Source organism: Bos javanicus, chromosome 25 (assembly GCF_032452875.1).
Source record: "Bos javanicus breed banteng chromosome 25, ARS-OSU_banteng_1.0, whole genome shotgun sequence".
In the NCBI taxonomy this organism is placed as follows: domain Eukaryota; kingdom Metazoa; phylum Chordata; class Mammalia; order Artiodactyla; family Bovidae; genus Bos; species Bos javanicus.
The window spans coordinates 16,635,893-16,696,840 of record NC_083892.1 but is presented as its reverse complement, the minus strand read 5'-3'; the positions used below and the strand labels follow the sequence as shown (position 1 = coordinate 16,696,840).

The 60,948-nt window shown below is 46.0% G+C and overlaps 1 protein-coding gene across 1 annotated transcript; it reads left to right on the top strand.

Moving 5' to 3' along the window:
* The first annotated feature begins 419 nt into the window (after positions 1-419).
* Positions 420-28,354, top strand: CLEC19A (C-type lectin domain containing 19A). The gene is made up of 5 exons (XM_061400500.1): positions 420-640; positions 14,413-14,578; positions 21,291-21,384; positions 26,415-26,547; positions 27,891-28,354. Exons 1-5 carry the CDS (start codon positions 553-555, stop codon positions 27,968-27,970), a joined length of 561 nt encoding a protein of 186 aa, XP_061256484.1. The 5' UTR covers positions 420-552; the 3' UTR covers positions 27,971-28,354.
* The last annotated feature ends 32,594 nt before the right edge of the window (positions 28,355-60,948 follow it).

Here is a 60,948-nt window from a genome sequence, read left to right as displayed (position 1 = left end):
GCAGCACGCCAGGCCTCCCTGTCCAGCATCAACTCCCGGAGTTTACTCAAACTCATGTCCATTGCAGGGAAGGCAATGGCAACCCACTCCAGTACTCTTGCCTGGAAAATCCCATGGACGGAGGGTCCTGGTGGGCTGCAGTCCATGGGGTTGCTAAGAGTCGGACACGACTGAGCTTATATTTTCACTTTGTCTGAGGGCACCGAGATGCTTTGTCTCCTGTGCCAGGCTGGGACGTGCATGTTGCTATTGTCCCATCTTACAGTCCCAAGGGGTGCAAACCCAGGCCCAAGGTCATTCGTGGCTTGGAAGCAGGACTGTGCTTCCTCTTAGTTCTCCGAAGCGGGCCGGCCAGGGGCAGCCTTCGGGCTGTCACTCTGAGCTGACCTCGGTGTGCGGGAAGGAGGGAGGTGGGAGAAGGAGGGGAGGGGAGAGGGCGGAGACTGGGGTCTCTCTACCCAGTCCTCCTGAGTTCTGGGCAGGAGAGCCATCGGACCCGGCAGGGCCTCTTTCCCCTGCTCAAGCCGGGAGGCAGCTTTCTCGGGGCCCAGGATGCAGAAGTGGGGGCTATGGACCGTGGCCGTCTTGACCCTTCTCTCCGTGCAGGCCTTTCCGCAGACGGACATCAACATCAGCCCAGGTGAGTACTGGGGCCAGGGCAGGGAGCAGGTGGAGAGGAGGACATCTGCAAATACTTGAGTTGTCACTGAGGCCTCACTGACTAGGCTGCAGGCCTGCCTGACCCAAGGAATATTGGGGGGCCAAGCCGAGCTTCCTGACAGCCCCCCTCGAGCTCCTCTCCCTCCAGCCGATGGACATTGTCCTAGGGCCAGACCCAAAGAGACCTGGTGAAAAAGCCCAGCATTGCATCTTGAAAACTGCGTGACCTGGCACAAGTTTCTTGACCTCTCTGAGCCTCAGTTGCCTTTAGAAAACAGTGGTCACAATGGCCCCCTCTGGGGCTACTGTGCAAGGAAGATGAGATAATGTGAGGAAAATGCCTGACACTATAAGAAGATCTAAAAATGATGTTTTTGTTAGGAATTTGGCATCTGAGCTGCCTACCCTCACCTTGGCTGTGATAGCTGTTCCCAGGGAGCTTTCAGACTTGCTGCTGTGCCATAGCGTTGGTAACACAGGAGGACACAGGGGTTCCTCTAGTGACCTCCCTGGTGCCTGGCCTAGTGACACTCAGCTCTGCAAATTTTCTGGATCCCCTGGAATTGGGACCCATCAGACACAGGCATGTGGCCTCCCAGTGTCCCACTTGAAGGACACTGGGCTTCAACTCAATAGGGAGGTCAGGGTGCTGACTCTGGGGTAGGAAGAGTCCTGAGTCCTTTAATCCCTTCAAGGCAGAGGATCTTGCCTGTCACCTCTACCAGGAGGGTGATTTCCAAACATTGTTTTAAAACTATTAATAATACCAATAACAACAACTGATACTTGTGTAGCCCTCCCTATATGCCAGGCACTGTTTTAAGCACTTTTTATATATGGAATTATTTAATCCTCACAATAGCTCTATGGCATAGATACTATTTCTGTCCTATTAAAATAGAACTAATACTGTAATAAAACATCCGTAAGATCCCCATAAGACCATGTTACTGAGCTGTTACAGTGTTGGGGTGAAAGTAAATAGAAGGGTGATGGGATTACCAGATAGATACCTGATGTCCAGGTAAACTTGAATTTTAGGTAAACAATAAATCACTTTTTAATATGTCTCAAATATTGCATGGGACATACCTTATGCTAAAAATTACTTGTTTATCTGAAATTCAAATTCTACTGGGCATTTTTTAATCTAGCAACCCTAGTGATGAAGGATGTAAAGCGTGGTCAGTTCATTTGGGCAAGCATCAGGGGCTCTGGTCTGCCATAAACTCTCTGAGTGTTTGTATTAGTCAGCTCAGGCTGCCATAACGAAATACCACAGACTGGGTGGCTTCAACTACAAGAAGCATTCTGGAAGCTTCGTGTCTAAGATCAAGATGCCACCTGATCTGTTACCTCGAGAGGGCCTTCTTCCTGGCTTGCAAGTGGCCACATGGTAGAGAGACAGAGAGTGCTCTAGTCTCTCTTCCTCTTCTTATAAGGCCACTAATCCCATCATGGGGACCCCAGGACTCTATCTAACCTTCATCATCTTCCAAAGGCTCCACCTGCAAACACCATCACACTGCGGGTTGGGGCTTTGACATGGGAATTTGGGAGGGCACGCAGACATTCAGTCCATAATGGTGTCTTTGCATCCTTGTTTTGTGCCTCAACTTTCTCATCTGAGCAATGGGTGAACAGGAGGGAAATTGGACAGAATATCTTCAAAGGATATTTGTGTGTTCCAAGATCTTGCCTTTCTGCCCAGCAGTAAGTGCAAAGGCCTGAGGCTGAGTCTGAGAGTGGGAGCAACTAGGGAAGTCCTCTCTCACTAGTTTGCCCGTGGGACCTTTCTCAGAGCTTCAAGTTTCCTCCTCTGGAAAGTGGAGATAATAATGGTTTTAGAGAATCTTCAAGGAGATCATGCAAGTGAAGAGCTTAGCACATAGTAAGCACTTGAAAAATGGCTTTTACCTTATAACTTCTGCCACTGTGGTTGTTGCTGTTATGATAAAATTGGCCAAAAGACACAGTTTTCTGCTGTGACAGAAATGTCTTCAAAAAGGCACTTCCAGACATCTAGCCCCATGCCTCAGTCCCATTGTACTGATAGGGAGACTGAGATCCCTGCCAACCCAGCAACTTTGGAGACCTCAGAGTTAGAGTTGGAAGGACGGGTCCCAGAAGTCCACTCAGCCTGATCCTTCCACATTACAGTTGTACATACTGAGGCCTATGGAAGCCAAATAATCTGGCCAAGGTCATCATCCATCCAGCCCAGCGGAAAGCCCAATTCAAGCCTGAGTGGACAAATCCACTAGAGCAAAGTGATTTCTGAAGAGAATGTGTGAGCTAAGTGTTTGGGTGTGTAAGTGTGAGTGTGTGTGTGTGTTGATGTGGGACTAGAGAGCGCTTAGCTGGGGTCTTGGTGAACCCATGCAGACCATGAAGGTGGGCACACAGCCAAAACCCGTCCTTAATGACAGTGGGCCTGGTTCGTCTTCTTCTCCTGCACCCCTAACCTTTAGGTGTAAAATTCCCCCTTAATCCCACTGCTCTGGATCTTTCATGAACATGCAAATATATGCAAATTGTACAACTCAGCCATACCCCTAGATCTGCTTTGGAAACAAACCTTTAGACCAGTGGTCCCCAATCTTTTTGGCACCAGGGACCGGTTTCCTGGAAGACAGTTTTCCCATGGACTAGTGGTGAGGCAGCGCTGGGGAGGGGTAGGATGGTTCCCATAAGGGGCGCGCAAACTTAGATCCTTCACAGACAGAGTTGGGTTTGTGCTTATATAAGGATCTAATGTCGCCGCTGATCTGACCGGAGGTGGAGCTCAAGTGGTGTGAGTGATGGGGAGCGGCTGTAAATAGATGAAGCTTTGCTCACTCACCCACCGCTCACCTACTGCTGTGCAGCCTGGTTCTTAACAAGCCACAGGCTGCTTCTGGTCCATAGCCTAGGGGTTGGGGACCCCTGCTCCCTGCTTTAGACAATCCTGAGACTTGGGAGGATTTAGCCAGACTAGATCCTTTTCCTAAAACCTTTCTCAGAACCTGGCTTTGATCACCTTATGTGGATTCACAAATAATAAGTGCTTAAAAGAGGGCCTGCTGCTGCTGCTGCTAAGTCACTTCAGTCGTGTCCGACTCTGTGCGACCCCATAGATGGCAGCCCACCAGGCTCCCCCGTCCCTGGGATTCTCCAGGCAAGAACGCTGGAGTGGGTTGCCATTTCCTTCTCCAATGCATGAAAGTGAAAAGTGAAAGTGAAGTCACTCAGTCGTGTCCGACTCTGAGCAACCCCATGAACTGCAGCCTACCAGGCTCCTCTGTCCATGGGATTTTCCAGGTAATTTTACTGGAGTGGGGTTCCATTGCCTTCTCCGAAAAGAGGGCCTGGCACCTGGTAAAGTCTACCAAAACATTTGCTATTATGATTCTTCAACCATAACCATCAAAAAGCTTCCTCTCCTTGGCTCATGAGCCAAGAACTTTTCACAGCAAAGGAAATTCTAACAAAGTGTTTTGATGCTCAGAGCCTGCTCCTACAGGGCTTCAGGGTTGGGGAGGGAGAATCAGTTATGTTCTGTAGCCTCTTCCTCTCCCCGCCAAAAAGCTGGCACTGTGGAATAGTGTTTGGGTGTGTAAGTGTGAGTGTGTGTGCTGATGTGGAACTAGAGAGCGCTTAGCTGGGGTCTTGGTGAGCCTGTGCAGACCATGAAGGTGGGCACACAGCCAAAACACAGTCCTTATTGACAGTGGGCCTGGTTCGTCTTCTTTTCCTGCACCAGGAATATTCCCAGCTCCAGGAATATTCCAGGGCTGAGGCTGTTTCTGCTGTAATAATATCTCATGTTTACTAGAATGCCTACTATGAGTCAGACACTGGCTTACCTGTGAAGTAGACACTATAATCATGCCCATTTTACAGAGAAGAAAACTGAGGCACAAAGAGTTGAGTTTCTAAGTAGAGTGATCTAACTCCAGAGTCTAAGCTCTGAGGCTGGCACACAGAGGCTTGGGCAACAGAGAGTCCCTGCTTCCCAGAGTACATCCCTCTGCACCCTCTAGCCTGGACCATAGAGTTGGATCCAAGAGTGCCCCCCGACCTGGACATGCTAGCCTATTCCCTGTCCCCCGTCTATGGTCACAGAGCCCTCTACACACTTCTAGAATGTCCCTTAGCATGTAAGGACTCATGGCGATGTGTGCCATGTGTTCCTGCCTCCAGACTGTGACTTGAGAGCACAGACCTCAAGCCAAATAAGCACCCAGGAAATGAATTATTTGCTTGATTATGATGCTCTTAGTCAGCTCAGGCTGCTATCACAAAATATTGGGCTGGCCAAAAAGTTCATTCATGTTTTTCCATAAGACATTTTGGAAAAACCCAAAGGAACTTTTTGGCAACCTAGTACCATAGACTGGGAGGCTTAACACTCCGGAATTTATTTCTCACAGTTCTAAAGTCTGGGAACTCTGAAACTGAGGTGCTGACCAATTCAGTTCCTGGTGAGAGCTCTTCTCCTATCTTGCAAATGGCCACAGAGAGGAGAGCTCTGTCTCTTCTCTTCTCATAAGGGCACTAACCCCATCACAGGGGTCCACCCTTATGACATCTTATGACCCTAATTTCTTCCTGGAGGCCTCCATCTCCAAATACCATCACATTAGGGGGTAGGATTTCAACATATGAACCTGAGGGTCGGGTGCAAACATTCAATCCATTACACTGTTAAATTTGGTGTTTAATATGTTTGTCTTACAAATAAGAAAACAAGACCAAAAAAAGATATTTCCTGTAGGCACTGGAGTGCTTCAGACCTGAGTTTCATCCTGACACTGCTACTTTTTAGCAGCGGGGGCTTAACCTCTTTGAGCCTCAGTTTCTGCATCTGTAAAGGGAGGATGATACAGATACCCACCCCCAGTTTGGTCTCAACAGGTATACTTAGCATGCAATGAATGGCCACCCTTATGAGCAAAATAAAAAACCACCCAGTGCTGTCTCCTCTATCATATGGCCACAAGAGCAGCCCTGGAGAAGGGAAAGCAATGCTCAGGCATGAGAGGCCTGGGGCCAGTAGTTCTGCACACCACAGCCAGGACTCAGTGGGAAGGCCCCCTGGGGGTGGGGTGTATGGACTGGGGAGGTGCTGAAGGTGACTGAGCTCTCCCAAGGGCCAGCTTCCCAGACACTGGGAGACACTTCTGACCCCCTGGGACCTCTGGGGCCCAGTAGTGATGTGGAGGGGGGCAAATGTAGCCCCCAGAGCCCCCTTCTCTCCCGGCTGGCTCCCAAGGCTGATCTGGGTGGCAGGCAGCAGGGTAGTGTGTTTGTGGGAGGCTGGATTGGGGCCAGGGGAGCGAACAGCCAGATCGTGTGGGAAGGTGACAATTTATTCTTTTAAAAAAGAGAGATTAAAAAAATGAGCCCCAAACTCTGTTGGCGTGTCCTCTTTCCTTAACAAGCTCAAAGCTTCCAAAAGCTTTGACTCCCACCCCAGCTGGGAGACCTTGGGGGCCTTCAGTGCTGCTAATTGAGGTAAAATACCATGTAGTTTGGCCTCTTGGTTTCCAGAGCAACAAGCTTCTTTGTGCATCCCGCCCCCACATCCAACCCCCTCCCCCCCACCCCATCACCTCCAGCTTCATCCCTCTCTCAAATTCCCAGCCAGGCTGAACCATTTGCAATTCTCCAAATGCTCCCTTCTCTCTCATACCTCTGGGCCTTTGCACATGCTATGCCCTCCACTTGGAACACTCTTCTGACTCTTCCTCATCCTTCAGGTCTCAGTAGGGGTCTCACATCACCCCCTCCAGGAAGCTCTCTGGGTTTCTAAATCTGGGTTATGTACCACTTTCAGGTGATCCTGTATCCTGTATAATGGGTGTTATACACCCTGCATTTTCCCCATCCAGGAAGGGGACTCACTCTGGTGTCATTGTAATCACCAGTGGGCACCATGCAGGCAGGGTGGGGATGACACCCAGTTCAACTCGGGAGAGAAAAGGGGCAAACAATTGACAAATTTCTGAAATTATTTGGAGCTGCTCCCTCAAGTTTTTGCCTGTACAACACAAAGCCATATTGCTGCTGCTGCTGCTGCTAAGTCGCTTCAGTCGTGTCCGACTCTGTGATCCCATAGATGGCAGCCCACCAGGCTCCCCCATCCCTGGGATTCTCCAGGCAAGAACACTGGAGTGGATTGCCATTTCCTTCTCCAATGCATGAAAGTGAAAAGTGAAAGTGAAGTCACTCAGTCGTGTCCGACTCTTAGCGACCTCATGGACTGCAGCCCACCAGGCTCCTCCATCCATGGGATTTTCCAGGCAAGAGTACTGGAGTGGGGTGCCATTGCCTTCTCCGAAAGCCATATTAACTATGTATTAATGACATTTTATTTCTGTGTTTATTTTTCTTAAGGTCAGTCTCCACAGAGTGTAAGATCCATGAGGTCAGAGGTTACCTCTATATAATATGCCACAGTATCTCCAGTACATACCAACTACTGAGACCAAATAGGTGCTCAAATAAGACTTTCTGAACAAATAAGGGAATGAATGAATGACCAGACCATCAGGCTTGAGACAGGGCAATAGGCTTCAATATAGCAGGAATCTCTAAATTAGGTCTGGAGCCATGCAGGTCTTCCACTTGGGTGCTGTGTGATCTCAGGCAAGTCATTCAAACTCTGTGCTTTGGTTTCTTCATCTATAAAGGTGGGAGGCGGGGCGGGGGGGGGGGGGGAATCATGATACCTACCTTATAAGATGTGGGAAGATGAAATGAATTGTTATGCACAAAATACCTGACACATCACGTGGCTCAGGTGGAAGCTCAGTAGGGTGGGCCCTGGTCATTATGTTGCCATCACTCCCTGTCAAGCTGTAAAGCTATAGACATCTCTTTACAAAGGAGACACAGCTTAGCCAAGGCTACTTTGAGCTGCAGGTTGATGAAAGTCCTCTGAAACCCTTCTAATGCTTGTTTCTAAAATCCCAGAGGTAAAGGAAGTGGGGGGGCGGGCAGAGCGGTGGGATGCCAGGCAGGGTGGAGTTCATTACCATTCCAGTGCAGGCAAGCGGCTCATTTGTGTCTCCCAGGTCCTCCCAATTAAAGGCCTGTGCCTGCCCAGGTGGAAAGGGGATTAATTGAGCAGTGACCTGTCACAGCCCCATTTTCTGGTAGGTTTCACCCCAGGCATCCATAACCACCACTTGCTCAGTGGAGAAAATCAAAGGGGCCAGGAGTGGGGAGGAGGGCAGGAAGGTGGGGGCTGAGGCTCTCCATTGCTAACAGCTCCCTGGTGAGGCGGATACCCCTTGTCCAGCAGCCACTGTGCTAAACAATATGGAAAACTGGGGTCAGTCAGTGCCCTCAGTGCTCAGCTGGAAAAGTCCAGGCACACCATCCTAGAGTCAAGATAGACCAGTTTGGAGGCATCAGGACACATGGGTGGTGCCCACACCCTTCTCACCACTGCCCGCCCCCCCAAAGGGACAGTTGACCCAAAGGAGCAGTGTTTGATTCCCTGGCATGCGTTTAGTCATTCAAAACTAGTTACCTCCTATGTGCCAAGCACCAGGGAGAGGGATGACCACAGAAGACCTTGAGCAGGGAGAGGCCAGACTGAACAAGAATTGATGGGGACATGTGAACGGTGGGTGCAGGGGCTCTAGGGGCTCTCAGAGAAACTCCTACCTCGTCTTCCCTAAAGAAGCCACCGCACAGCCAAGACTCAAGGAAGAAACTCAGATCGGCTGAAGACAGGCCAAGGCAAGTATCTGCAGAGCTGAACACACAAGAGCTGAAGCAAATCTGGAACATGTTGTGAGGGATGGGATAAGCTGCAGGGGTAGGAGGGAGCGCTGTTCCCAAAGGCGACGGGCACTCCTGGAGGGCGTCTATGAGGACCAGCTCAGGGTGTTGGAAGGATCTCTCTGGATCTACAAGGTGAGATGAGGCAGAAAGAACAGCCAAGAGACAATTGAGGAAGTTTCTGTGAGAGACTATGGGGAAGGAAGAATGTGGAAGGGAGAGACACAGACAGAGAGAAGGAGGGAAGGAGAAGGAGGAGGGAGGAAAACAGGAAAGAAGGAAGGAAGGAAGAAAAAGGAGAGAGAGAAAGGAATTGGAGAGGTACTGGGAGGTGGAATAAACAAGACTTAAAAACTGATTGGATACGAGGAAAGGGAAAGAGAAGAGGTAAAGATGATTTGGGGAAGATATCCAACAATGCCAGACAGTTCTGGCCAATTCCAGCCAATTCTTGTCAGTTTGTCTAATCAAAAGTGTGTGTGTATAGGACTTGCCTGGGAGTCCAGTGGTTAAGACTCCTTGCTTCCGCTGAGGAGGCAAGGGTTCAATGCCTGGTCAGGAACTAAGATCCTACATGCCACGCAGTGAGGCCAAAAATAATAGGGGGAGACTCTGTGTGTGTGTGTGTGTGTGTGTGTATGTGTATACACATCACTGTGCATTTTTCTAGAGAAAGAAAGGAACAATTGCTTTAATCAAGATAGTGATAGTATTTGATATCAAAGATAGTTGATATCAAATAAAACACAAGGGTAGAGTGAATATATAGGGTCTCCTAGGCTGGATCTGGGAACAGGTAAAGAAAAAACTGGTGAAATCTGAATAAAACCTGTAGTTTAGTGAAGAGTGCATGCGTGTTAAGTTGCTTCAGTCGCATCTGACTCTGTCACCCCAGGGACTGTAGTCCGCCAGGTTCCTCTGTCCCTGGAATTCTCCAGGCAAGAGTACTGGAGCCGGTTGCCAGTGCCCTCCTCCAAGGGCTCCGCTCCACCCAGGGGTCGAACCCTAGTCTCTTATGTCTCCTGCATTGGCAGCCAGGTTCTTTACCACTAGCACCACCTGGGAAGAGTACGTATCTATACTAATTTCTTAGTTGTGACAAATGTACCATGGAAATGTTAAGATGGTAACATTAGGAGAAACTGAATGAAGTATATTCAAGGACTCTGTATACCATTTTTGCAACTTATCTGTAAAGCTAAATTTATTCCAAAATTAAAAGTTGTGGGTTTTTTTTTAATGAAGGAAAAGAAAAGAGAGGACAACGAGGGTGGAAACTTCCAGATCAGACCTTATGGTAAATTGGACAGCAGAAAATGGCTCCACTATAGACATCTAGATATGCGGATAAACTTTACAAACATCCACTGAAAAGTAAGCTGGGCTTCCAGGAAAGTGTTTGGGGCGCCCAGGGGCAGGAAACGAAAGAAAGAAACCAAAGCACTGGGCACATGCGCAGCAGCACTCCGGGTGCGGAGTCAGCCTCCCTAATACCTAGGCTAGGGTTTTACATCCACCCGGGGCGGAGGGATGACGGCTGAGCCATTTAAAGCAGAACATTGAGAGAGGCATCCCCTCATAGGGCAGAGAGAAGGTAAAAAGTTCCACCTTCTGGGGAAGATTACACCGGATGCTGCTGCTGCTGCTGCTAAGTCACTTCAGTCGTGTCCGACTCTGTGCGACCCCATAGACGGCAGCCCACCAGGCTCCCCCGTCCCTGGGATTCTCCAGGCAAGAACACTGGAATGGCTTGCCATTTCCTTCTCCAATGCATGAAAGTGAAAAGTGAGAGGGAAGTCTCTCAGTCATGTCCAACTCTTAGCGACCCCATGGACTGCAGCCTACCAGGCTCCTCTGTCCGTGGGATTCGCCAAGCAAGAGTACTGGAGTGGGTCCCATAGCGGGCAATCCTCCTGCCGTGGGAGAGATGACAAAGAAGTTTGTCTGCTTTATCTCAGACTCGGGATGAAAAGCAAGGCTTGCCCTCTGCACCATCCTTCCATGAAGTCTGTACTGTTAAATTTAACCACAGTATTCTGGCCACGGGGCTTTTAAGCCACGGGTTTGTGACAGTTTTACATTTTAACTCTAAAATTAGAGAACGAACCCGAACTCTACTTCTAATTGAACTCTACTTCTAACCAGTTTTCTGGTGCATTTCTGTTGAAGAAACTACAGATGGGCTGAGGAGTGTGAACATTTGCTATGATGTTTTGTGTTGTGGCTCCGTGGGGTTATTTTACATTTTGGAATTCGGCTTTCCATCTAGGGCAGGAATTCTGTTGACATTTTGTTGTTGGTTTTGGGTTTTTTTAATGTTTGTTTATTTATTTGACTGCCCCAGCTCTTAGTTGCAGCACGCAAGGTCTTTGCTCTTGTTTGCGTCATGCAGGATATTTAGTTGCGGCAAGTAGGGATTGAACCCAGGCTTCCTGTATTGGGAGTGTGGACCACCCCTGGACCACCAGGAAGTCCCCCTATTGACATTTCGGGTGAGAAAATGCTTTGTTTTGGGGGCTGTCCTGGGCATTGTAGGATGTTTAGCAGCATTTCTGGCCTCTACCCATTGGATACCAATAGGCCCACCACCAAGAATGTCTCTGGGCATTGCTTCCTGTCCCCTGGGAATTGAAATCACCCTGGTTGAGAACCACTGCTCCAGGAGATCAAATAAGGGGTGGGGGTTGGGGGCTGGGATGTGCCGCTTTCAGATTTAGAACTGGGACAGTCCTGGGCAAACTGGGATGGTTATATCCTTTACTTCCATCTCTAGTATGAATACTTAGGATGTAAAATAATTGTAGGGTGGGTGAGAGTGGGGAAAGTCATTTAGCATCAGCAAATATCGTCTTGGGCCAGTTGTTCCAGCCAGCTCCTGCACAGACATGGCCAAGTGCTCACCAGTGTGTGTCCTTGGTTATAAGTGATGGGTGAATAGCAGATGGAAATGACTTGCTGCTTCTCATTCATGCAACAGGGCTGCTGCCGCTGCTGCTAAAGGGGGAAGTGCTCCAAAAGGTGACCCCTGAGAGAGGCTGATTCAGCTGCCTCTCTCTGTGAGGAAGGCACTGGCAAAGTCCCCACAGGGAGCTCAGCAACATCCAGCCTCACAAGGGGTCCTTCAGCCCTCTCAGCATCGAGGCAATGTCCTTCTAGACCAGTGCTCTCAACTGAGAAGGGAGGAGACCGAGGTCCAGAGAGGTCTGGACCAGGGGTACTGAGCCCACTAAGTCCATAACTGCCTTTGCATATAAGGGAGGGTTAAGAGAGCAGATTTTTGATCAGCTGACCCCAGTTTGGATACTGGCACTCTTTGAAAGACGATTGGCCAGGACTGGCGGGGAGGGGTGGGACAAGCCAGGATCGACCAGTACAGCAGCCTGGGATGAGGGGAGGGCTGGTTCTGGTCAAACAGAAAAGCCCAGTGGTTTTCATCAGGGACAGATAGCCCCCAGCTGAAAGCTGCCGCTCAGTCATGTCCACCTCTTTGCGACCCCATGGACTATAGCCCATCAGGCTCCTCCATCCATGGGATTTTCCAGGCAAGAATACTGGAGTGGGTTGCCATTTCCTTCTCCAGGGGATCTTCCTGACCCAGGGATTGAACCTGGGTCTCCTGAATTGCAGGCATACTCTTTACTGTCTGAGCCACCAGGGAAACTCAGCTCTGTTGATTAAAGCAACTGTCCGTTTCCTTCCCCGAAAAATTCATCGAGTTGTACGTGTACACATACTGCTTGTGCTCATGAGCCTCAGTCGTGTCCAACTCTCTGTGACCCCACGGACTGTAGCCCACCAGGCTCCTCTGTCCTTGGGATTTCCCAGGCAAGACTACTGGATTGGCTTGCCATTTCCTTCTCGGGGGGATCTTCCCCACCCAGGGATCGAACCTGCATCTCCTGCATTGGCAGGCGAGTTCTTTACCACTGAGCCACCAGGGAAGCCCCAGCAAATCTTTGGCACATCATAAATGCTCAGTAAACGAAGTCCACTACTTCCTTATTCATGAGCCCAGCCCACTAACAGAGTGGTTTTGAAGGCAAAGATCCACACCCTGGGCACCTCAAGAGGTGCCAGCCTGACCGCTGAGAAGGAAAGGAAGGTGCCAGCATTATATGGCATTGAGACGCAGAGCTGGGGCTGGGACCCAGGCTTCTGGGCCCCAGTCTAACAATTTCACCACTGCCTAGTACCTGCTCTCACAGATGAGCCACACATCCAAGTTCCAGGCAGATTCTCAGCATGCCTTTCTCCCCGGCTTGGTCTTCTTCAATCGTGGTTTTCCAAACCACACGAAGAGGCTTCCCAGAGGGGCTGAGACTTTGGAGAACTTTACTGTCCCCTTTCAGAATTAAGAACACATTCTGAACCCCAGTAGTCATAGGCTAAATATATAAATAGTCTTGGCTGCTGTTTGTCATTAAACATGTAGGGAAATATCCACTTTCGCCAGAGAGCCCAGAATTGCAGATTGAAATAAGATACCATTTTTTTGCCTATAAAATTTGCAAAGAGTGCCATTAAAGTGGGAACAGTGCCGGCAAGGGCGTGATGAGGTGGGCATTCTCAGACATCACCGTGGGAGTAGAAATTGCTTTCAGGAGGCAATTTAGCAAACTGTATCAAAGCCTTAAAAATCTCTCCCCAGAAAATCAGAAATGTTGCAAAAGCTTTGTAGACAAGGCTGTTCATCTCAGCACTTTGTCTAATTGTTTCTTTTAAAAAGAGGAAACAATCTAATTAGACCAAAATAGGGGAATGATTAAATAAACTTGGGGGGGGGTGGACACTCAGGGGAGTATTCAAGAGCTGTTTGAAACAATGTTTACAGAAATTTATAATGATATGAGGGAAAATGCTTATACTCTAATTTTTAGAAATCAGAATACAGATAGGGGTTTATGGACAATATAATCACAATTGCATTTTAAAAAATCACTGCCTTCAACATGACAAGAGAAAAACACTCTAAGGCAGTAACGTTTTCCAAGGATTCTATCAGATCAGATCAGTCGCTCAGTCGTGTCCGACTCTTTGCAACCCCATGAATCGCAGCACGCCAGGCCTCCCTGTCCATCACCAACTCCCGGAGTTCACTCAGACTCACGTCCATCGAGTCAGTGATGCCATCCAGCCATCTCATCCTCTGTCGTCCCCTTCTCCTCCTGCCCCCAATCCCTCCCAGCATCAGAGTCTTTTCCAATGAGTCAACTCTTCACATGAGGTGGCCAAAGTACTGGAGTTTCAGCTTTAGCATCATTCCTTCCAAAGAAATCCCAGGGCTGATCTCCTGCAGAATGGACTGGTTGGATGTCCTTGCAGTCCAAGGGACTCTCAAGAGTCTTCTCCAACACCACAGTTCAAAAGCATCAATTCTTCGGCACTCAGCCTTCTTCACAGTCCAACTCTCACATCCATACATGACCACAGGAAAAACCATAGCCTTGACTAGATGAACCTTTGTTGGCAAAGTAATGTCTCTGCTTTTGAATATGCTATCTAGGTTGGTCATAACTTTCCTTCCAAGGAGTAAGTGTCTTTTAATTTCATGGCTGCAGTCACCATCTGCAGTGATTTTGGAGCCCAGAAAAATAAAGTCTGACACTGTTTCCACTGTTTCCCCATCTATTTCCCATAAAGTGATGGCACTGGATGCCATGATCTTTGTTTTCTGAATGTTAAGCTTTAAGCCAACTTTTTCACTCTCCACTTTCACTTTCATCAAGGGGCTTTTTAGTTCTTCTTCACTTTCTGCCATAAGGGTTGTGTCATCTGCATATCTGAGGTTATTGATATTTCTCCCGGCAATCTTGATTCTATAATGAGTACATATTGCCTTTATTATTTTGTAAATTTTATGCCTGTGTTAATCATACTGGGATCACTTTTTACTTTTATACTTTAAAAGATGTCATAAGCCATAGCATCAATGTTTGCATGGCCAGCCTTCTTCCCAGTCCATTTTCTCTCTGTCCCCAGCCATGCCAGAGCTGCCCCAGGCTTCCCTGTGCCCACTGTTCTGGATGGAGTTCAAAGGCCACTGCTACAGATTTTTCCCTCTCAATAAGACCTGGGCTGAGGCTGACTTCTACTGCTCGGAGTTCTCCATCGGCAGGAAGTCTGCCAAACTGGCCTCCATCCACAGGTGAGTGGACTCCTCTGTCCTTTGTAGCCCAGTCAAGCACCCCCTTGGAAAGGGATGTAGAGAATGGTGTCTTCCACTGGTATTTCTCTTTGGTAATTTCAGCTGTTACTGTCATTGAAACTGGCCTTGGCAGTAGAGGACAAAGCATTTAGCAAGGGTTGCAAACAGCAGGCTGGAAAGTCCGTTTTTATAAGTGCCAAACTTATGTCATGCCTTTTTCAGTATCACAGCGGGGTTGAACCAATGAAACAATCCATATAACATACATGTAAATAGCATAACATAAAGCATAATAACTGATGTTTATTTCCTAAGATTTGGGCTTTCCAGGAGGCACTAGTGGTAAAGAACCTGCCTGCCAAAGCAGGAGACACAAGAGATCCAGGTTTGATCCCTGGGTTGAGAAGATCCCCTGGCACCCCACTCCAGCATTCTTGCCTGGAGAATCCCATGGACAGAGGAGCCTGGCAGGCTACAGTCCATGGGGTTGCAAAGAGTCAGACGCAACTGAAGTGACTTAGCATGCATGCTAAGCATCAAGTGCCTGTAAACCATATTAGGTTGGTACCCTCATGTCACAGATAGGAACCTAAGGCTCCAAGAAGGTATCTTGCTATGAAATCGTGGAGCCAGGATTTGAACCTGAGCAGCTGGGTTCCATAGCCCACCCACCAAGCCTCCTTCAACATTCCTCCATGCCTCCCAAGCCCCAGCCACACTGACCATCTTGACATTCTCCAGTGTGGTCTAGCCCATTTACTCCCGCATATTTGCACATTCTGTTACCCCCACTGGGAACTCCCATCCCTGTCTTCTCCAGGTAGACTCTTCCTTAACCTTCCAGACTCAGCTCTGCCATCTCTGCACTGAAGTCACCCCAGACTTGGTAGCAACTGACTACGCACATCCACCTGCCCAGGAGCCCTTTCTTCATCACTTTCATGACTTCTTTTCACATATGACTTCCTTGCTGATTTGTGGGTTCTTTGAAGACAGATGTGATGCGTTCCATTGCCACAGCTACAAATTTACAATCTTGCCTGATTTTCCAAGAATCTCCAAGCCTTGAAATTAGAACCCTGGTTGGTTCTTTAGGCTTGCCGAATTTTGTTACAAACAGGGAAGGGGTCCTCAATCTTAGTTTAAAAAAAAAACAAAACACCTCTTGAGTACTCACATTGATTCATCTAGCAGTGTATCCACTATATCCTTGGTGGTGCTGAAGAATATAGTGAGGCAATCAACATCTGACCAGGAAAACAGAAACCTCTATGAACATTTAACATGGAGTTTCATATATTCGCAAGTGATAGACTCTGAGAACTTAAAGACGCAGTAGTTTTTCTAAAGATTCACACCAGCAGGAAGCTAGCTCTACCCCTAACTGGAGGGCAGTTCAGTCCTATGCGAGCTGAAGCTGCAGAAACCAGGCAGCCCCTGACAGCACCTTCCCAGGCAGAGAGGGAACGAATCACCCTGGCTTCTCTCTCCCTCCCAGCCTCCATCAGTGCCTCCCCTTGCATGGAGGGCAGCTGATGTGGAAGCCTGAGCAAGGCAGTGTTCAGAGTCAAATCTCCTGTGATACAGAGTCCAGCGCAGTGTATGACTGGCATGTATAAAGATGGATAAAATAAATTCCCAAAAACTCAGTCCATGGGGTCGCGAAGAGTTGGACATGACTGAGCGACTTCACTTTCACTTTTCACTTTCATGCATTGGAGAAGGAAATGGCAACCCACTCCAGTGTTCTTGCCTGGAGAATCCCAGGGACGGGGGAGCCTGGTGGGCTGCTGTCTATGGAGTCGCACAGAGTCGGACACGACTGAAGCGACTTAGCAGCAGTAGCAGCAGAGGAAAATTAAATATATGTAATAAAGAGGAAATTTAAAGGTGATTCCACATGATTTCCCTTTGGTCCACAGGAAGGACAGCCCAGCCTGCCCCATGGAGCCCTTGGTTTAATAGGCACTAGGATTCCAGGTAGATTTGGGGTTTTCCAACAGCCCCTGACTCAAATTCTGTTCTTTTCTGCCTCAACTTGCCTCCTTTCTCTCTTCTCAACGCCTGACATCCTTCTTTTTTTTCTCTTGTATAAATGTTCCCCAAATGTTATGCTAGCATGTCCTCTCTTATACAGGTAGTTTTCCACTCTGGCATATGATACTTTGTTGAAAACATGTAGAAAAGTTGAATTTGCACAACACATTCATCTGTTATAAACCAAGTTCAGTTCCCATAAAGCTAGACAATATTATAAAATCTCTAATTACATCTTGTCTCTGAGACACAATCCAATTCTCTAATTCTGGCATTTTTTTTCATGCTTTGTAATTTTGTTCTTTTCCTTCATAATTAAACACACAATCAACTTATGTTCATGGAGCATCTAATTAAAGTTTAAGTTTCTCATCCTTTCAGCTTACCTAATAATTTCCATTTTTGCTTCAAGTGACAGTTGAATTGAATTAAGTTCATTTGATTTTCGCTCCTTATTACTTAACAGTAGCACCTCGGGCATTTCTATCTCCCAGTTATTTTGACCACATATGGGGAAAATACAATCAAATATTGAAATTGTTTTCCAAGCAGGTGCCATTGAACAAAAGTGGCTGTCATTTCAGTCACTCAGTTGTGTCTGACTCTTTGTGACCCCATGAACCACAGCACGCCAGGCCTCCTGCCCATCACCAACTCCTGGAGTTTACCCAAACTCATGTCCATTGAGTCGGTGATGCCATCCAACCATCTCATCCTCTGTCATCCCCTTCTCCTCCTGCCTTCAATCTTTCCCAACATCAGGGTCTTTTCAAATGAATTAGCTCTTCACATCAGGTGGCCAAAATGTTGGAGTTTCAGCTTCAACATCAGTCCTTGCAATGAACACCCAGGACAGATTTCCTTTAGGATGGACTGGTTGAATCTCTTTGCAGTCCAAGGGACTCTCAAGAATCTTCTCCAACACCACAGTTCAAAAGCATCAATTTTTTGGCGCTTAGCTTTCCTTATAGTCCAACTCTCACATCCATACATGACTACTGGAAAAACCACAGCCTTGACTAGACGGACCTTTGTTGACAAAGTAATGTCTCTGCTTTTGAATATTCTGTCTAGGTTGGTCATAACTTTGCTTCCAAGGAGTAAGCGTCTTTTAATTTCATGGCTGCAATCACCATCTACAGTGATTTAGGAGCCCCCAAAAATAGTCTGACACTGTTTCCACTGTTTCCCCATCTATTTCCCATGAAGTGATGGGACCGGACACCATGATCTTCGTTTTCTGAATGTTGAGCTCTAAGCCAACTTTTTCACTCTCCTCTTTCACTTTCATCAAGAGGCTCTTTAGTTCTTCTTCACCTTCTGCTGTAAGGGTGGTGTCATCTGCATATCTGAGGTTATTGATATTTCTCCTGGCAATCTTGATTCCAGCTTGTGCTTTGTCCAGCCCAGTGTTGGATCCGTCCAGCCAGCCCAGGTGGATCTAGTGCCATTTTAATGGCAGGGCAGCCATTCCCCTAGATGGCCGCTTACCGTGCATGTTCAGCAGTTAATCTAGGACACTGTGAACTGTGCATGAGAGGGGAACATGGGGATGCCAGTGCTTCGCTGGATAGGATGAACAGCAAAGACACACTGGACTGAAGAATACTTTGTCCGCCCCCCCCAAATCATACCACTCTAATGTTAGACAAAACATGTGGTCTTGGAACATCAACACTCAACAGAGATTGGTGATGGTGTGAGATAAGATGCCATATAGAAATAAGGTGTGAGATTGGTCCATGTGGTCCTCGCAGCCCATTTGGAGAGAAGAGACCTTGAGAAATGGCCTCCCAGGTGGCACTAGTGGTAAAGAAGCCGCCTGCCAATGCAGGGGACATAAGAGGCACGGGTTCGATCCCTGCTTTGGGAAGATCCCCTGGAGGAAGGCATGACAACCCACTCCAGTATTCTTGCCTGGAGAATCCTATGGACTGAAGAGCCTGGCAGGTCCACAGTGTCACAAAGAGTCAGACAGGACTGGAGTGACTTAGCATGCACACACAACCTCAAGAAGCAGAAAACTAAGCCAACCAGCCCAGCCTGGGGAGCATGGAAACTTTCTGCTACAGGTGTTCAAGGATTATACAGAGGGTGCTCACAGAATGTTTCCTGGAAGAACTAGTCCTGAATCAGGATCTTGAAGGTTTGGGAAGCTTAGGGGATGGGGACAGCAGATGTTATAAAGGAGGAAATTAAGAGGGCTTTAGAGTTAGGCGGCCATAGGCTAGTCCCCACTCCACCACTTCCTACCTGGTGATCTTACCCAATCACATAAACTCTCCGAGTCAGAATCCTCAGCTGGGAAACATCAATAGTTAAACTGAGCTTTTAAGATTGAGGATTTTAGAGGAGATAATGGATCTGAAGTTCTTGCACAAGCACTCAGGTAATACAATGCTTCATAGTGAGAGTTGTTAATTATTTTTATTAATTGTAATTATGGGCTACCCTGGTGGCTCAGAAACAAAAGCAATGCGGGAGACCCAGGTTCGATCCCTGGGTCGGGAAGATCCCCTGGAGAAGGACATGGCAACCCCACTCTAGTATTCCTGCCTGGAGAATCCCATGGACGGAGGAGCCTGGTGGGCTATATATATAGTCCATGGGGTCACAGAGAGTCGGACACAACTGAGTGACTTCACTTTCACTTAATCATGGGTGTATCAAGAGGTCAGCACTTACTTAGTGTGCCCACATCAGATCTTCTTTCTGAGGGCAAGTAAGCCTTGCCTCACCTGCCATCTTTCCTCTCCACTGCTTCTAATAATATCTATCTTGGTCCATTTAGGCTGCTGTTACAAAAATATCACAGACCGGGTTGCTGATAAACAACAGAAATGTGTTTCTCACAGTTCTGGAGCCCAAGATCAGAGCGCCTTGTGCTGTCAAGTTCTGGTGAGGGCTCACTCCCCAGTTTGCAGATGGTCATCTTCACGCTGCAAGCTCACAAGGCAGAAGGGGCAAGGATGCTCTCTAGGGCCTCTTTTATAAAGGCACTAATCCCATTCATGAGGGCTTCACCCTCATGAACTAATCATGTCCCAAGGGCCCCACCTCTTAATACAGTGACATCAGGAGTTAGCATTTCAATATATGAGTTTGGAGGAGGGGCACATTCGATTTATAACAATTTTGATTGGCAACTACTAGTATGAGACTGCCTAGAACACTGTGTTGAGAAAGATTCTGAGAACTAGAATTCTGAGTGCTTCTGGGATGGATTTCCACAAACACATAATTAAGGAGAGTTATTATGTGTGTTTAGGGCTTCCTTTATAGCTCAGTCAGTAAAGAGTCTGCCTGCAATGCAGGAGACCTGGGTTTAATTCCTGGGTCAGGAAGATCCCCTGGAGAAGGAAATGGCAACCCACTCCAGTATTCTTGCCTGGAGAATCCCATGGACAGAGGAGCCTGGCAGGCTACAGTCTATGGGGTTGCAAGAGTCAGACATGACTAAGCACACACAGCACAGCATTATGTGTGCTTTGACTTGCTACCAACACCTTAAGCAAAATGAAATTGATGGGCAGGTGTTCTAGACAAGGTGGCAGCCTATAGAGAGTGGTCACTTAGAAGAAGCCATTAGGAGCAGATGTAATTTGTTGCAACGTAAAGGATACCTCAACATAATCCTGTTTTGAAAGGAGTTATGGATTGAGTGTTTTTTTAGTCAGTACAGACTACTTCCAGGGTCCTCCACCAATTTCTTTTGTTAGGTAAATTACTTTATAAGCTCTTTGAAATAGGAGGTGAGAATTTCACCAATGCTTTCTGCTGTGTTTTAAATGTTTTGGTCCCTACAAGATTCATATGTTGAAATTCTAATGCCCCATGTGATGGTGTTAGAAAGTGGGGCCTTTGGGAGATGCTTAAGCTCTGAGGGTGATGCCCTCATGAATAGGATTAGTGCCTTTATAAAAGAAGCTCCACAGAGCTCCCCTGTCCCCTGCTGCCATGTGAGGGCACAGCAAGAAGTATGCACCCAGAAGGTCCACTCACCTGGCCATGCTGGCACCCTGATCTTGCATTTCCCAGCCTCCAGAACTGTGAGAAATAAATTCCTATAGTTTATAAACCACCCAGACCATGGTATTTTGTTGTAGCAGCCTGAATGGCCTAAGACACCTGTTGAAGAGGGTGGATAGTTAATTGCAGGATTTGGTTTTGCTGAGTCGACTATGCAAGTTCAAGCTTCTAGCTGAATTTTTCAGCAAACCCAAAGATTTTGAAGACGTTCTGTGAGAAAAAGAATTAGGAGAGAGGAGGCTATGTAAGGACTGGCACTGTATGGGGGGCTTTTGAGAAAGAGCAAGAACATTCAGTGGAGATTTTTGTTATTTGGTATGTGCAATACAATGTCAATTCCTTTTTTTGTCTCTTCAATATAATCCACCTTATTTACTAGTGTTTTTGAGATAGACTTAAATTTATAGGCTGAATAACAGTGCTGAGTCCTGCTTTGCACTAGCATGGAAAAAATGCAGAAATGCCCCTGACAGGACAGCCCACGTGGGTGCCCTAGTTAAAAAAGAAAAAGGAGAAAAGCCAGATTGCATCACATCCTCTATTTACTTTGATCCAGGAGGGTTAACAAAGGCTGCTGTCAATTTGCAACTCAATCCTGCGCCAAGAGGCAACGAGTAACATGCACCTGGGTTTCTTACCTTTGCAGCTGGGAGGAGAATGTCTTTGTGTACGACCTTGTGAACAGCTGTGTTCCTGGGATCCCAGCTGACATCTGGACAGGGCTTCATGATCACAGGCAGGTGAGGAAGTGCTGGCCATCAGGCCCTCTTGGGAGCTCCAGCCAAGATTCCACTTTGATTTAACCAGCTTTTCATGTGGAACCTACGTGCCTGGTCACTGCCACATGCCCTGCATACAGAGAAATCAGACACCAAGACACCCCAGTTAGAATACGATAAGCGTTGTGAAAGAGAGGAGGATGGAAACGTATCAGATGGGCAGTGATGGGCTACATTTAGGTTTGGATTCTCAAAAAAACAGACACAAAAACTTGATTAGATGGGTAAGAGCCTTTTGAGGGAAAATATCTGCAAAGGAGAAAAAGAAGACAGGTACGTGGCAGGAGGGAAAACCTTCAGCCCATGATGAGCCCTGTGAAAGGAGATGGGGGAGGGCGGGATGGGGAGAGCCTCAGATTGCAGAACACTCTGGAAAGTCTTGGCTAAGCCAATGGGATGTCCCCTGGCAGAGGATGCCCATCCCAGGACTCCCACTTGGGCAGGAGTGGGCCAGCACTAATACCTGTGATCATGAAGGAAGCATGTTCTCCCTGTGAATGCAGTGCTGGGTCCAAGGAGCTGTCACTCAGCCATGCTCCCCCAACAGGTCCTCCTGAAGGAGCTCTGAGCAGGGCACATCTACAGCTGCCGCAGCCTCCCTAAATAAGAAACATTTAAGCTAATGTCCAATGGACAAATAGGAGTCAGTCAGAGGAAGAACATTCCAGGCAGAGAGCACAGCATGGGCAAAGGTCTTGAGGTGGGAGAGTCACAGCACATTCAAGGACACTAAAGACCAGTGTGTCTGGGAGGCAGTGGGGCAGGAGTAGGTGGAATGATGATGGGAGAACAAGGCCAAAGAGGGCTGGCTTGGGCTAGCTCACATACCTGGCACTATCACAGCAGACTCCCCCTGGAGATTTTGTCTGCTGACTTACCCCGGGCAAGCTGCATCCTGAGCATCTCTCCTATATGTACACCTCCAAACCTGCCTCGGAGCACTGCAGGCAATAGGATTCCATTTCCAGCACCTGTTCTACCATTTAGTTTATGGTAGCTGACTCTGGTGGAGAAGGCAATGGCAACCCACTCCAGTACTCTTGCCTGGAAAAGCCCATGGACAGAGGAGCCTGGTGGGCTGCAGTCCATGGGGTCGCTAAGAGTTGGACACGACTGAGCGACTTCACTTTCACTTTCCACTTTCATGCATTGGAGAAGGAAATGGCAAGCCACTCCAGTGTTCTTGCCTGGAGAATCCCAGGGACGGGGAGCCTGGTGGGCTGCCGTCTATGGGGTCGCACAGAGTCGGACATGACTGAAGCGACTAAGCAGCAGCAGCAGCAGCAGCTGACTCTGGCAGAGAAGGCAATGGCACCCCACTCCAGTACTCTTGCCTGAAAAATCCCATGGATGGAGGAGCCTGGTAGGCTGCAGTCCATGGGGTCGCTAAGAGTTGGACACGACTGGGTGACTTCACTTTCACTTTTCACTTCCACTTTTCACTTTCATGCACTGGAGGAGGAAATGGCAACCCACTCCAGTGTTCTTGCCTGGAGAATCCCAGCGACGGGGGAGCCTGGTGGGCTGCTGTCTATGGAGTCGCACAGAGTTGGACATGACTGAAGCGACTTAGCAGCAGCAGCAGCAGACTCTGGGGCCTTCCCAGGTGGCGCTAGTGGTAAAGAACCCACCTGCCAATGCAGGAGATGTAAGAGACACGGGTTCAATCCCTGGATTGGGAAGATCCCCTGGAGGAGGGCATGGCCACCCACTCCAGTATTATTGCCTGGAGAATCCCATGGACAGAGGAGCCTGGTGAGTTACAGTCCATAGCGTCACAAAGAGTCAGACACGACTGAAGCAGCTTAGCACACACACACAGGTGACTTTGAGAGAATTTTTTTTTTTTTTTACATCTCTGGGCTTCAGTTTTCTCAGCTATGAAATGGAGTGATAATAACAGTGCCTGGTTGTACAAAGTAAATGGGCCAATATATGTCAAAGATTTAGCCTGTGCTTGACACAAGCTCTCTTGACACAAGAGCTCATTTAGGGTGGTCGAACTTGCTATCAGTGAGCAGAAGTAACAATAGTGGCCAGGCTCAGTAAAGATAGTTTAACAATCAGTAGAATTGACCTGGCAAGAACTTGTATAGAAGTTGTAAATTAAAAAAAGAACCAAAATGTCCCATTATAATAGTAATTTTAAAATTGGCTTATGAATACAGTTAGAGTTAAGGAACTTGTATTACAAGACTTAAGAATAATAACAAGTGAGACAGTAAAAGGACTTGCTTTTATATTTTTCTTTTCAGTCCTAGGCACTACATGCAAGGCACTAGTTAAGTCTCTTAGTGCTTTTAACCTCATTCAGTTCTCATAATAATTCTCTGAGGGAGATATTCAGTCCATTTTACAGGTGTGGAAACTGAGGCTCAGAGAAGTTAAGTAAGTTGGCTAGATTGCAGCGTTAGGAAGTGAGAGGAGCTGGAATCCCAGGCTCTGGTCTCTCTCCCAGAAGGTGTGTGCAATTTCCATCATACAACGTGGCTTCCATAATCATTGATGCGTCAGGAGAGACTCTTCTAAAAACTTAAATAAATGGAGAAATGACTTTTGTTCCGGGGCATTGCAAAGAAGTCATTCTTTCCACAGTTAATTTGCACATTTATTGCAACACCAATCAGATTCCCAACAGGACTTTTCTTGTAATTGGTCAGAGTGGTTCCACAGCAGGCAAGAAAAATACACACTGTTTGGACAGATAGAAAAAATGATGAAGGATGATTTCCATTCACTGGTAGAAAAAAAATTTTTAATGTAATAGTTAGGGTCTTGAGCGGAGAAGGCAATGGCGCCCCACTCCAGTACTCTTGCCTGGAAAATCCATGGTTGAGCGGAGAAGGCAATGGCGCCCCACTCCAGTACTCTTGCCTGGAAAATCCATGGACGGAGGAGCCTGGTAGGCTGCAGTCCATGGGGTCGCTAAGAGTCGGACACGACTGAGTGACTTCCCTTTCACTTTTCACTTTCATGCATTGGAGAAGGAAATGGCAACCCACTCCAGTGTTCTTGCCTGGAGAATCCCAGGAACAGGGGAGCCTGGTAGGCTACTGTCTATGGGGTCACACAGAGTCGGCCACAACTGAAGTGACTTAGCATAGCATAGCATAGGGTCTTGAGTACTGGAGTCAGATAACCTGGGTTTAAATCCTGGCACTAATGCTTTATTAACTATGTGAATTTGGGTAGACTAAGTCCCAGTTTTTTCATCTGTAAAATGGAGATGACAATTTCTGCTTTGCAGGATGGTGAGGACAAAATGCCCACCTGTCATGATATATAATAAGCCCTCAACAAACAACAGCTAGTAATATTACCAGCCAGAGCTGGAACCAAACTCAGGCTTGGCTGCTCATTGTTCAAAAGACAGTGTTTGATGCCAGTCAGAATGGCTGCAATCCAAAAGTCTACAAGCAATAAATGCTAGAGAAGTGTGGAGAAAAGGGAACCCTCTTACACTGTTGGTGGGAATGCAAACTAGTACAGCCACTATGGAAAACAGTGTGGAGATTCCTTAAAAAACTGGAAATAGAACTGCCTTATGATCCAGCAATCCCACTGCTGGGCATACACACTGAGGAAACTAGAATTGAAAGAGACACGTGTACCCCAATGTTCATCGCAGCACTGTTTATAATAGCCAGGACATGGAAGCAACCTAGATGTCCATCAGCAGATGAATGGATAAAGAAAGCTGTGGTACATATACACAATGGAGTATTACTCAGCCATTAAAAAGAATACATTTGAATCAGTTCTAATAAGGTGGATGAAACTGGAGCCTATTATACAGAGTGAAGTAAGCCAGAAAGAAAAACACCAATACAGTATACTAACTCATATATACAGAATTTAGAAAGATGGTAACAATAACCCTGTATACGAGACAGCAAAAGAGACACTGATGTATAGAACAGTCTTTTGGACTCTGTGGGAGAGGGAGAGGGTGGGATGATTTGGGAGAATGGCATTGAAATATGTATAATATCATATATGAAACAAGTCGCCAGTCCAGGTTCGATGCACGATACAGGATGCTTGGGGCTGGTGCACTGGGACGACCCAGAGGGATGGTATGGGAAGGGAGGATGGAGGAGGGTTCAGGATGGGGAACATGTGTATACCTGTGGTGGATTCATTTCGATATTTGGCAAAACCAATACAATATTGTAAAGTTTAAAAATAAAATAAAATTAAAAAAAAATTGAAACCCTGAAAATAAAAAAAAGGACAGTGTTGGAGAGACAGGGTTGGTGGGATAAGAAAGATGCTGTATTTTGAAAACCTGGGGAGATGGCGGATGGGTCCCGCAAACTATCTCCCAGTTGCTGGTTAGGAGGCAAAGGTTTCAAAGGGGAGTTTCAGGAGTGCACAGGCAGGGGGCTGCATGCAGAACAGCACAAGCAGCTCCCACAGTCATCATGAAACTTGTCGCTCAGTGGTCAGATCAGCATCATCTTGATCCTTCAACTCCAGGATCAGTTTGTCCTCATTTCCTTGAAGCCAGTTCTGGGTACTGTGCTAGCCATAGATCCAGTACTGCACAGGATGGAGAAGCTTGTCAGAGTTTCAGTCTGGTCATCATGCAGTCAGCTTTTCCCCTCTTGTGCCAATTACAGTAGTTGCAAAACAACTCAGGAATGTGCATTGGACATTGTCATCTATATCTTCAGGGAGGAACTAAAGATTCTGTGATTCCAGTGTCCTAATCATTAACTGTTTGAACCTGCTTTTCTGTGACTCACGAGAGGCCTGGGAGACTACAGCTTTTCTACAAGCAAGAGGCAGGGGACATGGAGGGGCTTTTGTGCCCACATGGTTTCACCATTACCAGTTATGGTGGTAATAATAGTGTATCAGATAAAAGTGAGGGCTTCTGCACTGTTAGGTATGAAGGCATTAGATGTTACTCCAAGCTGGACATGGCCTGAATGCCTGATCTTTCTCTCCTTGGCTTGCTTCCTTGCCTCTGGATGCGACCCCCCCAGGAAGGGAAGTTTGAATGGACAGACGGCTCACCCTATGACTACAGCTACTGGGATGGGAGCCAGCCGGATGACGGCGTCCATGCAGACCCAGAAGAGGAGGACTGCGTGCAGATATGGTACCGGCCCACCAGCGGTGGGTGCCCCTGAGACCAGGGTTCTTGCAGGGGTGCTGGGAGGCACCAGGGGTGGTCAAGGCACTGTGAGTTAAACACCTTGGAGAGTGACCAGAGGTCCCTTGTGGGTGTTAGGGATGTGGCCATTCTCTGTGGTGGATGCATTTTAAATAATATTTAATGGCGTGTTGTTGATATGCAAACTGTGATTTGGATGAAAAGACATTAGAGACAGAAGCATGAAAAGAAAGAAAGCAAGAAACTTGCACAGAGACCAAAGGATGGTGCTTTTATGTCAGCTCACCAACGCACTAAATGTGGCTTGCGCTCATGGATATTAGAACAAACAGAAGCCAGGAAGAGGGCGCAGGCTCGGTAGTGAAAAGAGTGCCCAGTCAGGCTGAAGTCCCGGCCATGTTGCGTTCTAACTCTGTGTCCTTGAGGCAATAGCTTATTCTCTCTGAGATTCGCTTTCCTTGTCTATAAAATGTATTTAATCATCGGTCCTACCCCCAGGGCTCTTCTGAGCACTGAAGGAGATACAGCTGATACGCCCAGTGGCAAGAGCATAGACTGTGGAGTTGAATGTCCTTGTCTGAACTCCAGCTCCACCGCTTATAAATTGGGTAGCCAACTTCTTGGTGCCTCAGATTTTTCATCCATAAAATGGGGCTGCTGCTGCTAAATCACTTCAGTCATGTCCGACTTTGTGCGACCCCATAGACGGCAGCCCACCAGGCTTCCCCATCCCTGGGATTCTCCGGGCTAGTGACACTTAACTCACAGGGTTGATGGGAAGGAAAAAGAACATAAGGGACATAAAGCGACTACAGTGGTTTGCATGTGCTGTTAGCAGTCATCACCATCATCGTGAACATCGTCACTGCTCATACGAATTCGAGAAATAAAAATTATTAATATTTCCACTTTATAGATGAAGAAACTGAGGCTCAGAGAAATTAAGTGATTTGTTTGAGTTTTCACAGCAAGCAACTTGTGGAGCTGGGTTTCGATATCTACTCCAGATCCATACACTGAACTGCTCCTTTTTCTTCTTCTGATTAGGGGAGGGAGGCATGGAACAGCAAATTGCTCTTCTGGGAGCCGTCTGGGAGCCTGGGAGTCAGAGCTGGGTCAAGCCTCTGAGTGAGGCTTGTCCTGCCTCTCCACAATACCAAATCAACACTAGCCCTATTAGGAGAAAGTAAGGCTGGACAGCAGCCGCATCAAGCATCAGCAAGAAAGGGTTGCCAGTGTAGACACCAGGCTTATTGGAGAGGACTTTTACTTTGGTGGGATGGTGGGGTCACTTTTACTGTGGTAGGTGTACCTTCACACAGAGTCTCTGCTTTTTCTGCCACAGCTCTGAGGTCATGGAATGATAACACCTGCAACCGGAAGTTCCCTTTTGTCTGCAAGATCGCAGCTCTGACTATTCACTGATCCATTCTCACCCTCACGGCGCGAGCCCAACTCCAGCATGGACTTGTAGCTGTACCTGATGTAAAGTCGACGCTCAATAAATGTCCAACACAGAGTGGAGACAAATATCCCAGACAGAGATTTTCTACAAGCAAATCTTAAGATACAATGTAATCAGTTGGTCACCAGTGACAGGAAACCCAACTCAGACTGGCCTGATACATGAAGGATGGTCGATTTATTGGTAGAAGTAATAAAAGCCCAGGGGTTGTTCTAGATTCAGAGTTGAATCTCACTGCCCTGACTTGGGGCACATGCCCATTCTTGAAGCAGTCTCTTTGGCACATGCTGGTTGGCTAGACTCTGCTTGGATGCACGTGGCTGAGGCAGAGGGGTCAATATTGTCTAATCCACATGAGCCCAAATAGGAAGGTGGTTCCCCAAAGAAAATGAAAATATCACCAGACTCATACATTGCTGCTGGGAATGTAAAATGGAGAAACCATTCTGGAAGACAGTTCAGCACTTCCTTAAAAAATTAAACATAGAATTGCCACATGGGCCCAGCAATTCCAATTCTCAGCATGTACGCAACAAAATTGAAAACAGGTTTTCAAATGTGAATGGTCATAGTATTACTCACAGTAATACACGCATTACTCACAGTAGCCCCAAAAGTGGAAACATTATTGAGGAGAGCACCCAGATGACCCGATCCCCACTGTCAAGGTCCCAACCAGCTGTAGCACAACAGCTGGTAGCTATTGGCTATAGCATAACATGCTCCCTTGGTAGGGAGCTCAGGATCTTCCCAACCCAGGAATCAAACCCACGTCTCCTGCATTGCAGGTGGATCTTTTACTGTCTGAGCCACCAGGAAAGCCCAAGAATACTGGAGTGGGTAGCCTTTCCCTTCTCCAGGGGAACATCCCAACCTCGGCATCAACCCGGGGTCTCCTGCATTGCAGGCAGATTCTTTACCAGCTGAGCCACCAGGGAAGCTCCCGCCTTTGAAGTTTGGACACTCTGAGGCTCAGGCTTCATCTGCCTCCTGCCACAAAAGATGAGAACTTCTTTGTCTGCAACCAAAGGGGCTCTTGACTTTCATTCCTGACCAAGCGCCTGATACTTGTCCTAGCTGTTTACTTTCTGTAGAAAATCAGTCTTTTAGCAATAGCCACAATCTAGTGATGCTTATAAGCACTCTTCTGTGTCCATCACTACCCGATACTGTGCTCCTGCTAGAGTGTCCCTTCCCCATACACCTTCCCAGTTCACTCCATGGACGTCTGAACAGTTGGACACTACCTCACACCAGGGACTGTCATTCCGCCCACCTCCACTGAGCCTGGGGGTAAGCCATGGGGCAAATAGTGGCCATCAAAGTGGACCACATAGAGCTGAAATGGCCAGACCTTTAGCCCGATATTCCACTCAGTCACTGATGTGGTGGTGGTGGTGGTGGTTTAGTCACTAAGTCGTGTCCGACTCTTTGCGACCCCGTAGGCTGTAGCCTGACAGGCTCCTCTGTCCATGAGATTTCCAAGACAAGAATCATTGATGTGGGCTCCCTGGAAAGGATGTGACTTCGATTAAGGCAGGTCTCTGCAGCTGAGGCTGACCCTGTGGGAGCTGACAGCTGGAGGCCCCTCCACCCACTTCCTTGAAGCAGCAGAGCTGGGTGATACATCTCCGTGTTACCAGATCTGGAATATAAAAGACATCGGTTCACAATCAAAAAATGGGCAGAAGACCTATATAGATATTTCTCCAAAGAAGTCATACAGATGGCCAATAGGCACATGAAAAGATGCTCAATACTGCTAATTATCAGAGCAATGCAACCAAAATCACAATGGGTATCACCTCACGGTGGTCAGAATGGTCATCATTAAAAAGTCTACAAATAATAAGTGTTAGATAGAGGATGGAGACAAGGGAACCCTCCTACACTCTTGGTGGGAATGTAAACTGGTATAGCCAGTATGGAAAACACTAGAGTTTCCTTAAAAAAACTAAAAATAAGAGTTGCATATGATTCAGCAATCCCGCTCCTGAGCATATATCCAAACAAAACTATAATTCAAAAAGATACATGCATCCTTATGTTCATAGTGGCACTATTTACAATAGTCAACACAGAAATAATCTAAATGCCCATCGATAGATGAATGGGTAAAGAAGATGTGTTACATATATATAATATAATATATAAAACTGCTCAGCCATAAAAGAGAATGAAATAATGTCATTTGCAGCAACGTGGATGTACGTAGAGATTATTATAATAAGTGAAGTAAACTAGACAGAGAAAAACAAGTATCATATGATATTACTTATATGTGGGATCTAAAATATAAATGAACTTATTTACAGCACAGAAGCAGGCTCATAGACATAGAAAACAAATCTATGGCTACCAAAGAGGAAAGGTGGAGGGAAGGATAAATTAGGAGTCTGGGATTAGCAGATACAAGCTACTATACATAAAATAAATAAACAGCAAGGTCCTACCATATAGCACAGGGAACGGTATTCAATATCCTATAAGGAACTATAATGGAAAAGAATATGAAAAAGAATATAGATTCTTATATATATATATATATATATATATGTAACTGAATCAGTTTGCTGTACACCAGAAACTGACACAGCATTGTAAATCAGCTACAATTCAATCAAAACAAATTTTCAAAAAGAGATTGTTTCAGGGATTTCCCTGGTGGTCCGGTGGCTAAGACTCCGTGCTCCCAATGCAAGGGGCCCTGGTCAGGGAACTAGATCCCGCATGCCACAGCTAAGGCCCAGCTCACCCAAATAAGCAAATTAATTAAAATAAATTTAAAGATAATAATCAGGGTGTTTTCTTAAAAAAAAAAAAAAAAGATATTGGTTCAAATCTCACCAGTGCCACTTACTTTGTGACCTCTTGAAAGTGGCCTTAACCTCTCTGATTCGGTTTTCTCCTTTGTAATATGGAGATGTAGACCCTTCCAGCTTTGACTAATTCATCAGGCAGCTTTGGGAAATGAAGAGTTCTCCATAGGGGACTTTTCCAGCAAACTAAATCTCATTCTTAAAACAACTGTATCTACTTATTCCACTTTGGGTAGAAATCTTTCTAAACCGTGTTACACATTTTCCTGCTTCCTTTAAGCAGAAGATACTCAAGAAGATTAGTCTTTTCTTGATGACTTTGGGTCATGTGAGCTGCATCAACTTCAGATATTTTTGTCTCCTTTCGTCCTATCTGGGTGTCACTGTGCTAGTCTCTGACAGCCCACAGAGTCCCTCATCTTTTCTAGGTTGTTGCCACTGAGATGCTGTGGGCTGGGAAGCCAGGCAACCAAGCCTGAGAATAATTTGAAGGAGGAGAGAGAGAGGACTTGCCTTAGACTGCAAGGCTGTCTAGGACGCCTCCACCTTCTCTCCTTCACTGGGGGGTCAGACTTGCATCCAAGTCTGATGACTTTACCAGCCTTGGCTTCCTTCCTGCTTTTTTTTTTTCCCCACACAGGCATTTCCTCTAAGAAAATCCTTGTACACTTAATTTATCTTGGCACCTGCTTCTCAAAGGACCCAGAGTAATACATATAGTTTAGTCAGATGGCCCTCCCAAAAGTCTGCACTAAGTTATACTCCACCCATGGTGTACAAGAGCCCCTCTTCCCCTGCATTTTTGCCAACACGTTGGTCCCACCTTCAAGTTGAACCACCAATGAGCGGGTGGACACTCCTTCAACTCCCTCGACAGCCCTCAGGGGCACGCTATTGGCAAGGGTATCACTGAGACTGTTTTAATGGCTGGTGACAGAAAACTCAACCCAAACGGTCTTAAACACAAAAGAACTTTCATTTACTCATATGCTTGAAAAGTCCAGAGTCATCTGCCTTCGGGCTCAGCTTGATCCAGGAGTTTAAATGATATCACCAAAGGCAATGTCTCCCTGCTCTGCCTCCATGCTGTTGGCTTGATCCTGAAGCTGCATTCTCTCCCCTTGGGGAAGCAAAAATGGCCAGTGTAACTCTTGATCTTACACCCTTCAAGAGAAGGAGGGGTGTTTATTTTACAGAAGCCCTAGCAGTCACCTCTTCTTGTCTCATTGGCTGGACCAGGTTACTTGGCCAACTTTTAACCAATCACTCTGGCCGGGAGATTGGCTCATTGGAAAAGACCCTGATGCTGGGAAAGGTTGAAGGCAAAAGGAGAAGGAGGTGGCAATGGATGAGATGGTTAGATAGCATCTCTGACTCAATGGACATGAATTTGAGCAGACTCCAGGAGATAGTGAAGAACAGGGAAGCCTAGCATGCTTGCTGCAGTCCATTGGGTCACAACGAGTTGGAGATGATTTAGCAGCTGAACAACAACAACAAAAAGCCGGCCAGGAAAAGAGCCTGAGTGCTTTAGCCAATCAGGTCTATGCAATCAAGCTGAAGGAAGATGACTTCCCCAAAGGAACTGGAGGTGCTGTTTTATCAAAAGAGAGTTAATATTGAAAGTCATTTTGAAAAAAAAAAAAACTATTACAAAAAGGCAACGAGGAACCAGCTCTAAATTTCACACTGGAGGGAATGCTGAAAACATGGAGGGCTAACCGCAACCTCAGGGCAGTCTTCTCAGAGACGGGCAGGACCAGCCTCTTGCTGCCATCAGGAGTCCTTGGAGGGAGTATTTTTCTCCTGTTCTCAGTTTATAAGTTGTTTATCTGTATAGCTACAAAAGAATCAGGAGATGTATCAACTGTCAAAATAAACACACTTGGGGGCATAGTGTAGTGGTTTGCCCAATTTGAAAGATAATAATAATAATAAAAAATTTAAAAACCAGGGAAGTCAGCCTTCTGTTATTTGGAAGAAAATTTCAGAGCCAACAGCCCACCATCCATCTTTTTAAGAAGGCTCCGACCAGCTGGGGGTTTTCTTGAGGAAGCCATATCTTCCCTCCCCAATCCTCACAAATACACAAATGTTAACAGAAGATTCCAGTGCTTTCCCTTCCAACCCAGGTTTAGCCAAACAGCAATTCCTCCTAGCATCTCCTGAGGGCCAGGTACCTTGGCCATGGAAACTCATTTATTTCTTTCAACAACTTCACAGGGGCTCTCTGCCTGTCATGGAAAGTGAGAAAGTGAGCTCAGAGTCAGACTTATGGCTCAAATCCCAGTGGCGCCACTTGCAAGGTGTAACCTTGGACAGGCTCCTCCAGCCTTCCACACTGCCAGTTAGGAATGCTGATGCTCCCCGTAAGGTAGTGAGAGGTTCCGTGTTTGCACGTGATAGACACTCAGAAAGTGTTCACTCTCATTATTACCGTAGTTGAGGTGTCCTGCTTCATCAGTGAGGACAAAGAAAGAGCATTTAGCTTTCAAGCTGGATGACTTCGCCCCAGCATCTTGAGAATGTCTGTGTTGCCACAGCCCCTTCCTTCTGTAATACTCTGTGATCTCTAAGGGATGTTCATCGAATTGATTATCTCTTCAAAGAAAGAAATCTGTCCACCCCCATGAGCAGCCCCGGAATCCTGGTTCTCTTGACACTTGTTGATATCACTGCTGTAACACAGGGGTCCTGAACTGTCCACCTTCCCCTCTGCCACCTGTGGGGGCCTGGGCACACGACTCTGCTGACACCTGGTGTCAAGGCAGCTGCCTGCTCGTCTCGACAGAGCCTTCTGGGCAGGCACTTTCCACAACGAGCGAGACTGTGAGCACTCAGCCCCCGTGGGCCCCACTCAGTCCGGTTCTCTTCTCCCTGAACCTCAACCACAAGTGGCACGGACTCGGCTCCACATTTCAGTGAGGGACCCCTGCGGTGGCGGCTGGATCCTCAGCATTGACCACCCCTGTGCCGGGGTGCACCTCCTCTCCCTCAGTTTGCAGGCCCCATGAGCTGAACTGCCTTCTCACTTAATCCTAAGACTCACCCTCATAGACCTCCATAAGCTGGGATGGGCAACTTGGGAAACTTCTTTTTTCCTATACAGAGGGAGCCTGAAGTCCTAAATCAGAATGGCCAGATAGCCTAGCATGTAAGGAAGCATTCAGTTTCATAGTGGGAGGGGAGGTTTTCCTCTTTCTCCTATTGGATGGGATAAAACAAGCATATAGAGACCAGTTACAAGCTAAGTTCCAAGATACTTAACAATAATAGCAATTAAACTGGAAGGTCTGTCAGTAACTTACTTTTTCTTTTTAAGACTGAGTTCAAATTTACCCCAATAACAGCAACAGTCACTCTTTGCTCACCTTCTGATGTGCATTCCCAAGAGGAAAAGGAAGGGCTAGAGTAAGGGCAGAGTGAGTGCAAGCCGCTCAGTCCGGTCCGACTCTTTGTGACCCCCTGGACTATACAGTCCATGGGATTCTCCAGACCAGAACACTGGAGTGAGTAGTCTTTCCCTTCTCCAGGGGATCTTCCCAACCCAGGGATTGAACCCAGGTCTCCTCATTGCAGGCAGATTCTTTACCAGCTGAGCCACCAGGGAAGCCCAGTGAGGGCAGAGGGTCCTGGCTATTATGTGTAATGCTGCATGTCTAGAGAATGTGTAATGAAATGTGAACATCTTCCATCATTGATGGCATAGTAGTATGGCGGATAAACAAGGTTAAAACCCATTGCCCTAAATAAAATAAGGATCAGTTAAATAAGCTATGATATGTGCTCAGTGGAATGCTATGCAGCCTTTATGTACGGATATGAAACATGTTTTAGGTGTATTATTGAGTGATAAAAGTTGCAAGAAAAAGCATAAAATATTATATCATTTATATACCTAGATTATCCCCCACAGAATTATACTTCATATTTCTGCAGACACATATATCAGAAAATGCATAATTAAAAGTCTGGACAGACACAAAACTGACAAAATTGGGAACTTCAGAGATAGGAGTGATGGTCCCAAGGGAGAGTTTTAGTTTTATCCATAATGTTTTCTTTTTTACAATGATCACATGTTTGTGTATTATGAGTTTAAAATATGTAGCTACTTTGAATATAAAATAAATTTCAGCCCATTCTCTCTGAAACCTTTAGGACTAGATTGGACTTGGCGACAGTGATTGGGACAAACACGGGTATGTTCAATATACTTATTGCCAAGATGCTTTCAAGAAGGCAAAACCAATTTCCACCCCAATCAGTGGAAAGATGACAAAAATAATAATATTCATTGCTGTTACTTGTTTCAATCAATAGTTCTTTGACAACCACTGAGGGTGAGCATTTTTTCACCGTGCTCTTGGGCATCTTAAACTAAGGGAAGGGGTGCCTTTTTTCCACCTCCTCCTCCCTGGGAAATGCCCAGCTCCCACAGCCCAGGGACTATTTAATTAACACCTGCTCCCAGGGAAGCAAACAAGAACCAGGCACTCAGTGAACTTTTCCTCAGCAGGAACCTATACTTTCCCCACACCCACTGGAGTCATTGCTACTCCTCTTACAATAGAAAGACTCCAACAGTAACATTGCCCTGTCAGAGCCAAGTCTTCTAGGGAGCACTGGTCCATATTAATGATACCATATATCCGCAGGGGCGAGTCCCCAGCTGCACTGAAATCATGGATGCAGGATAGAGATGGTGTGAAACCCTGCGGGAGTCCTCAGAGGCTCTGGGTGCACTGTTCTCCTCCACGTGGGCCCTGGCAACTTGATATTTGCTGTACCCAAGCCCCGCTGTGCATCAACACCACCAGTGTCATTAACTCATTATCTTTCATCCATGCAGGCCTGCCCACTGCCAGCCCCAGCCATGGGCCTCGTGAAGGAGGATGTTGTTGCAAAAAGAGCCTCATAATGATAGAGTAGGGAAAACTGTAGGCATGAGACTTTCTCTTAGGAACAGACCTGTCTTTATTTAGGACAACATCTTGATAAATCACTTGGGACGAGAGCCAAGGCAACAAAAGAGATGCTCAAACTCCTCCACATTCAAGTGAATTGGAAATGTATGGCGAGCATCTGTCAAACCTATTTAACTCATTAATGAAGGGATCAGCAGGATGGCAAAACAGGTTCCAAGAGGATAAAAGAAACTAACACACACACACACCCCACCATATATACACCGACATACACACACACATTTAGTGCAAAAAGAGAATGCTGAATCAGGGTCCAAGTTAAATATGAAACTAATTAATGACCTACAGGGCAATAAAATCTTTAGGCCAAGAATCAACAAACTATAACCTGCTGATCAAATCACACCAATCACCTGTTTTTGTTTGCCCACAAGCTAAGAACTTTTTTTTTTTACATTTTACAACAGTTAGAAAAATAAAGAACAATATTTCATAACATGTGAAAATGACATGAAATTTAAATTTCAATGTCTGTAAATATAATTTTATTGGAACTCAGGCAAGCTTGTTCACGGCAGAGTTCAGTAGTTGGGGCAGAGACTATATAGCCCACAAAGCCTAGAATGTTTATCCTCTGAGGCTTTACAAGAAAAGCTTACCGACAGGATAATAACATGTCAATACTTGGGGATTCTGTTCTCTGCGGGACAAAAGCCATTTGCACCTTCACAGGACAAAAGTTATTTGCACCTTAATCAATTTTCTACACGTTAACATCTAACTTTATCAAATCTGAACCTAATCAATAGCAAAGTCAAACAAAGTGACATCCCCTGGAGAGTCATGTGCAACCACCATGTTCAGTCACGATGGTCATGTCCAACTCTCTGCAACCCCATGGACTGGAGCCCACCAGGCTCCTCTGTCCATGGAGTTCTCCAGGCAAGAATATTGGAATGGGTTGCCATTTCCTATTTCAGGGGATCTTCCCAACCCAGGGATCGAACCTGGTTCTCCTACATCTTTACCACTGAGCTACCTGGGAAGCCCTAAAACATGTGCCCAATGTGGGGCTCAAACTCATGACCCTGAGATTAAGAGTGTCATTCTCTACCAACTGAGTTATCTAGGTTGAGTCACCTGGGAAACCTCCTAGAGAGTCAGATAACCTTTAATCAGACTGTTTTCATTTGATTCTGAAAAGTTATATAGTCATCTTCATACTTTATTTCAAGCTTTTGGGTATTTGTTCTTAATACTTAGAAAACAAAGATCATTAAGTTATACAAACACAGTGATCTGAAATGATCAACAATGCTTCCTTCTAGAGAGTTTCAGAACTGAAGATCTGAAAGATACTCATGAAACAAGGTGACTTCTCACTCTGAGCAGACAGAGGACAATCAGAACTGCTGGAAATAGGACAGACTGGGGGAAAGGCTGGCATGCTGAGCTACTCTGAAGGTTGATATATGTCAGCCTAAAAGAACAGGGAGTAGGGGAGGGTTGCAGGGGAGGGGACAGAGAGGGGCAAAGCCCCAAATGATAGCAAGATGGCTTTGGAGTATGTTGGGGGTTGGGTATGTGCTCAGTCGTTCAGTCATATTCGACTCTTTGCAACCCTATGGACTGTAGCCCACCAGGTTCCTCTGTTCATGGGATTCTCCAGGCAAGAATACTGGAGTAGGTTGCCATTTCCTTCTACAGGGGATCTTTACAATCCAGGGATCGAATCCATGTCTCCTGCAGCTCCTGCATTGACAGGCAGGTTCTTTACCTCTGAGCCACCTGGGAAGCCCAGGGATTGGGTAGCATTTCATTATTGTTGGTTAGGTATATTGATTATTATAGAGACTGTCCTAGACTTAGTAGCTGCTCTCCAGTAGCTCAGGGACAGTTCACACTCCCCACTATTTATTCCCAGCCACAGACTGCATGTATTTAGTGGCCCACCCTCCACGCCAGCGCTGCCAGCACCACTGGAGTATGCCAGAAATAAATCTGGGTGGGTTTCTTTTTCAGAAAGATTTATGTGTATTTGAGCTGGACTGGAAGAAACACAAGCTGGAATCAAGATTGCCGGGAGAAATATCAATAACCTCAGATATGCAGATGACACCACCCTTATGGCAGAAAATGAAGAGGAACTAAAAAGCCTCTTGATGAAAGTGAAAGTGGAAAGTGAAAAAGTTGGCTTAAAGCTCAACATTCAGAAAACGAAGATCATGGCATGTGGTTCCATCACTTCATGGGAAATAGATGGGGAAACATTGGAAACAGTGTCAGACTTTATTTTGGGGGGCTCCAAAATCACTGCAGATGGTGACTGCAGCCATGAAATTAAAAGACACTTACTCCTTGGAAGGAAAGTCATGACCAACCTAGATAGTATATTCAAAAGCAGAGACATTACTTTGCCAACAAAGGTCCGTCTAGTCAAGGCTATGGTTTTTCCACTGGTTGTGTATGGATGTGAGAGTTAGACTGTGAAGAAAGCTGAGCGCTGAAGAATTGATGCTTTTGAACTGTGGTGTTGGAGAAGACTCTTGAGAGTCCCTTGGACTGCAAGGAGATCCAACCAGTTCATTCTGAAGGAGATCAGCCCTGGGATTTCTTTGGAAGGAATGATGCTAAAGCTGAAACTCCAGTACTTTGGCCACCTCATGCGAAGAGTTGATTCATTGGAAAAGACTCTGATGCTGGGAGGGATTGGGGGCAGGAGGAAAAGGGGACGACAGAGGATGAGATGGCTGGATGGCATCACTGACTCAATGGACATGAGTCTGAGTGAACTCCAGGAGTTGGTGATGGACAGGGAGGCCTGGCGTGCTGCTATTCATGGGGTCGCAAAGAGTCAGACACGACTGAGTGACTGAACTGAACTGAACTGAACTGAGCTATAATTGATACACTGTCTTAATTCAGGCTGCTGTGACAGAACATCATAGACTGGGTGGCTTATAAACAAAAGAAATTTATTTCCCAATGTTCTGAAGGCTGTAAGGATCAAGGCACCGGCAGATTTAGTGTCGCGAGGGCCCACATCCTAATCGGATGACTGACTTTTCTTGATGTGTCCTCAAGTGGTAGAGAAGGCAAGGAAGCTGTCTGTGGTCTCTTTTATAAGGATGCTAATCCCATTCACGAGGGCTTCATTCTCATGACCTAATCACCTGCTGAAGACTCTACCTCCAAATACCATTACATTGAGATATTGATGGATTAGGTTTCAACATATGAATCTAAAGAGGGCACAAACATTTGGGTTTCCCTGGTGCTCAGTGATAATGAATCTGCCTGCCAATGCAGAAGATGTGGGTTCAATCCTTGGGTGGGGAAGATTCCCTGGAAAAGGAATTAGCAACCCACTCCAGTATTCTTGCCCAGGAAATCCCATGGACAGAGGAGCCTGTTGGGCTACAGTCCATGGGGTCATTAAAGAGTTGGACACAACTTAGCCACAGCAATAAACATTCAGTAGATAGAACACATCAGACCAGAAAAATCCTTAACAAAATTCTAGCAATCAGAATCCAACAATACATTAAAAAGATCATACACCATGACCAAGTGGGCTTCATCCCAGGGATGCAAGGATTCTTCAATATCTGCAAATCAATCAATGTAATACACCACATTAACAAATTGAAAAATAAAAACCATATGATTATCTCAATAGATGCAGAGAAAGCCTTTGACAAAATTCAACATCCATTTATGATAAAAACTCTCCAGAAAGCAGGAATAGAAGGAACATACCTCAACATAATAAAAGCTATATATGACAAACCCACAGCAAACATTATCCTCAATGGTGAAAAATTGAAAACATTTCCTCTAAAGTCAGGAACAAGACAAGGGTGCCCACTTTCACTATTACTATTCAACATAGTTTTGGAAGTTTTGGCCACAGCAATCAGAGAGAAAAAGAAATAAAAGGAATCCAAATTGGAAAAGAAGAAGTAAAACTCTCACTGTTTGCAAATGACATGATCCTCTACATAGAAAACCCTAAAGATGCCACCAGAAAATTACTAGAACTAATCAATGAATATAGTAAAGTTGCAGGACATTAAATCAACACACAGAAATCCCTTGCATTCCTATACACTAATAATGAGAAAATAGAAAGAGAAATTAAGGAAACAATTTCATTCACCATTGCAACAGAAAGAATAAAATACTTAGGAATATACCTACCTAAAGAAACTAAAGACCTATATATAGAAAACTATAAAACACTGGTGAAAGAAATCAAAGAGGACACTAATAGATGGAGAAATATACCATGTTCATGGATCAGAAGAATCAATATAGTGAAAATGAGTATACTACCCAAAGCAATCTATAGATTCAATGCAATCCCTATCAAGCAACTAAGCTTCTTCACAGAGCTAGAACAAATAATTTCACAATTTGTATGGAAATACAAAAAACCTCGAATAGCCAAAGCTATGTTGAGAAAGAAGAATGGAACTGGAGGAATCAACCTGCCTGACTTCAGGCTCTACTACAAAGCCACAGTCATCAAGACAGTATGGTACTGTCTTGCATGGTACACAAAGACAGAAATACAGATCAATGGAACAAAATAGAAAGCCCAGAGATAAATTCACGCACATATGGACACCTTATCTTTGACAAAGGAGGCAAGAATATACAATGGATTAAAGACAATCTCTTTAACAAGTGGTGCTGGGAAAACTGGTCAACCACTTGTAAAAGAATGAAACTAGAGCACTTTCTAACACCATACACAAAAATAAACTCAAAATGGATTAAAGATCTCAACATAAGACCAGAAACTATAAAACTCTTAGAGGAGAACATAGGCAAAACACTCTCCGACATACATCACAGCAGGATCCTCTATGACCCACCTCCCAGAATATTGGAAATAAAAGCAAAAATAAACAAATGGGACCTAATTAAACTTAAAAGCTTCTGCACAACAAAGGAAACTATCAGCAAGGTGAAAAGACAGCCTTCAGAATGAGAGAAAATAATAGCAAATGAAGCAACTGACAAACAACTAATCTCAAAAATATACAGGCAACTCCTACAGCTCAATTCCAGAAAAATAAATGACCCAATCAAAAAATGGGCCAAAGAACTAAATAGACATTTATCCAAAGAAGACATACAGATGGCTAACAAACACATGAAAAGATGCTCAACATCACTCATTATCAGAGAAATGCAAATCAAAACCACTATGAGGTACCATTTCACGCCAGTCAGAATGGCTACGATCCAAAAGTCTACAAGCAATAAATGCTGGAGAGGGTGTGGAGAAAAGGGAACCCTCTTACACTGTTGGTGGGAATGCAAACTAGTACAGCCACTGTGGAGAACAGTGTGGAGATTCCTTAAAAAACTGGAAATAGAACTGCCTTATGACCCAGCAATCCCACTGCTGGGCATACACACTGAGGAAACCAGAATTAAAAGAGACACGTGTACCCCAGTGTTCATCGCAGCACTGTTTATAATAGCCAGGACATGGAAGCAACCTAGATGTCCATCAGCAGATGAATGGATAAAGAAAGCTGTGGTACATATACACAATGGAGTATTACTCAGCCATTAAAAAGAATACATTTGAATCAGTTCTAATAAGGTGGATGAAACTGGAGCCTATTATACAGAGTGAAGTAAGCCAGAAAGAAAAACACCAATACAGTATACTAATGCATATATATGGAATTTAGAAAGATGGTAACAATAACCCTGTATGCGAGACAGCAAAAGAGACACAGGTGTATAGAACAGTCTTTTGGACTCTGTGGGAGAGGGAGAGGGTGGGATGATTTGGGAGAATGGCATTGAAATATGTATAAAATCATATATGAAATGAGTCGCCAGTCCAGGTTTGATGCATGATACTGGATGCTTGGGGCTGGTGCACTGGGACAACCCAGAGGGATGGTATGGGGAGGGAGGAGGGAGGAGGGTTCAGGATGGAGAACACATGTATACCTGTGACAGATTCATTTTGAAATATGGCAAAACCAATACAATATTGTAAAGTTAAATTAAAAAAAAAAAAAAAAACACACTACCACCAGGGAACGAAGATCCTGCATGCCTCGTGGCCAAAAACCCAAAACATAAAGCAAAAACAATATTATAAAAGATTTAATAAAGACTTAAAATGGTCCATAAAAATAAATAAATAAATAAATAAAGTGTATACTTCAATGGCTTTTAGAGCATTCACAGATTTGTGCAACTATCACCATAATCACTTTTAGAATACTTTACCCTCAAAATGAAATCCCTTAGCCATCACCCTCCAGCACCCCAGCTCTAAGCCAAGTGGTTTTTTTTTAATTGTATGTGAGTCAGAAGCTTAAACATGTCAAAATATCACGGAGACGCTGCCCACGCATGGATCTCACAATTTGCTTCCAACATTGAAAATTTATCCCACTGGAATGTTCATGCAAACCCCAGATATTTCTTCTGCTTCCAGCTTCCACTCCCCCAACCACCCCCGGTCTTGCTCCTAGATACCTTTCTGAGATGAGTGGCAGGAGGATGAAGTCACCGTATGGTGCCATCACTCTCCCCACTTTTCCCCCCTGTATCCTATTAGTATAGAAACATCTAAGGGGCATGACGATTTGGGGGATTTATGACATAGACGTAGACCTGCTGACATAAATATGTCAGAATTTGGCACTTGAGAAACATTAACACCTGTTCACAGAGGGATGGGTAAGAGTCATTATCATCTACCACCTACTCAAGACCCCAGACCAGCACCAAGGAGGTACGATTTCTGAGCATCCAAGAATTCGTGCTTTCTTAGGTCACGATCCTAAAAGCAGGACGTAAAGCAAGGATGTTTGTGAGAGTGACTTATGGACGGAGTGCTCACAGGAAGACTTGTATGGGAGGAAGAGAAGCAGGATAGGGCTGGGGAGAAATTAACCAAGAGGTTAAAGCCTGGCCCCAGCCTGACCCCATGGATAGCTCCAGATGGAAGCTTGTTTGAGGTAAGGAACTGGGCCTCCATAAACCCACACCAGCCAGCCATTGGCTATAGCTCCTTAGTGAGGGAGAGCCTAACTCCCAGGCACCTCCAGGGAGCTAAGGCAGCTCCAGTTACCCACGGCAATTTTTGGAGAAGGTTTTCCAAGTGAACCATTAGCAGCAAGAATATAATAGCAAAAGCCATTAGCAGCTAAAGTCCCTTGGACTGCAAGGAGATCAAACCAGTCAATCCTAAAGGAAATTAACCACGAATAGTCACTGGAAGGACTAACATTGAAGCTGAAGCCCTAATACTTTGGCCACCTGATGCGAAGAGCCAACTTATTGGAAATGACCCTGATGCTGGGGAAAATTGAAGGCAGGAGGAGAAAGGGAAGACAGAGGATGAGATGGTTGGATGGCATCACCAACTGGATGGACATGAGTTTGAGCAAACTCTGGGAGATAGTGAAGGACAGGGAAGCCTGGAGTGCTGCAGTCCATGGGGTTGCAAAGAGTCGGACACGACTGAGTGACTGAACTACATTAGCAGCAACACCTGCAGAGGCTGGATAATGGGTCTACTGAGCAGGTGGAAAGGCTCCTAGGGGATGCAATGGGGCCTGAGGAGCATCTATGCCCTGCATCTGCTCCGCCAGTTTTCTAGTTATCCCATACACACGCAGCTCCTAAGGGAGCTGAATACAGAACGAACAAGAGCAGAACGGAAGTCAAAGTACCCCTTGATTATGAGCTGGACCAATAACCCCTGGCAGAGCTCTAATGGAACTGGGCTGGGAGCCTTCTTTCTCTCCTGATGTCCAAAGCCAGCCTTCCTAGGCATTCCTGTTACTACTGCTGCATAAAAAAACCCTCTGAAACTTAATTTTCAAAAAACAACGATCATTTATTTTCTAAGTGGGCACAGTTCGTTTCTTCCCCATGAGGCATCAGCAGGAGTGGTTTGACTGGGGGCTGGAGGCTCTTTAAGGTGGCTCACTCACGTGGCTGGAAAGCTGGTACTGGCTTTCAGCTGGGCTCGCAGCCAGTACTAAGATTGTATGTCAGTTCCACTCAGTGGGAGGGTCTCCACTGGCCATTTGGACTTTCTCACAGCATGATGGCTGGATTCCAAGAACAAACATCCTAAAAGACAGGAAATAAAAGCTTCAGATCTCTTGAGGCTTAGACCTGGAAACTGACACTGTTTCTGTCACATTCTTTGCATTAGGTAGTCAAGGGAAGATGACATACATCCCATCTTCTGATGAGAGAAGTGACAAACAATCTTGGGACCATATTTTAAATGGCCACATGAGGTGAGCATGCATAAGGAGTGATGTGTGTTAGTGTTAGTTACTCAGTCATGTCTGACTCTTTGCAACCCTGTAGCCTGCCAGGCTCCTCTGTCCATGGAATTCTCCAAGCAAGACTACTGGAGTGGGTAGCGATTCCCTTCTCCAGGGGATATTCCCTACCCAGGGCTCAAACCCAGGTCTTCTGCATTGCAGGCAGACTCTTTACCGTCTTAGCCACCAAGAAGGAGTGATGGCTGGGCCCTAAGAGAAGCCTGGCTCTGTTTACCAATCCCACATGGACTAGAGAGAAGGCATATTCACATCACTGTCCATGATGGTTAACTTTATGTGTCAATTTGATACCCGGACATTTGGTCGAACATTAGTCTGGGTGTCTCTGGATGAGATTAACATTTGAATCAATAGACTGAGTAAAGCAGGTGGCCCTCCCTTATGTGGGAGGGCCTCAGCCAACTCCTTGAGGGCCTGAACAGAACAAAAAGACTAATCCTCCCCCGAGTAAGAGAGAATTCTTCCTATCTGACTGTCTTTGAGCTGGGACATTGGTTTTTTATCTGCCTTTGGACTCAGACTGAAACATCAGCTCTTCCTGGATCTGCAGCTTGCAACTCACCCTCCAAATCTTGGGGTCTCTGTAATCATGTGAGCCAATTCCTTATAATAAATAGATAGGTAGAGAGATAGGTACATACATGCCTACACACATACATACAAATTGCTTCTCTTTCTCTAGAGAAGCCTGAATAACATACCTCTACTATGTGGGTGGGCCTCATTCAATCAGTTGGCAATTTCCTCCAAAGGAGAGAGAATGGGCTGCCTTTGGACTTGAACTGCAACATCAACTGCTTTTCCCAGGGTCTCCCGTCTGCCAGCCTTAACTGCAGGTTTTGGACTTGCCAGCCTCCACAGTCAGATAAGCCAGTTCCTTAAAAACAACAAGAAAAAAACCCTCATTCATTCATTCATTTCACTCACATCCTGTGGTTCTATTGCTCTGGAGAAAGAACCCTGATCACACCTTTCAATGAACAGTGACTGTGGCCACTAGAAATGGACGCCTTGTTATCTGTATCAGTGACAGTTCATCTTTGAGAAGTAGAAACAGGAAGGAAGACAGCAAAGAATCAGGCAAAGGGGTTAAATGTCCACCCTCTTCAAAGGAGAGGACCACAGGGAGTCATGTCGGGCCCTTCAGAGGTCCTGCAGAGCCCCCGCTGGCCAGCAGGGCTGCTCACCATCGCTGAGTGTGGGTCTTTCTTGTTCTCCCATACAGAAGCCCATCTGGCTATGACAGAGCAAAACACAGAAGCACAGAAAGAGGTAGATGGACTGGGTTTCCATAGCCTCGCCTTTGGGACTGTGGGCCTGGCAAGGTGAGAGAAAGCCCCAGAGCATAGCAGAAGGAGCCCAGGCTGGGAGTCAGAAAGAACCTGTTCTCACCAGCTTCCACCGCTTTACTAGTTCTGCATATTTTGCCTATTGCTCAAGCTTCTATCTATTCTCCAATAATAAGGAGACAATGATACTTCCCCTGCCTACATCCTGCCTACATCCGAACTTGAGTGTAAATATTAAATGAGTTAACAGAGGTCTGGGAATCTGCACACCAGTCAGGGCTTTAGAGAAGTAAAGCCACCAGAGATGTGTATCGTAAGGGATTAACATTAGGGATCTGAGAGCCGGGCACACAGTCCAGTTACAAGAGGCTGCTGTTTGTGTGTCTTGTGCTGGAACCTGTTTCCACAGGGCAAGCAGGCAGGAAAGGACCGTGGATGTGAAGGGGAGGAGGGCAAGGACCAATGGGAACTTGCGAGGCTGGAGCCCCGAGGACAGGTGGGGTCATGGAGGTCTCCCTTGGCCTCGGCGTTTGTGGTAGTGGGGGCGCGGTCCTGCAGGAGCGGCCGCAACTCTTCATCACACAGTTTAACAAATGTGAGCTAGGAGGAGGAGATTTGAAAAAGGGAACAGCAAATGAGTGATAGCTATGCAGACTCCAACCCACACCCCACACCCCACCTCCTTCCCCACTGCATAGGGAGAAGACACCCCACATCCTGTCGCATCTTCCACAAGTGTCTCCATGCTCAGCCAACCAGGATCTCTGCCGGAAAGGGAGTTCTGAGAAAGGCCATCTCATTGCAGATAACTTGACACAGGACAAATCCACCACAATTTGTCAGCTCCAAATTACTGACCCAATGAAAGCAGAAAACACCAAATCACTTCTTCCCAGCAGAGCTAATTTAGCCAGAAGCATATTAGAGCCACCAAACAGCTTTGTACAGTGGAGGTGATGGCACCATCCTGAAAATTAGACACATGTGACTTTTACTTACTCTCCAAGCTAAGCTTCAACAGTACCTGAACCAAGAACTTATAGATGTTCAAGATGGATTTAGAAAAGGCAGAGGAACCAGAGAACAAATTATCAACCTCCATTGCATCATAGAAAAAGCAAGAGAATTCCAGAAAAACATCGACTTCTGCTTCATTGACTACACTAAAGCCTTTGACTGTGTGGATCACAACAAACTGTGGAAAATCCATAAAGAATGGGAATACCAGACCATCTTACCTGCCTCCTGAGAAATCTGTATGCAGCTCAAGAAGCAATAGTTAGAACCAGACATGGAACAATCAACTGGCTCCAACTTTGAAAAGGAGTTTGTCAAAGCTGTATATTGTCACCCTGCTTGTTTAACTTATGTGCAGACTACATCATGCAAAATGCTGGGCTGGATGAAGCACAATCTGGAATCAAGATTGCTAGGAGAAATAGCAGTAACCTCAGATAAGCAGATAACACAACCCTTATGGCAGAAAGCAAAGAGAAACTAAAGAGCCTCTTGATGAAGGTGAAAGAGGAGAGTGAAAAACCTGGCTTAAAACTCAACATTCAAAAAATGAAGATCATGGAATCTGGTCCCATTACTCCATAGCAAATAGATGGGGAAACAATGGAAACAGTGACAGACTTTATTTCTTGGGCTCCAAAAATCACTGCAGATGGTGACTGCAGCCATGAAATTAAAAGACGCTTGCTTCTTGGAAGAAAAGCTATGACCAACCTAGACAGCACATTAAAAAGCAGATATTACTTTGCCAACAAAGATCCATCTAGTCAAAGCTATGGTTTTTCCTGTAGTCATCTATGGATGTGAGAGTTGGACTATTAAGAAAGCTGAGTGCCAAAGAACTGATGTTTTTGAGCTGTGGTGTTGGAGAAGACTCTTGAGGGTCTCTTGGACTGCAAGGAGATCAAACAGTTCAATCCTAAAGAAATCAGTCCTAAATATTCTTTGAAAGGACTAATGCTGAAGCTGAAATGTCAATACTTTGGCCGCCTGATGTGAAGAGCTGACTCACTGGAAAAGACCCTGATGCTGGGAAAGATTGAAGGCAGGAGGAGAAGGGGGATGACAGAAGATGAGATGGTTGGGGGGGGCATCGCTGACTCAATGGACATGAGTTTGAGCGGGAGTTGATGGACAGAGAAGCCTGGTGTGCTGCAATCCGTGAGGTTGCAAAGAGTTGGACATGACTGAGCAACTGAACTGACTGATGTTTACTTTTCCCTGTACAATTGCTGAAGCCCTTTGAAAAACCCAGGTCCTACTTCCTTCACTTCTACTAAAAATAATTGAGAATTTTATTCAACCACAAAGAGGAATGAAGTAGTGATACATGTTACAACATAAATGAACCTGGAAAACATTATGCTTAATCCCCATCATGTGTCATGAGGGAAATACAAATTAAAACAATAATGAGATATCACTACCTACTTAATTTGTTGTTGTTCAATCACTCAATCATGTCCAACTCTTTGTGACCCCAGGGACTGCAGCACACCAGGTTTTCCTGTCCTTCACCATCTCCCGGAGCTTACTCAAACTCATGTCCATCAAGTTGGTGATGCCATCCTACCATCTCATCCTCTGTCATCCCCCTTCTCCTCCTGCCTTCAATCTTTCCCAGCATCAGGGTCTTTTCCAATGAGTCAACTCTTCACATCAGGTGGCCAAAGTATTGAAGTTTCAGCTTCAGCATCAGTCCTTCCAATGAATATTCAGGACTGATTTCCTTTGGGATTGACTGGTTTGATCTCCTTGCAGTCCAAGGGACCCTCAAGAGTCTTCTCCAACACCACAGCTCAAAAGCATCAATTCTTTGGTGCTCAGCCTTCTTTATGGCCCAACTCTCACATCCATACATGACTACTGGAAAAACCATAGCTTTGGCTAGATGGACCTTTGTCGGCCAAGTAATGTCTCTGCTTTTTAATATGCTGTCTAGGTTTGTCATAGTTTTTCTTCAAAGGAGGAAGAATCTTTTAATTTTGTGGCTGCAGTCACCATCTTCAGTGATTTTGGAGCCCCAGAAAATAAAGTCTGTCATTGTTTCCATTGTTTTCCCATCTATTTGCCATGAAGTGATGGGACCAAATGCCATGAGTTTTCCAAATTTGCTGGCATATAGAGTGCAGCACTTTCACAGCATCATCTTTTAGGATCTGAAATAGCTCAGCTGGAATTCCATCACCTCCACTAGCTTTGTTCATAGTGATGCTTCCTAAGGCCCACTTGACTTTGCATTCCAGGATGTCTGGCTCTAGGTGAGTGAGCACACCTTCATGATTATCTGGGTCATGAAAATCTTTTTTGTACAGTTCTTCTGTGTATTCTTGCCACCTCTTCTTAATATTTTCTGCTTCTGTTAGGACCCTACCATTTCTGTCCTTTATTGAGCCCATCTTTGCATGAAATGTTCCCTTGGTGTCTCTAATTTTTTTAAGAGATCTCTAGTCTTTCCCATCCTATTGTTTTCCTCTATTTCTTTGCATTGTTCTTAGGAAGGCTTTCTTATCTCTTCTTGCTATTTTTTGGCACTGTGCATTCAGATGGGTATATCTTTCCTTTTCTCCTCTGCCTTTTGCCTGTCTTCTTTTCTCAGGTATTTGTAAGGCCTCCTCAGACAGCCATTTTGCCTTTTTGCATTTCTTTTCCTTGAGGGTGCTTTTGATCACTGCCTCCTGTACAATGTCACAAACCTCCGTTCATAGTTCTTCAGGCACTCTATCACATCTAAACCCTTGAATCTATTTGTTACTTCCATTGTATAATCATATGGATTTGATTTAGGAAATACCTGAATGGCCTAGTGTTTTTCCCTACTTTCTTCAATTTAAGTCTGAATTTTGCAATAAGGAGTTCATGATCTGAGACTCTGTCAGCTCCTGGTCTTATTTTTGCTGACTGTCTAGAGCTTCTCCGTCTTCGACTGTAAAGAATATAATCAATCTGATTTCAGTATTGACCATCTGGTGATGTCCATGTGTAGAACTGTCTCTTGTGTTGTTGGAAGAGGGTGTTTGCTATGACCAGTGCATTCTCTTGGCAAAACTCTGTTAGCCTTTGCCTTACTTTATTTTGTACACCAAGGCCAAACTTGCCTATCACTCCAAGTATCTCTTGACTTCCTACTTTTGCATTCCAATCCCCTATGAGGAAAAGGACATCTTTTGTTAGTGTTAGTTCTAGAATATCTTGTAGGTCTTTATAGAACCATAGAACTTCAGGTTCTTCAGCATTAGTGGTTGGGACATAGAGTTGGATTACTGTGATACAGAGTGAGTTGCCTTGGAAACGAACACAGATCATTCTGTCGTTTTTGAGATTGCATCCAAGGACTGCATTTCAGGTTCTTTTGTTGACTATGAGGGCTATTCCATTTTTTCTAAGGGATTGTTGCCCACAGTAGTAGATATAATGGTCATTTGAATTAAATTCGCCCATTCCAGTCCTTTTTAGTTCACTGTTTCCTAAAACATGGATGTTCACTCTTGCCACACTTAATAGAATGGCCAAAATCCAGAGTCCTGAGAACACTAACTGTGGTGAGGGTGTGGAGCAACAGGATCTCTCTTTCCCTGCTGGTAGGAATGCAGACACTTTGGAAAGTGGTTTGTCAGGTTCTTACAAAACTAAACTTACTCTTTCCAGGTAATTCAGCAATTGCACTCCTTGGTATTTGCCCAACAGAGCTGAAAACTTATGTCCACACAAAAACCTGCACATGTATGTTTATAGCAACTTTATTTATAATTGTCCAAATTTGGAGACAACCAAGATGACCTTCAATAGGTGAATGGAAAAATCAACCATGGTCCTTCAAGACAATGGAATATAGTTCAGCATTGAAAATAAATGAGCAAGGACTTCCCTAGTGGTCCAGTGGTTAAGAATCCACCTTACAGCGCAGGGCATGAAGGTTACATCCCTGATTTGGGAAAATGCCACATGCCACGAGGCAACTAATCTCACCACTACTGAGGCTGAGAGCTCTGGAGCCCACGTGCCACAAATAAATAGCTCACAGTTCAGTTCAGTTCAGTTCAGTCACTCAGTCATGTCTGATTCTTTGTGACCCCATGGACTGCAGCACACCAGGCTTCCCTGTCCATCACCAACTCCCGAAGCTTGCTCAAACTCATGTCCATCGAGTCGCTGGTGCCATCCAACCATATCATCCTCTCTGTTGTCCCCTTCTCCTCCTCCTTTCAGTCTTTCCCAACATCAGGGTCTTTTCCAATGAGTCAGCTCTTCACATCAGGTGGCCAAAGTATTGGAGTTTTAGTTTTAGCATCAGTCCTTCCAATGAATATTCAGGACTGATTTCCTTTAGGATGGACTCGTTGGATCTCCTTGCAGTCCAAGGGACTCTCAAGAGTCTTCTCCAACAACACAGTTCAAAAGCATCAATTCTTCCGCGCTCAACTTTCTTCTCAACTCTCACATCCATACATGACACTGGAAAAACCATAGCTTTGACTAGAGGGACCTTGGTCAGCAAAGTAATGTCTCTGCTTTTACTATGCTGTCTAGGTTGGTCATAGCTTTCCTTCCAAAGAGCAAATATCTTTTAATTTCATGGCTGCAGTCACCATCTGCAGTGATTTTGGAGCCAAGAAAATTAAGTCTATCACTGTTTCCATTGTTTCCTCATCTATTTGCCACGGAGTGAAGAGGAACTAAAAAGCCTCTTGATGAAAGTGAAAGTGGAGAGTGAAAAAGTTGGCTTAAAGCTCAACATTCAGAAAATGAAGATCATGGCATCTGGTCCCATCACTTCATGGGAAATAGATGGGGAAACAGTGGAAACAGTGTCAGCCTTTATTTTGGGGGCTCCAAAATCACTGCAGATGGTGATTGCAGCCATGAAATTAAAAGACACTTACTCCTTGGAAGGAAAATTATGACCAACCTAGATAGCATATTCAAAAGCAGAGACATTACTTTGCCAACAAAGGTCCGTCTAGTCAAGGCTATGGTTTTTCCAGTGGTCATGTATGGATGTGAGAGTTGGACCGTGAAGAAAGCTGAGCACCAAAGAATTGATGCTTTTGAACTGTGGTGTTGGAGAAGACTCTTGAGAGTCCCTTGGACTGCAAGGAGATCCAACCAGTCCATCCTAAAGGAGATCAGTCCTGGATGTTCATTGGAAGGACTGATGCTGAAGCTGAAACTCCAATACTTTGGCCACCTGATGTGAAGAGTTGACTCACTGGAAAAGACCCTGATGCTGGGAGGGATTGGGGGCAGGAGGAGAAGGGGACGGCAGAGGATGAGATGGCTGGATGGCATCAGTGACTTGATGGACATGAGTTTGAGTAAACTCAGGGAGTTGGTGATGGACAGGGAGGCCTGGCGTGCTGCGATTCATGGAGTTGCAAAGAGTCAGACACGACCGAGTGACTGAACTGAACTGAACCGAACTGATGGGACTGGATGCCATGATCCTTGTTTTTTGATTGCTGAGTTTTAAGCCAACTTTTTCACTCTCCTCTTTCACTTTCATCAAGAGGCTCTTTAGTTCCTCTTCACCTAAAAATTCTCCAAAAAAAAGAAGTCTTAGAAAAAAAGAACTATAGAGAATAGTTAACCAGAGAATCAATAAATACTCCTGAGCTTGACTGAGATGTGGAATTCATTTTATTAGTGTTTAAAGTTGTAGAATAAAATTAATTTTGTTAAAAAAAAGTATAGACTTTAAAATTTTTGAAGAACATTATGCTAAGTGAAATCATGACATAGAAGGACAAGTATTATATGATTCTTCTTCTGTGAGGTACCTAGAACAGGCAAATTCATAGGGGCAGAAAGTGGATTAGAGGGCATCACAGACTGGGGGGTGGGGTTGGGTGGGGATGGGGAGTTCATGTTTAATGGGTGCAGGATTTCTGTTTGGGATGATGACAAAGATCTGGAAATGGATAGTGGTGACCGTGGCACAGCATTGCTAATTGCTAACCACTGAACTGCACCCTTAAACACCATTAATGTTACCTAGTATGTTATATATATTTTGCCACAATTTTAGAAGTACATGATTGGTACCTGCTTGTTCTTGGGAAAGCACCTTTCCCTCCCACGGTGTCTGACTTGAACTGGAGCCCGAATCCAGAGGCTTTGCACAGAGAAAAAAGAACTAGTTGCTAGGCATCCAGGCTGGGTTTCCCAACCCTGCCTCCTACACGCGGATGCTAATGATCCAGCTGGGCAGATGGAGGGCCATTTTTACCCTGGTCCCAACAGAACCTTCTCACCAAATAAAAATATCCCTGCCCAGAGAGCCTCCTGTCAACTGGGCAGGTTAATTCCAGCCCCAAAGAAAGGGATATCCCTGCTGGTTGTGACACTCACTACCATCGATTCCAGGGAGTGGAGGAGGCATCACCCTCTGAGCCCCGTGTACATGCTCAGTCGTGCCTGACTCTGCAACCCCATGGACTATAGTCTGGCAGGCTCCTCTGTCTTTGGGATTTCCCACACAAGAATACTGGAGTTAGTTGCCATTTCCTTCTCCAGGGAATCTTCCTGACCCACATCTCCTGCAATGGCAAGCAGATTATATACTGTTGAGGCACCTGGAAAGGAGAAAGGTGATAACCCACTAAATTATTTCTCACTCCCACCCACTAGTGAGTGGCAAACTGCAGTTTGAAAAGTCACTTTACTAAGCTATAGTACATCTTCGACATTTAACAACTTACTGAGGGACTTTTCTGATAGTCCAGTGGTTAAGACTCTGTGCTTCCAATGCAGGGGTCATGGGTTCAATCCCTGATCAGGGAACTAAGATCTCACAGGCCATAAAATAAAAATTAGAAAAAAAAAAAACAAAAACAGGTGCTAAACTTACTTGGAGATCTTAAGAGAAACGAGACAGGCTCCAAGCTTTAGAGAGTTTACATTCTAGGCCAGTAGGGACATGTAGGAAATGACTCATATTATTTCAGCATCTGTAATGAACTAAGCTCTTTGCCAGGCATGTATACACCTGATGTCACTGATTTTCAAAACAAGTCTGTCAATGAGGCCAGTGCCTCTCAGACTCAAAAGTGCCTCTGAATTACTGGGGGATCTTATTAAAATGCACATCCCACTGCAGGAGGTCTGGAGAGGGCCTGAAACTCTGCATTTCTAATGAGAACCCTGGGGTGCCTATGTCTCTGGTCCTGGGACCATACTTTGAGCAGCAAGAAGTCCTTTGTTTTTAAACTATTGATTGAGTTCTCCTGACATGCCTGGCACCATGCTCCGCACTTGGCATGTGGTAAACAAGCCACATCTTGAATGCAGAGCTCTCTGGTTCCAAATCTCACGCTCAAAGCTGAGGAAGGATGGGGTGGGGGGTGGATCACGCTCAAGATGCAGGAATGGAAACAACAGTAGGTGGGGCTGGGAGGGAAGGCAGGGGCCAGGATGAAGGACTCCTGGGGAATGTTACGGCAGCCTGGCAATCATGGAGGGTGTGGTTGGTGCAGACTGGCTAGTGGTCAGGGTAGGTTTCTGTTGATCCCTCTGGATTCCTTGTAGCTAAGAAGCCTCTGACTCATACAGCAGGCTGCCTCCAACACACACCCTGTGAGGCAGCACATCCCCAGTAACGGCGGACTATTCGCTCTACAGAAAATGAGTCCTTAGGGGCAGACTTGCCAAACAGCACAGCGGGTCCAGCCCACAAAGGGCTCTGTAGCCTGTCAGTCTAGATACTGGCCCCTCAGCGGGACGCTGTGCTTGACAATCCAAGCCACTGTGGCTCTGAGATGTTCAAATATTTATTCCACTCACACTTAAGCCATTTGTTTTGTATGATTTCTAGAGCTGGAGGGTTTCCAACCCCAGGGAAAAACTTAGACCCGTGCTGACCGCAGAGAGATTCAATGCCTTTCAACAGACACAGATGAATGCCAGCCTTGTCCCATGCCCTTGGTTGGTGGGAGCACAGGGATTTGAAACCTGAAAAAGATGTCCCAAGGTGGTCCTCCAAGCTGCAAGGACCCTCACTGCTCAAAAGTGTGTCTTAGAGAAAAACGCATGGCTAGTAATCATAGGAAACGATGCCCAGATTCCATGAAGGAAGCAAACTATCAGCAAAATGCAGTGTTTCATCTTTCACAGGAGCCAAAAGGTAAACAATGGGAAAGATTTGGTGCTGGCGACGTGTGAAATGGACCTCCCCAGATACTATTGGGTGGGTTCATCCATAAGGTTTTTGTGGAGGCAATCTGTCAGTTTCAATCAAGAGTTGTGATGTGTTGGATGGCCCCGACTCAGCCATTTGCTTCCAAGAGCCCAGCATGAAGGAAAGAGGCAAACAGAGGAACTGACATAAAAAGTGAGAAGTCTGGGTTCTGAGTACATGTAATCCCAGGATTTGGGTTATACGTCGTGAAGGAACTGGCAGCCTCTCTAGTTGTGGCATGTCAGCTCCAGAGCTCACGGGCTCAATAGTTTTGAGATTAGTGGCCCCACGGCACATGGCATATTCCTGAACCAGAAATCGAACTTCACTCTAAGGTAGCCTAGAGTTCTATAGCAGGGCATGGGACAGAACTAAAGAAATGTTGTTCACTGTTTTTTCAACCTCCTCTGGTGCCTGACAGGCTGCTGTGGTTCTGAAAACATGGGGTTCATTACAGCCAGCTTCCACTCTCGAGGAGCTTACAATCCAGTTAACAGGCAAACAGTAGACCGAGTGCTGCAGGGGAGAGACCGCCCCAGGAGCTGGTGCTCATCGAGGCCCCTGTGTGCCAGGCACTTGACTTGCATTATCTCAGCAGCCTTCCAAGTACACAGTGGGCTGTTATCATCCCCATTTTACAGATATAAAAACTGAGTCCTGGACAACTTACATAGCTAGCCCAAAGTCTCATGAGTAGTAAATTGGCAGAGTGAAGATTCTCACTCAAGGCTGGCTGACTCCAAAACCAGAGCCTTCCACGTCATAGCATCATTGTCTTCCTGCGCTACTTCATTAAGGCGCCCAAATTCTTTTCTTTTATTTATTTGTTTTGGCTGGGCTGGGTCTTCATTGCTGTGTAAAAGCTTCCTCTAGCTGCGGCAAGCAGGGGCTACTCTTCCTCACGTTGCTTGGGCTTCTCATTGGGTGACTTCTCTTGTCACAAAGCTCAGGTTCCAGAGCGTGGGCTCAGTAGTCATGGCACACAGGCTTGGTTGCCCCACGGCGTGTGGATGGAATCCTGCATTGGCAGGCAGATTCTTTACCACTGGACCACCAGGGAAGCCTTGGTGCCCAAATTCTGATAAGTCCCTGGGAGCGGCCGTGGGGAGCCACTGCCCAGGGACAGGGCTGTCTCAATTTTATATATTTAACAGGCACCTCTAATTGGATTCCTGACTTAATTTGTACATCCCTCAAAATGCAAAGCCACCTGAAGAGAGAGCAAGCTTGTGTGTAGAGGAGACACCGACAGAACAGTTTAAGTGTCAATCCTCTCTGTTTTTTGTATTTATTTGGCTGTGTCGAGTCTTAGTTGCAGCATGAGGAATGGTCGCTGCATCATGCAAGATCTTTTGGTGTGACACGTGAGCTCTCTAGTTGTGGCACTTGGGCTCTAGAGCTTGTGGGCTCAGTAATCTTGAGGTTAGTTGCCCTGTGGCATGTGGCATCTTCCCAAACCAGGGATCAAACCCTCATCCCTTGCATTGTGAGGTGGTTTCTTAACCACTGGGCCACCAGGGAAGTCCTCAGTCATCTCTTCAGATGATGAGAAGATGACATTAAACTCTGGAGCTAGACTGGCCAGGTCTGAATCTCAGCTCTCACATTTGCCAACTGGCTGACCTTGGGCCAGTTACTTAATGTCTCCAGGCCTCAGTCACCTACAAATAGGATGTTTTGATAAATTTAATCAGTTAATATTTGTGAACAGGATCTGGCATGTGGTGAATGCTATTTGTTAAAGTCTCAGTAGCCAGTTGGGAAATCCATATTTATTTTCTTACGTTTACATGGGAAATATATCTATTTAGAAAAAAATTTGTATTTCTTTAGATAAAATGCCGTGATGTTTTGGAATGAGACCACACTATGCCCTTTCCCCAGAAAGTGAAAAAGTGAAAGTGTTAGTTGCTCAGTTGTGTCCGTCTCTGCAACTCCACGGACTGTAGCCTGCCAGGCTCCTCTGTCCATGGAATTCTCCAGGCAGGAATACTGGAGTGGGTAGCCATTCCCTTCTCCAGGGGATCTTCCCAACCCAGGGACTGAACCTAGGTCTCCGGCATTGCAGGCAGATTCTTTACCATCTGAGCCACCAGAGACAGGCTCAAATAACAAAACCTGTCTCTCTAAGGTACCTTCCAAGGTGCAGGATCTTATCCATGGAGGAGGCTGTTTTGTTTAGTATCATCATATGTGTTTGGATGCGCAACTCGATGGAGAAAATGAAATGCTCTCCATACTAAAGGGATGGCGAGTTTGAACAGAAATCCAAGAGGAGCAGACAGCAAGGCCAGGAGCAGGGTGTGGAAAGCGGAGGGAAAGTGTGTGTTTGGAGGTTTCCCCGATGAAGACCTCGGGATGTAGCACCCATTGTGAACATCTAGGGGGATACAACGTGGTTGTTTTACATGACCCCTCTTCCATGTGACCCCACAACTCCTCGGTGGAGTCCATCATCTCCATATTCTTGGTGTGATCAGATCTCTGTAGAACTCTGGTGTAGGGCTTGTGTTCTGACTTAGAGCCGGGGTGGAGGAAGCCCAGTGAGCTGGGGGAAGCTAACACCTGGGTCCTCACCAGGTAAGGTGCTTACTCCGTGTCGTGCCCCTGTGAAAAGGCTGAAGAGGCAGGGAGATGACGTGGCTTCTGCACTCAGGGAGCGGCCCGTTCTGCAGACACAACTGCAGGTGTTCCTGGTGTGTCCCATCTTCCCCGTCACTGTGGTTGGTTCAAGGGAAGGCTAATCAGTTGGTTCTCCAAGATTTTACCAGGAGAGAGAAGCTCTGTCTCGCCTCTGGAATACCAAGCTGAGGTGGTGGCAGGCTGGCATGGTCTGTGGCCCCTGCCTTACTGAACGGGAGCTACCCTCTCCTCTCACGTCCATTCCTTTGGGCCCCGTTGATGGGCTGGTGGCATCACCTAAGCCAATCAGGGGCTGTCTCTGGATATTTCAACTTAGGACAGGAAGGATCAAGGCTCAGTACCCCACGGAGCAGGGAGGATGAGATGTGAGTGGAGGGAGGTAACAGGAGCCACGCTGAGGAGCTCATCTGTGTGAGGAAGATCTGGGAAGATGAAGCCAGCAAGAGAGAAGTGGTGAGGAGGAAAGGAGGGATGGAGGGAAAGAGAGAGGCCTGGGAGCATTGGAGTCCCTGAAATCCAATGTCCAAGACCCAGAGAGACCCTTGCCTTTCGCCACACATATGTGACAATCTAGACCAGTCTTTACAGCCTGGGTCAGACCTAATGGCTCTACTCTATTGTATAAAAACTCTCAGTAGCGCCCCATGAGCCACCTGATAAAAACATGCCTGCCTCAGCCTGATATTCCAAGCTCTCTAGAATCTGGCCTTAACCCACCCCACGAACCTTACCTCCTCTTCTTGCTTGTCCAACTGGCCAACTGGATGTTCCTTAAAAATGTCTCCTGGACTTCCTTGGTAGTACACTGGATAAGAATCCACCTGCCAATGCAGGGGACATGGGTTCGATCCCTGGTCCAGGAAGATCACACATGCCTTGGAGCAACCAAGCCCCTGTATCACAGCTACTGAAGCCAGCACGCCTCAGAGCCCATGCTCCACCACAAAAGAAGCCACTGCAGTGAGAAACCCATGCACCGCAACTAGAGAGTAGCCCCGACTTGCCGCAACTAGAGAAAGCTCAAGCACAGCAATGAAGACTCAACCAACAAAAATAACTCCTACCCTCCAGCTCTTGTGCTTTTATTCCTAGCGTTGCTTATCTGGATTAGTCTCTCTTCCCATCACTTCTGCCAGTGGACACCAGTGGTGCTAGTGGGACCGTTTGGTACAGCCCCTCTACTTCCTCTCGGGAAGTCCTTTCCCCCATTTGTGGTGCCGCCTCTCAGTCACGTGATACAAATAAGCCAATCGGATGCTTTCTCCTGAGACAGGCTCTTCAGAAGAGGAACGTACCACCACCAACAGCAAGATGGTTTGAACTGACAAGTCTCGGTTGTTCCAACTAAGGATCTACATGCATCCCCTCTCCTTTTAAAAATAATTCTTTAGACATTCTTCTGTCTTTCTAACAAATTGCTTTTCTCTAATGTTAGCTGGAATCCTACAAAGAACCCTGATTGACATGGTATTTGTCAAAATTCTACCCAGTCTCCAAAAGCCAGTTCAAACAGCCCCCAGAACAGATACCGCCCTTCAGAATTGGGCGTGGCGATTATTTTCTCTCTCCTCTTCTTTTTCTTTCTCTCATTCCCCCTTTCCATTACCCTCTCCTCCAGTTACTCACAGACTCCCATCTTGGAAGCTGCAGCAGGAAGTTCTGATTGCCTACCCAATATCATTTCACCCCCCTGTTCCTTCTAAAGAAAAAACTGATTATGTTGGGAGAAATGACACGCCTGGCTAAATTACATTTCCTGGACTCCCTTTTAGAGAGAATGCTGGCCAATGAGAAGTTGTTAGATAGCATTTCTGGTAAAACTCCCTAAAAGGGAGTCTGACTCAGATGAAGGTCACGCTTTTGCTCTTGTCTCTTTCTTCCTTTCTGCTAATTGGCACATGGAGAGGAGAGGAGCGATCACTTGTGACCATGAGACAACCTTGAGATTGAAAGGCCCATGCTAACGATGGTGGGGCAGAAAGCCAAAGGAACCTGAATCTCTGCTGACATTCCCAAGGTGTCATACCAACCCTGGACACCTGCCTCTGGAATTTTTTCTTGTAAGAGACAATGCTTTATCCTTTTTAAAAATTAATTAATTTGGCTGTGTCAAGTCTAGTTGCAGTGCTCAGGATCTTTTGTTGCAGCCCACAGGCTTCTCTGTGGTTGTGGTGCATGGGCTTTAGAGCACGTGGGCTCTCCAGTTGAGGCACAAGGGCTCAGTAGTTGCAGCACCTCAGCTCAGTTGCCCCACAGCACGTGAGATCCCCAGCCGGGGACTGAACCCATGTCCCCTGCATTGAAAGGCAAATTCTCAACAACTGGACTACCAGGGAATTCCCCAGGGTTTTATCTTTGTGGTGGTGGTTTAGTTGCTAAGTCGTGTCCAACTCTTGGGACGCTGTGGACTGTAGCCCGCCAGGCTTCTCTGTCCATGAGATTTCCCAGGCAAGAATACTAGAGTGGGTTGCCATTTCCTTTTCCAAGGGATCTTCCTGACCCAGGGATCCAACCCACTTCTCCTACATTGCAGACAGGTTCTTTACCAGCTGAGCCATCAGGGAAGCCTTGTCTTTGTAAGCCACCATTAATTGGATTTGCTGTTTTGTGCTGCTGAACCTCACCCTGAAACAGAAGGTCAGTCAAGGCTACATTCAGGAGAGTAATCAGCCTAGAACCAGTATAGAACCAGTATCTGCACCATCATTACCCAGAGTCACATTGAAAAGACAGAGAAGGAAACACTAGTGTGGAACTCGGGCACCTACTCCCAGGTCTCTCTTTTATATAAGAAAGTGTTTATGACCTTGCTGTCCCCATTCTGACCATCACTAGGTTCTTCACTATCCTTTCCCCATCAAGGCGTGATCACCATCAGCACCCTTCATCTTTTACAACTTCCTACAACCCTCACATCTTCTCCCAGCATAAAAGTTCATCTGACCTCCTCCACCATCATCCAAACAAAACCAGCCTGTACATTATCAGTATTTTTGAGTATATATTATGTGCCAGGCATCATGCTGAGCATTTGCTATTTATCATCTTATTTTGATGCATCCAGCCCCTAGCCAGTCTTTCCTCATGAGAAAGCTGAGGTCCACTGTCTCACAGGTAGAACTTGAATTCAGGTCCACTTGCCTCTTAACTACCACCTTCTGTCTATGAGGAGGAAATAAATGAAAACTATTGACTAGTATATGGCAGAGAGGACTAACTTCCCCCCAGCATCTGCTGTCTCTTTTTTCTACAGCTGTGGCTCTCCAGCAGGGACCATTTTGTCTCCAAGGGGACACTAGGCAATGACTGAGGTTTTGGGTCATCACGACTTGGAGGAGGGGTACTCCTGGCTTCTAGTGGGTAGAGTTCAGGGACATTGCCGACCATCCTATAATGCACAGGACAGCCCCCACAACACAGAATTATTTGCCTCAAAATGTCAGTTGTGCTGAGATTGAAACACCCAATTCTATAGGAATAGAGCCCGGATTTTTAGCTGGGCACAGGGCTGCCAGGATAATGACCACATGGGACTAAGTTCTGGCCAATGGGATGTGAACAACTTCTGTCCCGGGCCCTTAAAAAGGGGGCAGTGCACCCTCCCTTTCCTCTTCTCCTGCCTCCTAATGTCTAGACTTTGGACATGGCCATCCTGGAACTTACAGATGGGGACGGCGCCCCTGGGGTGGCAGACAAAGATGGGAGCACTCTGCACCCCTGG

What these genes read in the sequence shown, in the direction of transcription:
- CLEC19A (XM_061400500.1), top strand. Translation starts at nt 553, where the DNA reads ATGCAGAAGTGGGGGCTATGGACCGTGGCCGTCTTGACCCTTCTCTCC. An exon ending in GGACATCAACATCAGCCCAG is followed by an intron (nt 641 to 14,412) that starts GTGAGTACTGGG and finishes CTCTGTCCCCAG; the next exon opens with CCATGCCAGAGCTGCCCCAG. An exon ending in AAACTGGCCTCCATCCACAG is followed by an intron (nt 14,579 to 21,290) that starts GTGAGTGGACTC and finishes TTACCTTTGCAG; the next exon opens with CTGGGAGGAGAATGTCTTTG.